Genomic DNA, 68667 nt, shown 5'->3' with positions numbered 1-68667 from the left:
CCTCAAGGCCAAGGCACAGAACATTAAAACAAGTTACAAATTCCGAGGAGTCTCTTTGCAAACGAGCAAATGGGGGAATTAAAGTGCACCATCAACTCAGAAATTCCACCATTTATCCCAAAGCTTTGTGAGCCTGCAGCAGGATTACAAACCCCACTTTGAGTAAGGGTTGCTGTCTGCAGGGATTTGCAGCACTGCAGGAACTCTGTCTGCAGCAGCAGCACCTGCACTGGCTGCTCCCCACCCTTCAGCAGGCAGAGAGAAGCCCAGATCAGGAAAGTGCTGAAGGACAGGCTCATTTCTTTTACCTCATCTGAGTGGCTGAACAGCTGCCCTTTGTGCCTTGCTGGCATGGAGCAAAAAGGAATTATTTACAAAGTCACCTTGAGCTCCCAAAATCTGGCCGTGCACTTTCTGCTGTGCTGACAATTGATGGGTGCAGCAGAGGCAGGGCTGAGCACACAGCACAGCTGGAGAGTCCATTTAAAGCAGGAAGAGAGATACTGCTCTAAATCTGAGATTGATTGCTGTGTTTATTTTTAATCCCTGAAACCAGGTGCATGTTGATTATCACAAGTGACAGGACAGAGTTGTAGCCACAAGTCCTGTAAAAGCACAGAGAACTTCAGCCTTGATTTCTCAGGAGTCTACCCACAAAAAATGCTCTCAACAGCTAATTCCTGGTGCTGGTATGAAATCCTCCAGCCTTGCTTCCATGTTTCTAGAGCCATTTATTTGGTTATTCAGCCACATGGTGACAAAAACATCACAAATCATTGTACAAAAGTATAATTAGACCCATGAGATGATACAGTCCACAGTTTTCAATGCAGCAGCAGGTGGAGATTTTATAATGTTCATGTTAATTCTTAGCACTTATAAAAAAAATCTTCAGGTGTTATGGAATTGATTTGAATGCAAGGTAGGAGGGGAGATCAAAACACACAGCAGGTTCTCATTATTAGAGGTAATTTTGGATAATATTTAAGTTTTTCTTTCCATCTCAGTTCTGACATGTTTTTCATGTCTCTCTTAGGTCTAGAATCAAAATTCTCACACCAGGATGTATGTTGCTCCTCCTAAATGGTGTTTTCCTGCAGTAGGAATAAACAAGATGGAAAAGTTTTACTTACTGTAAAATGAATTGATATTTTATAACATATTTGACAAGTTGCTTCCAAGCAAAACATTGCCTTGTCTCAGAAACAAATATTTATTTTCCCTGACCTGTTTTGAGTGACTGTCTGGTTCTGTATAGAGCATAGCCACTGACTGAGCTCACAAGACAAATAAATGGACATATACACTGCCTAAAAAAACATATCTCTAGATTTGATCCAAAAGTTAAAAAGTGGTGAAGAATGTAAGATTTTCTTTTGAATTTATGAATTAAGAAGAAAATCATTTGCAAACTTTAGAAGCAGAAATTAAAAGATTAATTTTTAATAAAATCTTTTGTGTAACTTCTAAACATATATTTTAAAGAGCTTGTAGAAAAGATGCCCTGCTGTGCCCAGCAGATAGATACTTGAGCACTGGGCTAGTGCTATCTGCAGAGAAATACTGTTCACATGTTTCATATCTCCTGCAGCATTTGGATTTATCTAGGGAACATTTTCAGGTACTGGGTTTGCTCCAGCTCCTGCCCAGTTGGTGAGAACCCCTCCATGGTTTCCTTGGAACTTTCAGAGTTTTCCTGAGAGCCAGTGTCTCCCTCAGAATGAGGATATATTATTTCCCTGGTGAGTTCTCAGAGATTTCTGCCCAGTGCAGATTTCAAGAGCTGTGCCCTGAGGCTGCACCCTCTGGCAAGGACAGGAGAGACATGCAACAAAATGCTGATCAAATTGTCAGGTGGGAGAATTTCTCTGCAAGACTCACAGCCTCAAGCCAGAGTCCTGAGGAATAAATGGTATTTTTGAACACTTACATTCCGGGGAGGTATTAGACAGAGAAGCTGTAAAGAAATGGTGTTGAATGTTAGAGTCTTGTAAAACACAAATCACATCTTGTTAATAGCAGAACAAGAGGTGTGAATAGATCTGACTCCCTTTTTTTAAGGAGAGGGACAACCTTGGAGACTCTGCTAAGTAAAGAAAAGAACTTACGTGCTGCTCTTCATTCAGTTGGCAAGTTCTAACTGAAGAAAAAAAAAAAAAAAAAAAAAAAAAAAAGAATGGTTTACAAAGCTGGCAATGAACTCAAGTGTAGGGCTGGGTACTGTCCCCTGCATCTCATGGTCAGAGATAAACCAGGAGAGGATGGGGCTGGGCAAACACAGAGGATGTTTCCTGACTGTGGGACTGAGCACCCAAAACTTGGGAAGTTGATGGGAGAAGAAAACCACATCAAAGAGAAGACAAACTGGCCTTGTACCTGCACAAGACTTGTTTCTTTTAATCCCCAAAAACCTGCCCCCTGCCCTCCAGCTGCCCCCAGCAGGGATTGGGGTCCCTGTTTCCCACAGGGCCAGGTCAGGGCTGCTCACCACGCACGTCCCGCAGCAGGCAGTCCAGCTGCCACATGAAACTCTGCTTCTGCCTCTCAAACTGGCTCATGGTGTAGGTCTGATCCAGCTGCACTTCCTCCACATACACATGCTCAGGGCACAGATTCAGATTGGCAATCCTAGGGCACAGAGAGCCATTGCACCAAGGAAAACCATCCAGCATCCAAAGGTAACAATTCTTCACTGGGACAGAGTCTGCCAACAGGAGAGGGCTTTGGCAATGTGAATTATTGGGTTAACAGCCCTTTGTGAAGGTTGAGTTCCAATTATTACATAGTGCTTTTTATTTGGCAGTGCCTTTTGCTGACTTGCACTGGAACTTTCAAATGCTGATAATGGGAGAGGAGGAGGTGCTTTGGTATTCCCCGTGTGTGAACAGGGCTTGCTGCAGGCAGGCTCTTGGTGTTGTAGCAGTGGCAGAACAAGAATGCCAGACTTATTAAATTGTGTCCATGTTTCTGGAAAATTACCTTGATGCCACAGGCTTGTGGCACAGCTGTGAGTAACAGACTGAGCTGCAGCCCTCAGACACACAGTGATTTCCAAGTTCTCCTCACAATCCAAATTTGAACTCAGCTTTAATCTGTGCAAGCCACAGAGGTGACCTCTCAAATTCCAGGGAGATGTTTGAGCAGCCCTTTGTGCAGCTGGGCCTGCAGTGCTGCTGCAGTGTGTCTGGAGCTGTTGGTGCTGTGCTGCACCACTGAATTACAGCTGACACCCTGGCATCACATAGGAAATGGGAAGTTATAAATGAAAGAAGCATATCACTTCTCTTCTTGCAAGAGAAGTGATAATAAATCTTTCTAGCTACCAAGCTTGTCCACAACTCAAAAACTTGGTGGGAAATGAGCTGGGTGCTTCTGCTGCCAAAGGCTATTCCTCAGCTGAGGGAGGGTCACCAGTGTGTATCCAAGAGAGTGTTACTGTAAACTGAACCCTAGGGGCTTCACCTCTGATAAAAACACAGTAATAAAAGCCAGTGGTTTTCATCAGAATCCAGCCAGGAAACTGGAATGTAAAAGGACAAGTGTAAGAGCAGGCAGGGATCTCTCCATCCCTGTTAATTGTGTGCATGTGGTGCCCTCTGGCTTAGCTGGAATTGGGAGCAGCTTACAGCACAGGGTGGTGGGACAGAGGGGCACAGGCAGTGGGCTTTGATCCCAGTTAGCAACACCGTATTTTTTCAAAGAAGAAAATAAGTGTTATGAAATGGAACATACCTGTCTGTGACCAGTTTCAGATCCTACCATGAGGATTGCAAAAAAAAAAAAAAAGAAAAAAAAAAAGAAGACAGAAAAATATCATTAATGTGATTTTCAGAATCACCTGGCTGAGAAAAGGCAGATCCATGAAGAAAAGCAGAATATCACTGCTTACTTTGAAGAAGAGGAAAATATCTGGTTGCTCTTTTCTCTTCTGCAAAGCCTGAAGATTCTGCTCAGCCTGGTCTCTCTTCTGCATCATTTTCTTCCTCTTGTTGGCAATGATTGCCAGGTCTGCTTCCTCATTATACAGAAGGTCTCTCAGGATCCCCTTCTTTTTCTTATCAAGTTCTGTCTTTATATTTTTAAACAGCTCTTCTAGCTGAGAAGTCAGTGTTTTGGTATTGGTCTAAATGAAGAGATAAGAAAAAGGCTCAGAAACTCCACCCTTAGGTTTAGTGCCTCTGCTTATCAATTAGGATTGTATCTCTCCTTAGCACTGGCTTTAGAAGGAAGTAAACAAACATTTGCTTAGAATATTTAATGTAACTTCGAAGTAGTAACAAAGTCACTCTCTTTCTATTCATCTGCTTCTAACAGTACAGTTACCATCAGTTATTGCTGGGAAAGTGTGAAGGAAAGATACTCTAAATTGGCAATAATCTGGATACCAACCTTGATCTGATTCTCACTTTTCTGAAGCTCTTCTAGGCCAGTAACTAAGTAATTTTTCGATTCCTGCAGTTTTGCCATGGTGTCAGAGAGGTTAACCTGGCAGAAGGAAAGACAGCACTGAACCTCCCAGCAGGAATAGCTTCAAACCACACTGGCAGTCTGTGGAGCTGCTGAAATGGTCTCACTTCAAGGCAGTAAGTGAGCAGGAAAATGCATTTTATCCACTCAGCCTCAGCTGATTCTGGAGTATTTCAAGGACAGCAGCTGGACTCGGAGGTGGGAACACTGAGGCCCCATGTCTCTTGTATCCACTGGGATACTGGCTCCACAAATTTTGTGGCAGAGGGAGGAATCCCAGAATCACTGAAATTGGAAAAGACCTCCGAGCTCACCAAGTTCCAGCTGTGCCCAATGCCCACCTTGTCACCCAGCCCAGAGCACTGAGGGCCACGGCCAGTCCTTCCTTGGACACCTCCAGGGCTGGGACACCCCCTGGGCAGCTCCTTCCAATGTTTAACATCCCTCTCAGGGAAGAAATTCCTCCTGATGTCCAACCTGAATCTCCCCAGAGCAATTTGAGACTGCGTCCCCTCATGCTGCCACAGGTACTGGGGAGCAGAGCCTGACCCCAGCGTGCTACAGCACAGACAGAGCCCAAGGGAAGGACCTTGAGAGGGAAAACTCCCTTCCCATCCAAAGTTCAGCAGCAGTGGCACTCCCAGAGCTCTGTGGAGCAAAGGATTTTCTAATCCTGGCAGGAATGTTTCTCAGTCCCAGCCGGGATCAGTGCAGTGATGGAGTCCCAGAGCCCCTCACTGGCTCTGCCATGTCCCCACAGCCTGAGGGACCGACCCACGCTCATCCAGGCCAGCCCCAAACACCTTCCTCTGCTCTTGTCCCTGTGCTTACTGTCCCCACTGCTCTGGCAGCACACGGGAGGGAATGCAAAGCAAACCCCAGTGCATGCAGCAGTCCCTTGCTGTGGCGGACAGAAAATGGCCGGAGCTGCCCTCAGGCCCATCGCCATCACCCGTGCAAGCCCCGCCGCCCTCCCTGCGGCTTTCCCCCTTTCCTCACGGCCAGGACAGGGACGCGGCGAGGCAAGAGCTCCTTACCAGCTCCAGGTCGCGTGCCTCCTTCATGGTGATGACCTCGTGGCCCTTGTGGGCCCCGGCGATGGAGCAGAGCATGCAGATGCAGGTCTCTTCTTCCAGGCAGTAACATTCCAGCAGCTTGCCGTGATCCTGGCACCTCCTCTCCTCCGCCGCGCCCGCTCCCACCTCCACCAGGACGTGGCCCTGATGGAAACCCTTGGCGTTGTGCTTGCTCAGGTGGGCCTGGCACAGGGACGCCTCACACACCAGGCAGGTTTTCACGGCCGGCTGGGACCCATCCAGGCAGTACTCACAGGGAACCACACCCGTCTTCCCCTCCGTGGAGCTTTTGCCCTGTTGGAGGCTTTTCTTTCCAGCCTGCTGTCCTTTGGGAGCGGTGGCCTGAAAGGCCTCCACGATGTTGGCCAGCTTGAAGTTTTTCTGGAGCTTCACTCCGGGCTCCAGGCAGGCCCGGCACGTGGGGCAGGTGGAGAGGCCCTGGGAGCTCTGGTGCGCTGCCAGCACCTCCTCGAGGCACGGCCGGCAGAAGCTGTGGCCACAGCCCAGCGACACGGGCTCCTGGTACACAGCCAGGCAGATGGGGCACGTCAGCTCGGCCTCCAGGCTGCCAGGCCCTCCACATCCCTCCGGAGCTTTTGCCATGGCTGCAGAGACGAGAGGGAACCGAAACTAAAACCAGAGGCAGGAACCCAACCCCGAGGCAGCAAGCTCCTCCCTTCCGAGCCCTTCCCTTCCGAGCCCTTCCCTTCCGAGCCCTTCCCTTCCCAGCCCTTCCCTTCCCAGCCCTTCCCTTCCGAGCCCTTCCCTTCCGAGCCCTTCCCTTCCCAGCCCTTCCCTTCCGAGCCCTTCCCTTCCACCCCTTTCTCTTCCAAGCCTTTCCCTCCCATTCCAATCCCTTCCCTTCCGAGCCCTTCCTTGTCAAGCCCTTCCCTTTCCAAGCCCTTCCCTTCCACCCCTTTCTCTTCCAACCCCTTCCCTTCCAACCCTTTCCCTTCCAACCCTTTCTCTTCCAACCCCTTCCCTTCCAACTCTTTCCCTTCCAACCCTTTCCCTTCCAACCCTTTCCCTTCCAACCCTTTCTCTTCCAACCCTTTCTCTTCCAACTCTTTCCCTTCCAACCCTTTCCCTTCCAACCCTTTCTCTTCCAAGCCTTTCCCTCCACCCCAGGCCAGGCCGAGAAATGTCCCCATCCATCCTTCCCCACGCTCTGACAGCCACTTTGGGAAGTTTCCCCTCTGTTTCCAGCAGGGAATGCTGCCCAGTCTCTCCTCAGCTGGCAGGGCAGCTTTGCTTCTGCACTGGATGTGCAGGATGGAATGAGGCAGCAGAGGCAAAAGCTGCTGCCTTAGGTCAAAGATCAGCATTGCTGCTCCCCAGTTCTGTAGCAGTTATTGTTGTGCTGTCAGCTTTTAGATAAAATAAATTGCCACCGTGTTTTGCAGGTTAATAACATGACTTTAATAACATGACTTCAATAACATGACTTCAGTAACATGAACCCAACATAGTACTGGATACAGGCAGAACAAAAGTGTATTTCCAATGTGATTAACAAATTGAAGAAAAAAAAATAGAAGAACAAATAGAAGAGGACTCTTGCAGGAAGAGGCAGAGTGCTGTGATACACCCCTGTCACAACAGCCCACAGTCCCATTTCTGACAGGCCACCTGTGCAAGGATCACGGTTCTTAGGCCTGGAAATTCAAAATAAAACCACTACAGCAGCTTCCACACACTGATGGTTCCTGTCTTTATAAGCCTGAAGTTCTTATCAGGATGTCCAGTCTTCAAAGCCAAAGTATTTTCTCTGCCTCCCGACTCTTCGACCTAAGGAACACACAGAACCAACTATGAGGCATCTGCAGGCAGCATTCAAACCAGGCACAAACAATTGCAAATTTCCACAGCTCTCGTTGTTGGTATCCTCCTTCCAGCAGCTCTGGTGGCCCTGCACGTCTGGGATGGCTCCATTGCAGTCCTGTCTGGTTTGGGCTGGGATTCATTCCAACCATGAGAATTCCATTCATGAGAATTCATTCCCTTCTCAGCAGCTGGTTCAGTTTCGGGTTCAGTAGAGAATAATGTTGCTAACACACTGATGGTTTGGCTGTTGCTGAGCCCAGGACCTTTCTGTGCCTCATGCTCTGCCAGCCAGGAGGTGATAGAAAGCTGGGAAGGAGCCTTGCTGGGGCTGGTGACCCAAACTGGCCACAGGGATATTCCACACCATGGCCAGTGTATGAACTGGGGGGAGATGGCCAGAAGGAGCCAACTGCTGGACATCAGAGCAGGTGATGGGGGAGCAATTGTGCTAAGCATCATTAGCTGTGGTTGGGTTTTCCCTCTCTCCTCCCTCCTTTCTGTGATTGCCACTGAATTTATATTTCTTTAGGATAATTGAAAGAAAATGGAGGTCCATATTCAAACGTGAATGTAGGTTGTGCTGTACTACCACCCATTGAGAAGAGACCTAAAGAGACAAAATGCATTATGATTAACAGGTAATTGTGGAGACTTGTAGTCTGCCTCTGTCCTGACCTGAGGCTTGCTGCCAGTGAGGGCTGAAGCACCATCCAGAGAGCAGTACCCAGGGAACCCTAATTTCACCAATTCAGTCAGACAAGTGTCCCCCTGTGCACTGCTCTGGGACTGTAGGCTGAGCTTACAAAGCATTGCAAAGGAGTAGAAACATTTACACAGAAAAAGCAGGTTATTTATGCTCCAAGCAAACTCCATTCTGCTGCTGTGATGAGTTCCCAACTCCCCCCCTTCAATGAAAGGGATGCCACAGAGGTATTGCTATTATCTTCTTTAATCCTCCCAGAAAACTCCTGGGACTTCCACATCTCTTTATCCATAGCCTGGTTTAACAAGGCATGGCCCAAAGCCCTGAATCCCAGCACCAGCTCCCTTTGCTGCACACACATGTGCAAATAAACACACACTGTAAGGGATTAGCCCTTCTAGAGGTAATCAGTGTAGTCCTTTCTTAAAGATCTTTTATTGACTTCTCCATCTTGCTTTTGACATATGAAATGAGCACTTACCAGTATTTGCTACCCTGTATACTGGAGGTGGTGGTGGCTTAAAGGAAGCATCTGCCTGTGAGAGGAATTGCCAGAAATGCCTCAGAACAACATCTGTTGTTGACTTATCCAAAGTAATGGGTGGATTTGGTATCACCAAATCTTTCATGAGAGGAACTGGCTCATGTTTCCTAAAACATGCAGAAGGAATCACAGAACCACAGAATCAGTGAGGCTGGAAAAGACCACCAAAGCCATCGAGTCCAAACTGTGCCTGATTCCCATCCTGTCCCCAGCCCAGAGCTCTGAGTGCCACCTCCAGCTCCTCCTTGGACACCTCCAGGGATGGGGACCCAACCCTCCCTGGGCACTTCCAATCCCTGAGCTCCCTTTCCATGGGGAAATTCCTGCTGCTGTCCACCCTGAGCCATTCCCTCTCCTCCTGTCCCTGTTCCCTGGAGCAGAGCCTGACCCCTCCATCTGTCCCCTCCTGTCAGGGAGTTGTGCAGAGCCAGAAATTCCCCCTGAGCCTCCTTTTCTCCTCCTGAGCCCCTTTCCAGCTCCCTCAGCCCCTCCTGGGCTCCAGCCCCTTCCCAGCTCCATTCCCTTCCCTAGACATATTCCAGCCCCTCCATGTCCTTCCCAAATTGCACTTTGTCTTACTGAACTTCCCACTGCTGCCTTGGCCCAGGGCTGCAGCCTGTCCTGAGCCCTCAGCAGAGCTTCCTGCCCTCCAGCACACCCACACTCCTGCCCACTGACAGTGCACTCCAAACCCTCCTCCAGATCAACAGTAAAGATATTCAACCTCAGCAAGAGCTTACCTGGCATCAATTGCTGCAAAAGCCTGTAAAGACATTTTGAAAGCAGAATTAGCACAGTGCAGGCACAGGCCAGCCCTGGAGCTGTCTCTGGGAAGGGAGATGCTGATAGGTACCTTGGTGAAAAGAAGTGTGTCCTTCTGATTTCTCAGAGCCTCCAGCTCCTGAATATCATGGCTGGCTGAATCCTTCTTCTTCTTGTGATTATTTACCTCTGTCTGAATCTGAGAAAGTTGCTGGTTCTCGTAGTCAGTGAGAACTTTCAGGACCTCTCCTTTTTTCATCCCTAGCAGCTTATGCATCTCCTTGAACAGGCTCTCCAGATGTTCCCTCCGCTGGCTCCCCTCAATCTATTAAGAAAACAATTTCAGAATTGGAAGGGATATTTTCCACATCAGCTCTCACTCAGAAAAAAAAATCAGTCTTTTTTATCGGGATGAGAGAAGTAACTAAATGTTGAAGGTTGGAAAAGTGAAAAAGCCACACACCAGCCACTAGTCAGGAGGCACAGACCTACAAGCTTAACTAAGAATGCACCTCCCAGACTGAGAAGAAAGTTGTGCATTGTCCTCCCTCAAAGAAGAAACCTCAATAATACATGCAAAACCACCCAGGAATCAGAATCTGGATCCATCCATTCAGAATCCATTATCCGAGGAAGGGCAAAAGAAAACTTTATCTCATTATTTACCAGCAAGTAACCACCCCAAGGTGATCTGGGACCTTGAAACAAACCTTTAGTTTATTTTCTTGTTGCACCAGGTTTGCTATGGCTTGATCCAGTGCAGATTCATTGTTTTTCAGGGTTCCCAGAGTTTCAGAAAACGATGTCTACAAATATAACCAGAAGGAGATATCAGGATAGGACTGGCATAATGCACGAGATCAGCAGTTTCATCGACAGGGGTTAAGCCAGACTTGAAAAGTTTTGCTCACTGCACACTCTCAGAACAAATTAGTAGATAAAGGTTTACTGGAAGATTTTATCCCTGAACAAATGCCACAATTACAAGCACAAAAAGGACAATTTGAAGCTGAAAACTGCTAATGTGCACCAGTCACATATAAAGTCATTTCCCCTGCTGGCACTTTTCTTTCTGTTACTCTGTCATTAATTACCTTTGCATAAGTGCAGCTCAGGCTCATCTTTGGCTTGGAGGTGCTCCAAGCACTAAAATCTTGCATGAGCACTCAGTCCCACCAGTTTGGCCAAACTCTTCCCTCAGGAGGGGGAAAAAAAAAAGCGTTTATAACATCTTGCTTCATATCTCAAAGGCCAAACTCGGAAAGAATCTGGGACAAAACTAAGAGCCCAGGATTGCGATTTAGCCCCATGCTGGGTGTGCAGCTCTGATGCAGGAGTTGCCCCTGTGCCAGGGGCGGCTCTCTGGGGTTTTCCCGGTGCAATCCACACCTGTCCCACCGTCCCAGCAGCCTCCTACCTGGGCGTCTTTGAAAGCCTCCTCCAAACCGATGATGTTATGGTTCTGGTGGGAGAGGACGGAGCACAGGATGCAGATGCACTGCTTGTCCGTCGTACAAAAGCACTCCAGCGTTTTGCCGTGCTTGGGGCACCTCCTCTCAGCCAAGGCCTGGCCGTCGCAGGGCTCCACCAGGACGTGGCTCCTCTGGGCGTTGCTGCTGTTGTGTTTGCTCAGGTGCGCTTGGCACAGCGAGGCTTCGCAGCTCAGGCACGTCCTGACCGCGGGCTGGGGCTCCTGGAGGCACAAATCACACGGCACCACCTTCTTGTCCCCGCACTGCCCTTCCTGCGTTTCCTCCTCCCGGTGCTCAGGAGCATCCATGAATTTCTGCACGATGTTGCGGAGGTGGAAGTTGGGCTGCAGCTCCAAGACGGGCGATTGGCAGAGCGGGCAGCGGGCAGAGCTCTGCTGGCCCCGCAGCGCCTGCTGGATGCAGTCCCTGCAGAAGCTGTGGCTGCAGCCCAGCGATGTGGGATCCCTGAAAATGTCCAGGCAGACGGGGCAGGTCAGCTCTTCCCTGAGCCCGGGCACAGCCTCCGCCCGGGCCATGGCGCTGCGGGGCAGGGCTGAGAGGAAGGGCTGTGCCGGGAATCGAAACTGAACGCGGCAGCGACGGGATGAACTCTGTCCCACGGGCTAAAGGCTCTGCCTCCTCCCCTTGGCCAGGCGCGCTCATCCCTCCCCTCTCGCCGGCTTCCTGCCTCTGCTGCCGCGTGGGCCGGGTGGGCCTTGAGAAAAAAAAATATCTGCAACAAATTTGGGGAATTCCTTTCGGTGTGCCCGACAGGGTTTGTCCTGTGTGCGAGCCCCAAAGACTTTGTGAGCCTGAGCAATGCTGTAAGAACTAATATCCCCCACAGGAATGGGATGCACTCGAAGAGAAGAAATGTTTTTGGAGGGATGTGATCAAAATTAATTGGAGGAATGGGATGTTTCCTAAACGACCATCCAAGTCTCTCAAAAGAACGCTACTCCAATGAAAATGCACTCTGAGAAGTTACTTAAATATGCAGAAAATTCAGTATATCGATATAGGGAAACGTATTGGATATGTAAAAATTACATAGATTTAAGCTGGTCTGTTAGCAAGCTGTGTAACAGGGAATTATGCCCCACATGCCTGGGACTGAAATAAAGCAATGCCACTTTCTAATATTGAAATGACAGTGTTAACTTAATCCCCCATTTTCAGTGACAACAGGACTGACTCCATGCAGCAGCTGGAGGCTTGGACACTTCAAAGGGAGCATGGCAGAGGGTCCAGCCCTGCTTGGATGGGTCAGGAAGGAAAGCTGAGAGAATCCTTGTGGGCAGGGAGGCTGGGACAGCTGGACCAGCAACCAAACCTCTTCCCCTCTGCAAAGACACCTGGATGGAGCTGGACAACAACCTGAAAAATGCAGAGTGGGAAAATGCATGGATCAGCTGAAGTGCAGCCTCCAGAGCCCCTGGCAGACCTTGTGAGATCCCTGGCAGGGAGATCCTGTGCCAGCAGAGCCCAGGGCAGGATTTAGTGTCAGATGATGTTGAAGTCTGGAACTCAAGAGTCTCTCTGAATTCTTCAGAGAGAAATCAGAATGCAGGGATTGAATTAAAACCTTTGGATGGATTGAAGTATGTTAAGCCACTCACACATAAAGTAGAGGTGTAAGTTTAAGTTTTAGAATAAGCAAGCAAGCAAGTAATAATAAGTTTGAGTGGTTTTAGAGAGTGAAGCTTGCAGAAACCAGTGTAAAAGTGTGAGTTCTAGTGAAGGTTCAAAAACATAGTCCTAGATAAAGTGTTTCTGTGGAGGCTCCAGAAACATAGTTTCTGACATACTAAAACTATAGTACAAATATTGCTTAGATTTTTCAGACAGAGCAAGACAGACCATATGTGTAGTTTATACATAGCCTGATGTGCTAAGAAACTGGAATTCTAATAGGTTAAGAACCTATTAAGTAAAAAATGGTTTGAGTTTGTTTCTTTAGCTTGTTGGGAAGTTTGTATATAACAATCTATGCACTGGGGAGAGATTGGCCTTTTGCATTTTGCATTTTGCTTTTGCCTTTTGTTCCTGTTCTCCTCACCACCATCATTGCCCAAAGGAGACAGGAGCTGCTGCAGCAACATCAGCCCTGCCAGGACCCTTGGGAGCAGCTTCTGCTTCTACTTGGGACTCTACACCAAAACTTAGCATGGATTTTAACTCTTGTGACTCTTTGCCTTTTGAGACTGATGTGCCTCTGCAATAAACAACTTTATAGCAACTAGTAGCTGCTTGGTTCTTTAAAGAAAACAACCTGGTGGTGTCCTGACTGGAGAAATAACTGCTCAGGGCACGAGGGGAGCTGAAACTCCAAAGAGCAGCCCAGGACAGCTCAGCAGCAGTGGAGTGAAGTGCACACAGTGGGCATTCCACTGCCAGGAGCAGCAGCCTGGGGTGTGCTGCCAGCCCAGGGCAGCCTCCAAAGCTGTTCCTGTTCACAGAAGCTCCTGAGGGACTGATTTTCCCCTCCCATGAGGACACTGTGCAGGTCCAGGGCATAAATAACATTCTTGCCTCCCCTCCAGCAGCCACTCCAAACCAGTGCCTGTCAGTGTGAAAATGAGTTATTTTATTACAAAGTTATGCCAAAATATAAACAGTCCAGCTGGGATTTTTCCCAAATGGCTGGAAATAATTGCTGGGACCAACTGAACTGTTGAATTGATGTCAACATTCACCAACAGCTCCCTTCAGACAAGGCATCACCAGGTCTGCTTGCAGGATTTATCCTCAATAAACAATAAACAGCATCAGTGCTTTATTTTCCAGGAGGCTGCCTGGGAATGAAGTGTTGGAGGCACAGGTTGGGCTGGGAGAGCAAATATCAGCTCTGGGTCTGTGTCTCCCTGCACACCCTTCCTTTGTGAGCCCCTCTCCCTCCTGGGAATCCACTCCTGTGTCTCTGCTCCACGTGTGCCCACCCTGGGCACCCCATCACTGGCTGTCCCAGCTGCATTGTCTCATTTCCCCCCCTCCAAATCCATGTTTTCATCTGTCTGGGCACCATTGGCATCACAGTGTCTGATGGATCTCTGAAAAACATCCCTCTTTGGTGGCCTTGAAGCCTGCTGGTTTTGGAAAGCAGCAGGGCACGGGTTTCCCATCAGCTGTGCACTCTGGGTGCAGCATTTGCAGGGATGAGGGGCTGACTTTGGGGTGGGAGGCTGCTTCAGCCTGGGGGACCCACACTGGGCTCCCACAGATGTGCTGCAGGCAGGCAGCTGGAGACCTGCTGCCTAACTGGGTGCAAATCAGCAAAAACCACCTTGCAAGCTGCTCCTTTCGGGCTGCTGGGATCCTCCAGCCTGGCAGCATCTCTGATCCATGGTCTGGATAAAATCAGGGCAACCTCTCTGGCCTGGTGAGCCCCCACAGGGCATGGATGGGGCTCCTGTGTGTCCAGGGAGCTGTGCCCATGCTGGGCCTTCCAAACATCCTTTCCACAGTCTGGGCTGCCACGAGGACCAGGACACCAGGACACCAGGACACCAGGACACCAGGACACCAGGACATGGCTGTGCCCCACTTTGGCTCTGCTCTCCTGCTTCCAGGGGCTCTCCAGGTGCCATCCTGAGCTCCATCACCACTTTTCCATATTTTTTCCTGCTCTCTTACTCCACTGCAGAAAGTTTGAGGAGCATGCCTTGCTTCATTCTTCAGCCACTCCACCTGAGGAGTTTCTTCAGCCAGGGGTCCTGTGGCACCACTCCAAGTCCAGAGTGCAGAGCCCAGGTTTGCCCTGCATGAGTTAAACTGGGAGAAGCCACTCTTAAAACAGCAACACACAGAAATATTCCCAGGCAGGAGCATCCCTGGCAGCTGGGAGGCTCTGGCACAGCCCCACTGCCTGCCAGGCAGAGCAAAACCCCTCACCCCGAGCAGAACTGCACTAAAAACCAAAGCACAGCAGCACAAACTTGTTCCTTTTTTTGGTTCTTTCCACTTTATAGTATATATGTTATTGTTTATTTATAGGCAGATCACTTCACTATTTACAGTACATGAGCGTAGAGATTCTACAGTCTTTTTGATGTAAACAAGAAACTCCACAGCAGGGGAGTCTGGAAAAAGAAGCCAGTTCTGAAGTATTTACACAATTTAAAATAGAACTTTTATACCCACTGGATAGATATAGAGAATACATTGAGCGATTTGGTTAAATTATCTATGAAACTATAGAATCTGACAATGTAAAAATACAAGAAAACGTTCTCTCATTTTAGAAGGTAGACAGTTAAATCACACTAGAAATAAATCTCTTTTGTTTTTTTTAAAAATAATAACAATAATAATAATAAAGGAAAGGCATAAGAATCCATGCCATCTCTTAAGGTTAAAGTATATTACATAAATAAGGACACAACAGAAAGGAACTGGGGGAAAAATTAAGTGAAATATAAAAAAAACAGCTACCAATTAAAAAAAAATACTAAAAACTTGATTCTTAATCACAGAGGGATCAATTCTGCTGCTTTTACTTACTCTGCAAGTAGAAAATTGCAGTTAAGTAGCACTTACTCAGCATGAGCAAGGGAGGCAGAATTGGCCCCTAATAATTATGAGCAGTGTCCTTTTACTTAAAAAAAAAAAAAAAAAAAAAAAAAGAAGAAAAAGACAGAATTTAGCTTTTTTTTTTTTTATAAATAACAAAGCAGATGTGCCCCTTTTTAGGTGAAATTCTTACACCTTTCTCAAGAAATGCATCAATGGAACCGTTCTCTCTCTTTCTCACATGCACTCACACACTCCCTGCCCAACTCCTGCTGCTGCCCCTGGCCCTGGGGAGGGCAAGGGAAGAGGAATGAAACCCCAAAATGAAACCCCAAGGCTGCATTTGGCTCTATATTGCTTGAGATTGTCAGGGATGGACCTAGAATGGGTTCAGCTCCAACACTGCTTGCACTCAGGACCCAGCAGATCTCCAGAAAGGATAAAAAGGAAAAACTCCCCACAAAAAAAGGAGAAAAGTGTTGATCTGCAATTGCAAAATGGATTTGCACAGCCCTGAGCTGAGATCAGACTCAGGACTGTAACATGGTCACTGAGCTGCTGCTTCCTGAAAGATGTGGAAGAGGAATCAAGAGAAACCTCTGCTTTGGGGCAGCATCCAACCTCAAAAGCTGGGATTGTCCTCTGCATTCAGCCCACACACTCAGAAATGTTTGCTCCTCCCTGCAGAGCCTTGGGACACGCTGGATTCCAGCCAGGAACCTGCTGCCCTCCCCTGAACAGAGTTTGTCTGGGGCAAACCTGTGCAAAACAAGCAAAGGGGCATTTCAGCAGAAACTCTTCACATTCAGCATTTCCCCACAGCACCTGCAGGAAATGGCTGGGGGGATGTTCTATACTCACACAGTTTTAAAAAAATAAATCTCCTCCTGATTTATTGACTACCAGGTTTAATCCTTTTGGCTCCCAGTTCCTCCTGCCCATCCCACAGCCCCTTGCAGGGGTGTGAGGGGTCCCTTTTTGAGGGGCACCCACAGTGATGCCACAGGCTGGGTGGGATGTAAAGGGGGGATCCCCAGTCCCTGGCAGCTCCTGCAAAGCTCTGGGCACCTCTGGCTTCCCTGGCAGCAGTGCCTGGGCATTGCTTTGCTCCTGCCCCATTTCCCTGTCAGCATCCAAACCTTAGGAGGGAGCTCTCACCTGCCCCTGTGCCCAACCCACCTTCCAGCAGACTTGAGCACTGTGAGCTAAAGACACCTTTGGAGTAAAAAAAAAAAAAAACCCACAAAAATGAAAATTAAAAAAAAAAAAAATCAAGTGGAAATTTATTTTTCACCCAGTGCTAAAAGGAAGGAAGGGGGAAGCCCCAGGGCAGGCAGCACACAGCCCAAGGGGCTCTAAGCATAGTGCATAAATCCTGGAAAAGAAAGATCTTTTTGGGGAGGAGGGAAAACAAACCATCCCAAGCGAATGGAAAAAAAAAAAATAAAAACCCAAAGCAAAAAAAGAAAACCCAACCCCACTTATAGGCTTCAGGCACCACGAAAACCACTTATTGCATCCCTTCCTAGCCTAGGGCTGCAGTACTGATGAGCTCTGTGCAGGACCAGCCTCCCCTGCCCCAGCAGCTGAGCCAGGGCACCAGCCACAGGGAAACCCTGGGGAATTCTCTATCTGGGTACACCAAAACCAGTGCTTGGGAAGTGGCTGGGTGATCCCCTGGAGGGGGCTGGAGCCCCCCCAGCTCTGCACTCACCCTTCCCCTCCACCACCCTTGATGCATCCCCAGCAGGGCCCAGCCAAGGGTGCCCCCAGCTGAGTGGGAGATGGAAGAATTCCACTTATTTCCTTTTCTTTTTTTTTTCTTTCTTTTTTTTTTTTTTTTTTTGGTTCTTTTTTCTCTTTTTTTTTTTTTTTTTTTTTTTTTTGATTGATCATTTTCTGAAAAACATCAGCACAGCACAGGACAGTACTACCCACCCTAAATGTGTGGCTATATACATTCTACATAAGCTCTATAGCAATCACATGTAAACATCATCATCGTGAGGAAATACTAGGACAGAAAAAGGCAAAGCTACAATGAGGCAATTGCCAATAGCAGATGCTCAGTCTCGGCCAGAGCTGCTGGTGGGATGGGAACTGGGGGGTTTTGGGGTGTGGGAGAGATGCCAGGTTTCCCTGCAATGGCACAAGGACTGTCCCCTGGCAGTGCTGCTCACTGCTGGTGCCTCGGGGACCCAGGGCTGGCTGTTGTCAGAACCACGGCTCTCCTGAGGGGACAGCCAGGGAACTGTGCTGGTGTGGGCATTCCTGCTCCTGCCACAGCCCAGGGCCACCCACCCCTCGTGGCTCTGGCTCCTGGTGGCACTTCTCGTGCCATTCCCGAGGCTTTGGGCACTCTCCCTGCAGGATGGGACACACCCAGGAAACTGGGGGGGGGGGGGGTAAAACCCCCAAATCATGGGGAGGGGAGACCCCAGGAGACTCTAATCTATCTATTGGCAGAGTTAAGGCTATAATATTCTATCTACAGAGGATGGCTGGATCCCTAGTGGTCTCTGGGGCTCAAACACAAAAGGAGGAGGTGGCAATGGCTTGAGGAGCAGCGAGGTTCCCACTCCCTGGGGAGAACAGTGCCCCTGGCTGGCTGGTGGTGGGCTTTGCTGGAGGGCTGTGTGCCCATCCCACACACCCACACCTGCAGGGCAAGTCCACAAGAGAGTTTCACACTTAAACCCAGCCCTGGAGCCCTTGGCCAGAGGCAGAGCTGTGCCTGGGCTGTGGGTGGCTGCTGGGACCTTATGGCTTATCAGCTATGGGGCAGGGTGCTGGGGGTGCTCAGCGTGCCTGCTGGGCCCATGACTCTCTGCATTTTGGGGCTTTGGGGATGGATTTGGGGCTGGATGGCTTTGGGCTGGATTTGGGGCTGGATTTGGGGCTGGATTTTGGGCTGGATGACTTTGGGCTGGATTTGGGGCTGGATGCCCAGCAAGGAGCATGGACAGATCTTCTCACCCCGCTCGCTTTGCAGGGTGTGGAAGCAAGTGTGGCTCAAGCCCCAGGGCCTGGCCAGTCTCCAGCCATCCCAGGAGCTGGAGAGGAGCCAGCTCCTCCACACATCCACCCCCCAGGCTGTGCCAGCAGGACCCACTGCATCAGGCCTGGCTGGCTGCAGCCCCCCAGCCCCTCTCTCCTGGCCCCAAAGGCAGCACTGGCTGCAGCAGAGCATCCCTCTCCCACCTCTGCAGCCTGCAAAGCTGCCGGCCCTGGCTCCATCACCCACCAGGACCAGCTCAGCACGGGGGGATGCTGGGGGGCTCAGGCCACACCAGCACAAAGAATGGCTTTGACAGCAAAGTGGGTTTGCCAGCAGGGGAATGTCAGCTCTGTGACTGCTCTGACCCCCCCATTTGCTGAGTGGCAAGTGCCTCATTACAGTGCATAGTTAAAAATCAAGGAAGCGGTACAATAAATCTGAATTACAGTACATCTGAGCCATAAATACATTTCTTTTTTTTTTTTTTTAAGTATATATATTTTTTTTTTCTTCTCTTCTTCTATTAAAAATTAGTTTATAATCCTGATTCTATTCACAATGAACAATTTCATCATCACACACTACGGACAAAAAAAATGTTATGGTGAACACAGCTGCAACTCCACGGCGGGAGCATGGGGAGGGCTGGGAGGGGGAAGAGGGGCTGGGGGGCTCCTAGGCTCACCCTAAAACAACCAGTCAGAAGCAGAGGGAGGGGACTAACGTGTGGCAGTGAGACATCAACACCATGGGGACTCACAGACAGAAGCAGCTTTGTTCAATGTAAACATCGATCAGGGGACAGCAGTCTCTCTCTCGCGGGCGTGCTCTCCTCTCTCTCTCTCTCTCTCTCTCTCTTGCCATAGACTGAATAATTTCTTTGAAAACGTAAACATATTGGAAGTGCCTTGATGAGGTATTGAGGTATTCCTCCAAGGTTAAGGCTGTCACCGATGCAGGCTGAGCTGGGCCTCCTGCAGCAAGCTGTCGAAATCCATGGTCTCGTACTTGCTTTTCACGGCAGCTGGGCAGGACTCGTCCGTGCTGCAATCTGCAAAGGGCGGGGGCACAAGGCTCAGGGAGGGGGATCAGCCTCCTCTCTGCCTCCTGGGGAGGGAAACTGAGGCACAGCAGGGCACTGCTCACTGCCCTGCCACTGCACAGCCAGGGGATGGTGGCAGCAATGGGCCCCAGCTGGGCAGGGCACACACCACTGACTGAATTCACTGCCAGGGGTGAAAACTGAATTTGGAGGGGCTGACACTGGGCCATCCCATGGGAGCTGTGCTGGTGGCAGAGCCAGCCTGCTCCAGGAGCTGAACACACAGTGCCCCTGGAAAGCCCAGGGAATTCAGCACAGAGCAGAGCTAAGGCTGCTAATTTCACAGCAGCTCCATATTTTGGCTGTATATTTTTGAATGGTGTGGCTGCATTTCACCTCTGCCTGGGGGCTCCCCTTCTCAGCCTGCACCAGGATGAACAGGATTTTAGGAATTATTTTAGCTGGGCTGTGCAGGAAGGGGGTGACTGGTGGCTCTGCAGAAATCAGGTGAGGAGCACTGAGGGACTTCTCTTAGGCAGGGGCAGCACTGGCCCCCCATCCCCACAGCACTGCACAGTCACTATCTTCCTCGTGGGGTGTCATCTGGTTCCTAATTTCTCTGTGCCCAAAATGGGAGGCTCTGGGATTTTTTTAAATGAAAAACGAACATTTGTGCTGCAAGCAAAGTCAAGGGATGGCTGCTCTAAGCAGAGCAGATACTGCAAGGTGATAAAAAAAAAAAAAATCAGGGAATACTTGTATCAGATGGGGCATCTGGAGGTAAGGCAAGACTTGGGGCTTTATTTTCTGGACCTCAGTCTTTCACTCATCAAGGGATCCAGAACCCTTCAGCCCCTGCAGAGGGTACAGAAATAAACATGCAGTGTTGGTGAAACACCTGAAGCAAGGAGGGCTGGGCAAAGCCTGGGATGCATTTTTCTTGCAGGGCTGGCACAGGGTTTGGCTCCTGGCCCTCAGCTCAGGCTGCAGCCCTGGTGACACAGTCACTGAGGCCCTGCTGAAGCACTGGCAGGATTAATGCCACCACAGCACATTCAGAGCTGTCACTTTGGCTCCAGAGTGCATGTGCAGCCTGGTGAATCTGTCCTGCAGAGCAGCAAACCACCCACATCACCTCTTGGGCTAATGAAATGTTGCTGACTGCCTTCTCTAATGCCTGGGAAGGGATTTTTTTCTGCTGGAAAGCCTCCAGCACTGTGCAGAAACTCAGCAGACACAGGATGGGCTTGCTCAGCTGAGACCCGGCAGCCCCGGGCTGTGATGCTCCATTTTGCAGCCAACACACCCTGATGCCTCACTCCAGTTTTTTGGTTTTTTTTTCCTTCTCCCCAGTTTCTCAATCCACCTGCCTGAGCCACGAGCAGTTCCATGAGTCACAGGAAAGCCAGTGGGCTCTTCCTGCAGGCTCTGAAGGCGTTTGGGATCCCTGCGTGTTACAGTGCTGCTGAGTGCTGTGACAGCTCTGTGCTGACAAAAGAGACAAAGCAGCTGCTGCTTGCTCACCCAGGTCAGCATATCTGGTCCAGAAGAAGCGTCCCAGGCCCCCAGAGCTGAGCTGGAAGGAGGGCTCGTTCCTCTTCCTCAGCGAGGGGCCGTTCTGCAGCGATAAGGCGGCGTGCTCCGAGTAGCGGTACGTGATGAAGCCGTACTTGTCCCCCCTGAGCAACCAGAGAAACAATGCAAGGTGTGATGAGCCCCACAGACCTTGTGGTGCAGCACTACACCCCTGGCCCATCATTATTTCCCTCCTCCATCCCACAGATGCACTTGGATCTCTGGACATGCTGAATCTCCTCCAGAAGCACCAGGACCGAGGGCTTGGCTGATGCAGGGGATTGATGTGGAACTCTGGCAGTGCTGTGGGGTTTGGGGAGAGGAGCTGCCTGGAGCTCTGGCCTACAGCTCACTGCCCACCCACCTGTTAGTCCTGGACAGGACCTGACACTCCACGATTTCACCAAACACCTCGAAGCGTTTCTTCAGCTCGCTGGAGCTCATGCTGCTGGAGAGGTTTCTGATGTACACCACCCGGCCTTCCCCCTGCCAAAGCAACCAGAAGCTTTCAGGCCTGCACCCTGCACCTCTGTGCTGCTGATGGGCTGGGGAGGAGCCCCTGCAAGCCAGCACTGGGAAACACTGCCATGGACACAGGCTGGCACCTCCAGGATCTGCTGTCTCTGCTCCAGCCAGGTCAGTGTCACCCCCAGGCAGCCACAACCAGGCTGGAGCAGCCACCGCCCCTTTTTTCTCCTTTAAAATTCTCCTGCATTCTTGCAGCTCTTTCAGCTTCTCCTGGCAAACGTGGGATATATTCCCAAGAACTTCCAGGGGCCAAATGCAATTACATTGCAGGAAGAAGTGCCAAAGCAGTGTGAGTGTGAGTGAGTGTGCACAGCAGTAATTCACTCTCCCACGTGCCCACCCCTCTGCCAGCTCCCAGCACATGCCCATGGGTTCCTGGTGCATGGATACAGTGGGACCATATCTGTGAGAGCTGAGCAGCCCCAGGGATTCCCCAGCTCACCCCACAAACTGCCAAGTGCACTGAGGCACCAGCGTGGGATGCTCTGGGCACCCCCGTGCCAAGGACTCCGTGTCTTGCCAATCGCTGGCGGCTTTCATTGGATTCTCCTCTTCCTCCCACCCCCATGTCCCTGTTTAACACTGGCCTCACACCAAGGGATGCTGAAGCCAGGGCTAATGGGCTCCAGTGCTGCTGTTTGGAGGAGGAGGTGAGCTCAGGGCTGGGGGTGCTGTGTCCCCATGCTCACTTACAATGGCCTTTTCCCGCCTCTTCTTCAGCTGGCCCCGGTGCCCGCTGCCAACCTGACACTGCTCGCCGTTCTCACACCTGCAAGGGAGGGCCAGGAGGTCAGCCTGGGGCTGGGGAACTGCTGGGAAAGCTTCAAACACCAGTGAAGAGCTGAGACACCCATGGGAGTGGGTGGGCACTTGGGGGCACTGGGAGCCATGGAGAGATTGGGGTCTGGAAACACTGGAAAGGAGACTGGGCAGTTTTTTCTCATCGATGCCAGGGTGTCCCCAGCCTGCACTTTCTCTATCCCAGGTCTGGCTTAGGTGCCTGCCCAAGCCCTGTCACCCATGGAACCCCCCAGCTGCCTCACTCAACCCCTCAGCCCATGGCTGATGCTTGTAGCAGTAGCTGATGCAGCACCAATTATTTTCATAGTTTTCCTTTCATCAATTAGCATCTTTCCTACTAGGGCCAGCAGAGCAGAGAGCCCTGGGGCTGCCCTGCACCACGCCAAAAGTTCAGGGGGTCAAAGCAGCCCCAGTGTCCCCCCGTACCTGAAGGTGCGTCTGCTGGCAGGAGAGCGCGAGCGGCAGCACGAGGAGCCCGAGCTGGACCTGCTCCTGGAGCAGTAATGCAAACTGCTCCTGGAAAGGGGGTTCCTCCTCAGGCACAGCTTGGTGCTGCCATGCTCCTCCTCTTCCTCCTCCTCTTCCTCCTCCTCCTCCTCCCCGGGGGAGCCGCTCTCACTGCAGCTGTCCTCAAAGACGGTGTCGTACTCGGGGGTTTTGCAGAACACCATGTCCTCGTCGTCGAGGGCACTGTCCAGAAAGCCAAAGTGCTTTGTTAAGCTGGCTCTGATCTCCTGGTCTCTCAGCTGCTTGACGCCGTCCTTCCACAGCATCTCAGTGCCCGTGTCCTTGCCCAGCTCCAGTCCCTGGTAGTGAGCAGCTGGGACCCTCCTCTTGTGCTCTGTCTCCAGCTGGCTCGGGGGCTCCCAGGACTTGAGCACCTTCCTCTGCAGGGCAGCCTCGGGTTTCAGCACCTGGCAGTAGTCGTGGTCCCCGAAGGAGCGGGAGAAGGGTCTCTTGAGCAGCCCCTGCTGCTCGGGCAGCGGCCGGCTCAGGTGGGCCAGCAGCTCCGTCCTCTCCGGCTGCTTCCTGGGGGCTTTCCCGGTGCCCCCGGGGCTGGGGGGAATCCCCTCCTCCTTCCCTGCCTCCTGGGGGATGTCTGGCTTGTACAGGTCCTCCTCGGCGGGTTTGTATGGTGGAGTGGTGGGAGGAGTGAGACCTGGAGCCCCAAACAAAGGGTAGGGGTCAGCTCTGCCCCCTCTGTCCTGCCCTGTCCCAGCCCACCCCAGGGCTGCACCCACGGCCCACACAGCCTCACCCAGGGGCATCTGGGGCAATATGATCCCAGTAGGGACCAGAGAAGTCTCCATTCCCTCCCTCTCCAGACCCTCCTGGGTCCCCCTGAACAGCTCCTCCCACCCCAAAAGCATTCCCCAGATCTGCTCACAGGGCTCAGATGTGGCAGAGCACACTTTGTGTCTGCAGTGTGATGGGGATGAAGGTGCCCCCTTGGCTGGTAGGCTGGAACTGACACCTCCAGGCAGAATTTAGGGTAAATGAGCCCCCTCCTAGAGTACATTTTTGCAAAACTAAAAAATGCAAAGCCTGTCCTACCTGCTGTCCCACACAGCTCCACAGTCAGCATTGGCTCAAAGTTTCTCTTCCCAAAGGTTGGGTCACTGGAGAAGAGCAAAAAATCAGGAGAGAGAAAGTGTGTAGGTGAACTACAGCCCCAAAAACCAAAACTAAACTGAGAAAACCCTGCCCACAAGTGAACCCTCCCACTGTGGTTGGTGCCAGCCAGAGTAACCCCACCAGGGCAGTGGGGTGAGCAGCTCCAGGGCACACACACACAAAATGTCCTGCCATGGGCATGGCACTCTCCACAGCCCCGTTCCCAGCAGTGCAGCTCACTGTGCCCTGCAAACACAGCCTGTGCTGGCTGCAGAGGCCCTGCCCAGCCACACAACCCCAGGCACTCTCCAGCCCCAGACTGGTTCCCTCAGCCCCACCTGCACTTACGTTTGTGCCAAGGACAGCGTGAGACCCCGGGGTGTTTCTGAAAAGCAGGAGAGAAGCAGGTTACCAGTGGAGCTGAATCCCTGCAGTGCCCACTGAGGGCTTTGCCCACCTGCCACGCTGCCAGGGCTGAGCCATTCCTGCTGCTGGGCTTTTGGGGCACCACTGCAGCTGAACCCCAGAGCCCAGACCCAGGGTGAATCCATGGGGAAGAACCTGGAGGGATGGAGCAACCTGGTCCCTTCTGGGTTATGGCCACACCAACTCCTCCACCTCATTATAAGGATGGGAAAATGCCCACGGATTGAAAAAGCACCCCAAAAGAGAACAGACCCCCCAGCTCCCCACGCATGGGACCCCACAGCCAGGCAGCACAGGGGGCTGCTCACAGCTCTGCCAGCTGAGTGCCCAGCACATCCCCACAGCAGGGATGGCACGGGCAGGAGGGTGAGCAGGGGGACTGCCCCAGCCCCTCACCTGTCTGCTCCAGCAGGGCACAGCGCCGGCTCTCGCTGCCCAGCTCGCCATGCCCCAGGCACAGGGGCTGGGGCTCTGCCGGCGGGGCTGTGCCCCCCACCTCCACCTCAGCAGCTGGCTCCTCAGCAGAGAAGCCCTCCAGCCCCGGGCACTGGGCCTCCCTGCAGCCCAGGGGCGCCGAGGGCTCGGTGGGAGGCTCCAGGAAGGAGAGCCAGTGCCCCAGCTCGGGGTTGAGTCTCTTGGAGCGGCGCACGGCCTGAGCAGCGCTGTCCTGCTTGCGGGCCGCCTTCCCCGTGCCCAGGCTGCCCTCCTGCCTGCCAGCATCGTCCTCAGGGCCACCCAGCTGCCCTGGCACCTCCTCCTCGGGGCTCTGCCGGGGCTCTCCCTGCTCAGCTGCTGCTGCAGCTCTCCCTCTGGATGTGCAAGTCCCGCTGGCATCCTCAGCGTGGGGCGCGGGGGAGCAGGAGGCGGGCGGCGGCGCCAGGGCTGCGTACACGGGCTTGCCCAGGCGGTATGGCTTGCTCACATCGCACAGCAGGTCCCGTGCCAGCAGCTCCTTCAGGATGGAGAAGGAGGCTCCGGGCTTCTTGCAGCTGCCAGGGCGGCTCTGGGCAGCGCCTGGCACGGGGGCACAGTCTGCTCTGGCTCTCTTGAAGGGGCTGCAGCAGGGCTGGGCTGTGCTGTCGGTGGGCTCGCGGGCGGGCAGCTTGCGGGGGGGCAGGCAGTAGGTGTGCATGTAGCGGATCAGCTCCAGCACCGAGTGCAGCTCCCCCTGGCAGGAGAACTGGCTGCCAGGGCCGTCCTCCGAGTCCCCGGAGCTCAGCGAGTCCTCGCTGCAGTCGCTGTCGTCCTCCTGCTGGCCGCAGTCGCCCAGGGGTGGGTGGTGGGCGCTGCCCGGGCACTCCTCGGGCGCCGGGGGGGCTTTGCTCTGGGAGCAGGAGCTGCTGGAGGTCAGGTGCCGGTGCAGCTCCGTGCAGCTGCGGCTCTGCGCCTGCGGGACGCTCGCCCTCCTGTCCCGGGGACCCTCCACCTTCCAGAGGAGAGAGGAGAAAATCAGCCCTGAGCCCCACGGCCCTGGGGGAGGCTGACAGAGACACCCCACACCCCCCAGTTCTGGCTCACCAGCACCCTGACCTCCCTGGGGTCAGCCTCCCCTCCTGCAGGCAGGGATGCTCCTTCTCCCCAGCAGGGATCTGCTGCTCTTCCCACACAATCTAATTTGCCAGGCCTAATGCACAATCACCAGCAGCAAAGCAGGAAAATCTCTGATGTTGCAGCTTCTGCTGGGTTTCAGATCAGCCCAGGTGCTGGAGCTGGGCTGACATTCAGCAGAGTGACCAGGGAGCACATGGGGCTTTCACAAATGGGTGCTCAGCAAAGCTGGGAGAGGCCAAATCCCCCCTGGCTTCAAGTGAGATCAAGGTGCTGCTTAGCACAGCACAAAGTCTAAAAGTTTTGCAGAGCCCAGACTGCAACAGACAGGGATGGGAGCACTGCTGGTGACAGTCCCTGCCTGTTCCCAGCAGCCAGCCCAAGGCTGCTCAGACTCCCCAACACCACCTTTGGGACAGCTCTCAGGAGGTGGGTGCTGCACAGGCTCCAGAAATGTGCTGGTTTTGCATTATTTGATTTTTGGTGAGGAGGGAAGGAGCCAGCCAAGGAAGTGATTTTCTAAGAGAAGCTGCTAAGAGTGTGATTTGCTGTGACACTGAAGCCACAAAAGAACTATTTCTTATAGAGAAGTCTCCATAGCGTGGCAAAAAAGATTCCTCTCCCTAAGAGAATTGAAAAAAGACTATTGCAGAGGTAGCAAACTGACTGAAAAGCCCAAGTTTTGTCTCTTTACATTGTCAGTAAAAAACAAAAAGGTGTGTAGAAGGAAGGGAAGTGCTCTAAAAGTTTATTCTGATTTCCTTACTACTTTTCCTTTAATTCTCTTAATAAAGCTTTCTTTACACCCTCCAAAATTTCAACCTATTTTACCTTCCCTCTAATCCCATCTCAAAGCAAGAAATGAGTAACTAATTGCATTAGTGCTAGAATGAAGTACCTTTGTGCAGGGCCGTGCAGGACGGGATTTTGGGGTCCCCGGACGCCGGGTGCTCCCCTCCCTCTGAACCTCACAGCTGGGAGGTGATGGAGACAGGAGCAGCTTCTTCAGCTGCAAAGACAAAGCGGCAAGAAAAGGAGTCGGCATCACAGTGAGAGCAGCAAAAAACGCCCAGGGAGGGGCCACAGGTGTGAGCGTCCCACCCAAAAATGGGGCAAAAAAAAAAAAAAAAAAAAAAATCAGGCAGGGAGGGTTTTAGGGTTTGTGTTTTCCACCTCCTCGTGGCTGTGGGGCAGGTGGCTGCCTGTCCCCACAGCATTCAGCACAGGGTCCCCCAGGCAGGCTGGGGCAGTGAGGACAGGAGGGAATTTACTTCCCAAGCTCCACTGGTGTCACACACACAGGAGCTGCTGGGGCATCCCAGCTTCTCACTCCACCAGCTCTGCCTGAGGTGACAGAAGCTTTACCCTGGTGTGAGTGATGGGTTTGGACAGCTCACTGGAGTCCCCAAGGGAGGCTCATTTAGCCAAAACACCCAGAGGGGGCCTTGACTCATTAAGGAGCTTTCAGAGCATTTTGCAGATGCAGATCCCTGTGGGATCTGTGGAGGATCTCCCCAGCTCTGTGTCAAACCCATGGGTGCTGGGTTTTCCCCAGCTCACCCTCAGTGCCACCACTTCTGAGGGGCAGGGTCTGATGGCAGGCTCAGCACATTTCCCTTCCACTCAACCCCAATTTTGATCAGGGGGAGGGGGGAAAAAAAAACCCAACAAACCAACCCAGACTCCACACCCAGCACCAACATTTGAGATTGTGCCCATGTGGCACTAACAGCTCAACAGCAAGACGACTGCAGGAGACAGACCTGGGGCTCCCCTGCTGCCCAGAGGCACAGGGACTGACAGAAAAGGGGTGCCCGGGTCAGGGTCTGCCAGAAATGCCCCCCTCAGCTTTAGGAGTGAGGCTCCTGTTGGTGGAGGTGCCCAGCACCCTTCCCCCCCTCCCCTGCAACGTATACATCCTATATATACACATACAGGTCATGTGTGATATATACCCCTGGCGGGGCGTGGGCGGTGGAGATGCACGCTGTCACCACTGGATGTCACTCCTCCCCTGTGCTGCGACTCTGGGGACACCCCGGGGCCGGGCTGGGGGCTCTAGGGGGTGACTGTGAGCAGCAGGAGGGAGCAGGTTGGGTGTCCCATCCCAGGGAACCTCCCAGGAAATGCTCCCAGTTCATCCTGGCCAGGAATGGGAGCAGGGCTGGAGCCTCAATATTGCAGGGAACCAAGAGGGATGCTCCAGCCACCAAATCTGGATGGATTGGAAGCCACACAGCCCCTGAGAGGCTTTGGTGGAAGGCACAGGGAGGGTGAAACCCTCCCACTGAAGGGCAGGGGCTGACACTCAGGCAAACCCCTCTTGTGACAGCAGGGAGCTGAGAGCCAGGGGGAACAGCCACCACTGCCCATGGGCACGGGGCTGGGATGAGCCAGGGAGAGCCCCGGGCAGCCCCACACCTGCACAGGGCATTAAAAGCAGGTGTGGGTGTGCCAAAGCAGCCCCCAGCCCTCTGGCAGCCACCCCCCACCCCGTCCATTGATAGATTTGCATACACACAGCTCGTTCCCGTGAGGATGGTGATGGAGGTGACAGCAATGATGCAGAACATGTATACGTATACAATACAAGTATATGCTTTGGTATTGACGGTTAAAAGAGAGTTTTAAGCCTAGAATGAAAAAATTCAGACCTTGGCTTCCTATCATACCCATGCAGCCGGCTTATCTGGGGCTCATCCAAATCCACCTTAAACAGTAGGAAGTGGGTTCTTACTAGAGACAGCTCATCACACTCGGGGGCCGGGGGCGGCCCCCCCGAGACCGGGGCGGTGGGTTTGGGGGAGGGGGCAGGTGAGGTGGTGGCAGGGTTGAGCGTGTCCCCCTCTTCCATAGTTGGGAAGGCAGCCAGGCCCATGTCATCTCCCTGTATATCATCCAAAGTCTCGGTGAGGGCTGCCAGCAGCGCTTCGTTCTCGCTGTCTATTATCTGAAAGGAGCAGGCAGAGAAGAAAGGGGGTGTTAGGCTGGGCAGAGGGTCCCCAGCATGCTGCAGAGGGGACAGGGACCAGCTCCCACACTTCCCAGTGAGCCCACTGTAAGAGCTTTTCCCCAGCACAGCACGAGGATGGGATGAGGAGAGACCCAGAAATGGAGCGTCAGTCTGTTCACCTGCACCCCAGCAGGGAAAGAATGAATCAGAGCATCTTCCCTCCCTCCACCCCACTGTGAGGCAAACAGCAGCAGATAAAGGATGTGTGAGGAAAAAGCTCCTGGCCCAAATCCTCCTGACTCTGGGCTGCAAGAGTGTGAGCTCAGCCCAGTGGAGAAGAGGGCACAGCCTCCCAGGAGGGCACAGGGGAAGCTCTGCCCAGGCTGCACCACTGGCCAGATGCCACAGCTTGTGACAACAACCACTCTGAGTTCTGTGTTCACTGAAGGCCCCCAGACACAGGCACCTCCAGCTCCTCAGGGGCTCTCAGCCCTCACACTTGGAGCTGCTGCACCCAGTGCTCTGTGAGAGACCCTGCCCACTCACACCCAAATCTCCTATCAGCACCCCCAGATCATGCTGTTCACCCAAAAACTGGGTCAGGGGAGCTGCAGTGCAAGGCCCATCTCCCTCTGGACCAGGCAGGGCCAGGGGCTGCTCCTGCCTCATTTGGGTCCCTCTTTTCACCTGGGCTTTGGCTTTGTTGATGCACCTCCACCCCTCCCAGTCCCACACAACCCCACAAATTCCCTTCCAGTCTGGCAATACAGTGCTGAAGCCCAGAAGAGGATGCAGGAGCTGAGGAATGGCTGGAGGGAGCCAGGAGTTCCTTCTTTTTGGTCCTCCTCCATCATAATCTGAATATAAACCATGTCCAACGAGAAGCAGGCTACCATCAGTGATAAAATTAGCACGGGGGTAAAGTCAGGCTCACAGGCAGGACTGCTGCCTGCACACAGCCTCCTGTGCTTCTCTCCTCTTGTTTGGAAATTAAACATCTTTTGTTCCATGCCCTAACCTTGCTCACAGTTACTAGAGCAGGCTCCAGGGAAAGGCAGCAGGATGCTCCATTTTTGGCTCAGTTTCTTTTCCTCCTGTTATTGGCACGAGATTGCTGTGCACACAAGTTCAGTGGGATACATTTCATCATACTCCACTGCTCCTCATCAGCCTGGCTTTTGCATTTCTTTTCTGTTTATCTTTTCCCCAGGAAGTTCATGGAAAATATGCATCTCGTGATGAAGGTCCCTCAGCTGGACTGGACCATTTTCAAGCACAGCATCAGCCCAGCATAAAAGCCAGAGGGTTGTTATTACGGGCAGGTTGGAAAATATTGAGGCTTTTTTTTTAATCTTCTTGTTTAAATAGAAATCCTTCTCCTCCCAAAATGTAACCCAGGGTTGGTGATTAGCTGGTACCAGTGGCTCACAGACTCCTTGTGCAAGGGGGAAAAGGCCTGGGTGCTGCTCAGGGGGGCACAGAGACCCCAGCCCCAAGGACAGGCACATCCAGGGCAGGACATGAGCTTTGGGCAGGGAGAGGGGGCTGCTCTGTGCCTGATCCCCTCTGCATCCCCTGCTCCCTGCCCCCAGCTCCAGGAGATGAAACACAGACAGGAGCAGAGGGACATGGAGCATCCCCTGCCCCAGCCACGGATCCATCCCAGCCCCTCTGCCAAAGGGACCCCACCCCACACAGAGCTGGGAAAACACAGCAAGGAGCTGCTTTGTTCTCCTGGGAAGGGAATTTTCCCAGTGCTGAGACCCCCACGCTGCCACCCTGGCAATGGAACAGGACATGCTGCACCCCAGCTGCAACTCCCAGTGAATAATCCAGCACAGCAGAGCTGCCTCAGCCTCCTCCTCCTCCTCACCAGCCCTACTCCACCTGCCCCATTTAGAGCCGGTGCACAAATTAATGGAGCACTAATCAGCTGGGGAGGAGATATTAATAGCTGTGTGTGTGTGTTCCCTCCTCCCACAGCCTCCTCCTCCCGGGGTACCTGGAGGAGCTCGGAGTCGTCGGTGCTGTACTGGCTGCAGTCGCTCTCCGAGCGCTCCCCAGCCCAGGGCAGCTCGCTGAAGCAGCCAGCAGAGTCCAGGTCCCCGGCGTCCAGCTGGGACAGGTCGATCTCAGGGAAGTCAGAGTAGAGGTGCTCCTCTCCAGACACCTCATACTGCACACAGGAGAGGAGAGAAATGGCCTGAGCAAGGGGTGAAGGCAGCACAGCCAGCAGCATCCCCCCATGGGGACAGCCAGTGCTCCCACCCCGTGCCCCCAGCCCCTCTCCCACTCCAGGAGCAGGGAGTGGCTCTGGCAGGGTGTGCTGGGCACCCTGTGGGTCTGCTCAGCCTGGCACTGCTCACTGTGAGCAGCTGGCACCAAAGCCCCTCTGGTGTCCCAGCTGTGGCAGAGGTTGGAACAGCAGGACCTGCACGGGAAGAGCCTGGTCTGTCCCAGCCAGCAGATGGCCAGGGCACAGCACAGCCAGCTGACTGCTCTCAGGGCAATTCCTGCCCTTGGTGCCCTAAAAGTGACACCCAGGTCATGCAGGTGGGGTCAGCACAAGACACCTGGCACAGCAGCACACAGGTGAGCACACCTGGAGCTCACCCTGTCCCCCACCACAGGGCCCTGAACCCCTCAGGACATCCCTCAGGGGAAGCTGCACATCCCAAAGCACTGCCAGGCACCCCAAACCCTGCTCCTGCAGGCTGAGAAGAGCAGCATGGAAATGAATGGATGTCTGAGAGCACACAGCACAATGTGAGCTGCAGGAACAGAGCTAAAAATCTCCATTTATTTAACCACAGAAAGGAGCTGGCACCTGCCCCACTTGGGCCTGGCTTCCAGCCACGAATCCCCAGGGCAGCAAACAGCACCCAAGGGAGCCAGGGCTGGCACCAGCACCCCTTTGGACCATGCCTGGCTTTGCCTTGGTGCCCAGGTTAAAACACAAGGGGAAAGGTCTGCTGCAACTCCTCCCAGCACTGGCTGCCCAAGGGGAGTTTTCTGGCACTGAGGGAAGCAAGTTTATTTACAGAGCAAATGGATTTTGGAGCAGGCAAACATGTGAGCATGTGAGAGAGGCTGCAGGGGAGCGTGGGGGCCCCTCCTCCTGAAGCACCCTGGAAGGGTCTCCTCCCTCACTCAGAGGGATTTCAAACCCAGCTGCAGGAATAGAAAAGAAAAGCTTTTCTCTCTTCTCTTTTTTTTTTTTTTTTTTTTTTTTTTTTGGTTTTCCAATTGGGATAATCTGGGATTACTGACTGTGCTCCCCCAGGCTGAGGAGCCTGTCTGCCATGCTCAGGACACTCCAAAGGACACCCCTGAGCACTCTCTCACTCCCATTCTGCATTCCTCACCTGCTTCCAGGGGAGGTGGAAAACAGGGAGAGCACCTTGGAGGGCACAGCAAGGGCAGGGCAGGGTGGTTTCATGGCCAGTGCCACGTCCAGGAGCTGCAGTGGGATGCAGGGAGCTGCTGCTGCTGCCCCAAAACTCTGGGAGCTGTCCCCACTCTGGGGGATGCTCTCCCAGCACCCTCCCTTCACCTTTTAGCTGGAGGGATATCAGGTACAGGTGCATACCTGTGTATCAGGTACACACCACAAAGTGCATCAGGCACCCCTGAGTGGCTCTGGGAGCTGCTACTCCTCCCTTGCCCCCAGGGATGGGGATTTTCTAACCTGCCCTGCAAACACCTTTGTTCCAGGTGTCAGGAGTCCCCACTGCCAGTTCTGGGGGACACAGATGCTGCCTCTCCCCTTGTTCTGTCCCCTCTGCTCAGGGGCAGCTCTGGCACCAGATGTCCTTTGGCCTTTCAGATGTGTCCCTTACCTGCTGTGGCTTGTCCCTGCCTTCCGGTCCCTGCTCCAGAAAAAGTCTTGTGACAACTTTGTCTCCCCCTTCTCCCCAAACCTTCCCATGGGAACACAGGCAAAGGCTTTTATTTTTAGCCAAGCCATACATACACAGATATATGTGTGTCTGTGTGTGCGTGTGTGTGTGTGTGCAATTAAAAATAGCAGAGCAGCCAAATTCTCCTGCTCCTTTTGATATGCCACAAGGGAAAAGATCCTGGTGCTGAGATCACAAGGAGCAGCTGACACCAGTGCTCGGGATGTCTTTTGATCAACTCCACAGATGTGACATGTCCCCGTTGGCAACAGGGCTGGGTAAAAATAAACTCCTGCAACCCAGTGTTGCTGAGCTGCCCTCACTGGGCACTCCAGGGCAGGACTGACCAGTCCCTGCCACGCTGGGGATGCTCCCAGATTCCTGCCTACCACAGCTTGGGAATGCCCAAAACTCAGCTGCTCCTCCTTGCAAAACAGGGGCAGCCTTTGCTTAGTGGGGACACCCATATCACACCCCAGCATCCCAACCAGTCCCCTCTGCCAGGCAGGGTCATTTACCCAGCCCAGCCACCAAGAACCTGGGGCTGCAGAGGGAAATCACCACTCCCAGCTCAGAACCCATCACCCTGAGCAGCACTGAGGGCAGAGACCCCCCTGGGCTGGCCACAGCCATGGGGAGGCTGCCTGTGGGCACAGGACCTCATCTGCTCTGACTCTCCCTTTTCCCACCCTTTGCACTTCCTGCTGCCTTGGGAGAGGAGTGAACTTTTGTTCTAATTTTACTTGGGACTTTGTAGGAAGATCAGCCATGGGTTCTTGGTGTGCAGCCAGCAATCACCCATGGAGACATGCTCAGAAATTTGGAGGCATCCTCCAGCCCAGACACCTGGCTGGGTGTGCTGCAGTGACCAGAAGCTGCTGATGAATCCCTGCCCCAGGGAGGAGAGCTCCTGCTGTCTGCCTGCTCAGCATCCCTTTGTCTCCTGGCTCTGGAACAGCTGCTGGGTGCTCTGGGGCTGCCACTCCCTGTCCCTTTGCAATGTCCCCAGTGTGTCCTTCCCAGGGCAGTGGCACAGTGAGGCAGCACGAGGAGCTGGCACAGGGGTTAGGGTCCATCTCCCTGCCCCACTGTCAGGGTTTAATGCAGGCCACTGGCTCTGGTGTCACCAGCAGCTCTGGCATTGTCCTGGGCTGGAGCCACATCCAAGGATGTCCCAGCTCAGTGCTGGCTCCTGACACCCTGGGGACAGCAGGTGGGACATGTCCCTTTCAGCTCTTCTGGTTTGGAGAAGTGTGAACTCTGGCATGTGAGGTCTTATCTCTGAGGAGACACAAGACTCCTCCCCAAGCCCAATTCTAATTCAAACACTGGATTAACGAGACAGGAAATGTTTTCCTCTTTTCCAGGGTCAACCTGGGCTCCCCAGATGAAACCTCTGCAGTCAGCAGGACTGGAGAGGCTGGCTGGGGTCAGGCTGTGTCCACCAGCCCTGCTGCCAGGGAATGGCAACCTGAACCAGGGCAAGCAAGGGCTCAGCTCATTGTCTGCTCTGCTTGACTGGCTCAGGGAGCTGGGGACAGCTCAGTGACCGTGACAGAGACCTGCAGGTGCTCTCCTCTGTCTCACTCCAACAGCAGCACTGTTAGAAATTACCCTTATCTGCAGAAGCCCTGGGTCCAAGCCCTTGAAGTCACAGCCAAGTATTTTGGCGTGGGCTGTGGGCACAGGCAGGGCTCGTGCTTAGTCAGCCTGCACAGTGGCAACCTCTGAAGAGCCACAGGCAGCACCTTCCAGGAGCTCTGCAGGGCCTGTGTGACAGCTCTGCAATGGCCCTGGCACTCAGTGACACCATGCTGCATGACAAAAAGAGAAGGGAAGAGGCAGCACCACGGAGGGGCCAAAGGAAGCAGGCAGGAACAGGCACCCACTCTGGCTGGGCAGCAAATGGTGACTCAGCTCCTCCCTGCACAGCATTAAGGGATAAATATACATCCACACGTGCTGCAACACTGCCCCAAATTAGCCAGGGGCCTCAGGCTGTCACCCAAAGCAGCAGCAGAAGGGGAGAAATGCCAAGTGCTGCTCCCACCAGCCCTCCCTCAGCCCCAAGGGGAGCTTCTCCCTCCTCACCCTCACCTGGGCCTGACTCGAAAAAGGAGAGAAAATCCTTGGGCAGAGGTTTTGCAGAGAGTCCTCTGGGCTTATCAGGGAAATCCATAATCACAGACTGCTCCAAAAGGGGATTACAGGGAGAAGGGAGACAGGAACTGCAGGGCAGCTCTGTGGGACGGTGGCACTGGGCTGGTGTGACACTAAACTGGCTGGTGTGACACTGAACTGGCTGGTGTGACACTAAACTGGCTGGTGTGACACTGAACTGGCTGCTGTGACACTAAACTGGCTGGTGCTGCACTTGACTGGCTGCTGCGGCCCTGGGCTGGTTGGTGTGACACTGGCCAGTGTGGCACTGGACTGGTGTGGCACTGGCCAGTGTGGCACTGGGCTGGTTTGTGTGACACTGGCCAGTGTGGCACTGGGCTGGTGCAGCACTGGGCACAGTCACTCCCCCCTTTTGGGCAGGCAGACCCCCAGCACCCTCCTGAGCTGCCCCAGAACCACAGTGAGGAGATTTTGGGGGCATGACCCACCCTGGGGCTGAACCCAGGGGTGCACCCTGCTGTCCCCACAGCCCCCAGCCAGGGGACACAGTCCCCATGGGGTCAGGCATCAGCAGCCAGGGCAGGTGCTGCCAGCCCCTGCCCATCCCAGGGTGCAGCAGCTCCAGCCCAGCCCAGAGGGATGCAGGATGTGTGGGGTGGGCAGCCTGGCTCCAGGAGCAGGGAGGAGGGCAGAGGTGGGAATGGAGGAGAGAGCTATAAATAAGTGTAAATACAGCAAAGAGGCACCTGGCCAGAGCTGTGAAGGTCACTGCAGAGTGTGCCAGCAGATAAGCAACCCCCCTCCCCAGTGGCATTTGACAAAATGTCACTGTGAATGAGGGAGAGCTGGTGTCGGGTTGTGCCTTGGCCCTGCCACCCCCTGACACCCCAATATTTATAGCCTGAGAGCCCCACGGTGGAGAGTGAGGGGTCCCTGGGGGTGAGGGGACCCTGCCTGCACTCACATGAGCACAGGCAGGTCCCTCACCCCCTCCCCAGTCAGGAAAAAGTCACACAGGAACCTCCCAGGCTGCACAGACCATGAGACACCTCGCTGTCCTGCCAGGCATTTTGCCCTCTGCCCCCTGTTAATTTTTAATTACTTTTTTAAACTTTCTGCTAATCCCTTTTAACGATTCAGCCCAGCCAGCAAGAGGCAAAACCTCATTTAAAGCCAGGACTAAGCAAACAGCAGCTCTTTCTTCCTCCTGAGCTACTCCAGACCAAGTTCTTCTGGTCCCTGTGGGTGCAGCACGTGGGAGCTGCCAGGCCCCAGCTGGGCATGCTGTGCCAGCACAGCCTGGGCTCAGAGGTTGGACTCAAAGGTCAGACATGATGACCTTAGAAGTCTTTTCCAACCTGTGGAATTTTTTTCAGTTCTGTGATTCCGTGGCACACGTGGAACAGCTTCCCTCCCAGTATAGCCTGAGGTGCTGAGTGGGAAAAGGGGGTGCTGAGTGGAAAAAGGGGGTGCTGAGTGGGAAAAAGAGGTGCCCAGTGCCAGGCTCTGAGCCCCAGCCCCAGCCTGAGCACAATCTCACTCGCTGACTTTTGTCTTACATTGGAAGGGTGTAATTAAGATCAACCATGAGATGCCAGTAATGGGAAATATTAAACATTAACCGCAAACAATAAACATGAACTTGCCAGGATAACTTTGATATGGAGGAAAGATGGAAGAAATTGCACTAAGTTGTCCTTGAGTCACAGGTTAGAAAAAAGGAGCCTGAGATACTGGTAATAATGCCCTGGATAAACAACATTCTGCAGGAATACTTCAAACAAAGGTGTGTCGGGTTTAGGAAGAAGGGCAGCAGCAAAGTGTATCACAGGTTACAGAGATGCATGTTCACACTTCACTCAGCTCATTTATTCAGGCTCCAAATTACAGAGTCCACTTTGGCTCTGCCTGAGCTCCAGGACCAGCAGGGAGCCCCCCCAGCCCCTAAACCCCCCCAAGTACTGCAGGCACAGGGCAAGGGCAGGGTGGCTGTGCCAGTGCAAGGAGCAGACACAGCAGAACAGGCTGTTCCCAAGGAGCCACCTCCTCTCTCAACACCACCTCATGGAAACAGCCCTGTCTGGCTGTGCTGTGTCCCTGTGCCCTGCCAGGGCTGCCCAGGCAGTGCCAGCACACCTGGGCACCCTCAGAGCTGTGCCTGCCCAAGGGTGACAGCTTCACCCTGCAGCCCTGGGGACAAGCAGCAGCACCAGCTTGGCAAACACCATCCAGCACCTCCAAACACTCATGTGCCAGTGCCTGCTGCCAGCCCTGTCACCAGCTCCCTGTCACCTCCTGATGGCATTAGCCAGGCAGGGCACAGACCCCTGTGGGTTTTTCTAAGAAATTCCTTGTTATCTCCCCAAAGCAGAGGCAGGAGCAACGGGCAGCAGCTGGCACGTGCTGGGCTGGGCACACAGCCCAGTGGGGACTGAACTGTCCCAACAGCTCTGAGCTCCCAGCCCTGCCATGTGAGCCCTGGCCATGGGGACAGGCAGGGAAGGAACAGCAGCAGCTCCTCACCTCCTTCCCAGCACAGCCTGTGTGGGACAAGGACACAGAGCCTGGAACCCTGAGAGGATGCCCAGTGGGACTGGGAGCAGTGGGGACTGTGGTCGAGGCCAGCAGAGCATGGAGACACTGAAATTCTTGGGAGTGCTCCCACTGACACAGCCCTGGAGGTGGCAGGGAAGGCTGTGGCTCCAGACCAGCCCCAGGCCCAGGCTGGGCCACCAAGGGGACAAGCCCTGACTCACTGAGGAGCTGACTGTTAGCCAGCTCTGCTGGTCACCAGAATCCCCCTCCATGGCAACTCCCTCCTTTTGTAAGGAAATCATGAGGGAGTGATTATTTTCAGACCTTCCTCTTCCAGTGTCCCACATGATTGATGTGAGCACAGGGACACCAGTGAGGAGCAGCAGCCCTGTCCCTGTCCCTGTCCCTGTCCTGCTCCTGCCCCTGGGCAGGTTTGGTACCCAGCTCAGAGGGCTCCACGATGCCCTTTCTGTCCAGAGGACACAGCAAACATCCTCCCAGGGCACAGCCTGGCACAGCCAGCCCAGCTCAGCTCCAGGGACACTGCTCACCGTGCCACTGGCAGCTCCTCACCCCTCTCAGCCAAAGCTCCCCTTGGTTTTCCTGGGAATCCCTGAATTACTTCAGCCTGGCTCTGCCCAGCTCACCAAGGGCTGCAATTCCTTTGAGAAATGAAGGAAAACTAGTGCATTTTGATTTTTACTCCTTTTTCTTAGCTCTCCAATTTGTAGCCATCTTTTTTTCCAATCAACATTTTTCTTGTCTGCTGAAGCTCCTTATAAACAATGCTTTTGGTTCAGAGGTGTTTTTTCCCTTTGAAATGAAATAAATTCTTCCTGTGTCAACTTGTTCTAATCTATAGTTTAGTTTCAACTAATTATCCACAAGTAACTTGCATTATCACATAGAAAACAGAATTTAACTGAACAGAAATATCAGCAGATTCTCAACATTTGAAATAAGGCAACACAAAAATTTAACACATATGAAAAGGAGTCACAAACATAACTACATTTACAGTCCTGTTCACATTCTGGCACTCAGTGTCATCCTGTGTGACAGGGGAGCTGAGGTCACACCCAGCCCAGTCCCTGTCCTTTTACACCTGACAAGCAGGTGAAGAGAACCTGCTGCCTGCCAGCCACCCCAGCTTGGTGTCACCACCCCCTGCAGGATGCCCTGAGCCACAGGTGCCTTTTCACACCTGGCTGAGGCTGTGCTGAGGAGCAGGGGCTGCCTGGACGAGCTGGTCCCTGCTGCAGGGGTGCAGCACAGCCCCTGCCCAGCCTGCTGCAGCAGCTCTGCTGCTGCTCGTGCCACCAGCAGCCTCTTAGTGCTAATCAGGCAAGGCAGGAGACAGGCCAGGTTCAAGCTGGGGTTAAGAAGGCACAAGGAGGATCTTCCTGCATTTAGCCTGACCTGGTGGCCAGTGCAGCCCCAGCACATTGCAGGGACAGCTCTGCCCTGCTGGGCCACCACCAAACCCTCCCTGTGCTCCTCCAGGAGCCTTTCTCCTGCTGGACATGGGCTGTGCTGGCCCTCGTGCCAGGGGGGGCTGTGGGAGCCCAGCTCTCATGTGAAAATTGTATTTTCAGCTGGATGCATGAGGTTTCAGAGAATGCAAACCCTTGTGCCATGGGCAAAACCCTTCAGATCTGTCCTTGCCCTCCTGCCCAGCCCATCCAGGTGTGTCCCTGCCCATATTCCAGTGCAGGTGGAAGCCCCAGCTCTGGCAGCACTGCCCATGCCAACCCCTGGCACCCTGCACCTCCCTGTCTCCATCACCTGGGGACACCAAGAGCTGGGTCCCCCCCACTTCTCCTCCAGAACCAGGGGCTCTGTCCCCTCCCCTATCCCCCCTACACCCAAATCAATGATTGCCCATTTTCTGCACAGACCCTGGAGGTGTCCTGGCCAGAGGGGACTGTCACCACCCAGTGTGGTCACCTCTGCTCCATCACCACAATGCCCAGAAAGCTGCTGGGGAAGGGGAATGCTGACAGTGGGGATTTTCCATCAGGGATACAGTGATGATCAGTACTGACACCACTCCAGTCCTGTGGGGAAACCAAGGCTGGGGCAGGTGGGAGCAGAGCAGGTCCCAACCGGTCTGAGGATGCAGGACACGCTCACAGGGGGAGCTGGAGCTGGGAACCCTGAGCAGCACCTCAGGGCAGGCTGGGCAGGCACTGCCAGCACACAGCCTGTTTGCTCTGGGGATCTCCTGGGGCTGCACAGGCTCTGCTGTGTCCGGGTCCACACCCAGCCATGGTCAGGAGTCCCAGCCAGGCCACCTGCCCCCAGGGCTGGGCTCTGTCCCTGCTTTTTGGCCCTGCAGGAAGCATTTCTAGGAGCCACAGCCTGGAGCTGCTGCTGCCAACCTGCTTTCCTCAGGCTTCCTACTCTGCAAACAACTGACTCACCCTGGAAAGAAACTGCTCCAAGATCTCCAGATAGAAAAATCCCTACGAGGGCAAGAAGCTCCTCGAGGAGCACATGCAAACCCACATACAGAAAGCTTTGTTCTGTTTCAGATTCTCTCCTGTGAGGGACCACACCTTTCCCCTCCCCAAAACCCCAGGCAGGCTCCAACAGGGCATGAGAGGAGGGGTCTGGCCGCTCCCAGCTGAGGGCTGGGGCCCCTCTCCTCCTCCCAAACCAGTCGGGGGCCCTTCTGCTCCACCCAAACCAGTTGGGGAGAAGCCCACAAGCATGAGTTCTTGCACTAAATCAGATCCTTGGAGTGCTGCATGTGCTGGGCTGGCTCCCTCACCACCCTGCCCTGAGCTTGCCTGTCCCCAGGCTTTGTCCCCCCTATTCTTGATCCCAGTAACAGAAAGGCAGAGACCCCAGGGCAGGCTGGCCTGAAATGCAGCCCTGAGCTCTGCCACAACTGCTCTGACCCAGCAGCCACCTCTGGGTTGGGAGCAGCAGAGCCAGGGGTGCTTGTGGTGCAGGGGAAGCCACCTCTACCCTGGCAGTGCCACATGGCAGTGGTGTGGAACCCCAGGCAGGGCTGGCAGGGTTAAGGCTCCTCAGCCCTGCCTTGCTGTGCCACCTTCATGCACTGTGATGGCCCCAGTGCCTGGCAGCAGCTCCAGTTTCCAGCCCTGTGCCTTGCTCTGATCCATCCCTCTCCCTCTGCTGCCATGGGGAATGTGGCCAGGAGTCCCTGTCACAGGCTCCAGTGTCACCTTGGAGGGGCCCTGCAGGGTGGCAGAGCAGGGCTGTGCTCAGTGTGGCACCGTGGGGACACTGCTGGGGCTGGAGCTGGAGGAGAAGAGCCTGCCCTGGATGTCCCAGGGTGACAGCAGAACACAGAGGGCACGGTGGCCATGGCACCAGGGCAGCAGCCCCTCACTGTCCCCCAGCCCCTTGCCAGCCTGCCCAGGTGACACCGTGTGTACCCAGAACTGCCCGAGCCAGCCTTGGTTATGCAAACCACAACGGGAGCTGTTTCAACTAGTTGGATTCCTGCCTGGCAGTCAGGTGCCTTCCTCCTCCTCCTCCTCCTCCTCCCAAAGGGCTGCCAGTGCCCTGGGCAGCTGCCCAGGCTCTGTGGGTGCCCCTGTCCCCACGCTGAATGTGCCACTCCTGCTGTGGGCGAGGGGCTGTCCCTCCCTGGTGCCAGGCAGGGGCTCACTGACCCTCAGCACCCTGTGCTGCTCTCCCCCAGCTCAGCTGGGAGCCAGCTCTGCCTCTGGGGTGTCCTTGGGGTGTCCCCAGGTGTCCCTGTCCTGCCAAGGCACGGCTGGCACCACGGGCAGGCACAGGGGAGGTTTTCCATGCACTGCATCCTGCACAGAGTCATGGGCTGGTTTGGATTGGGAGGAACCTTGAATATCTTGTTCCACCCCCTGGCACCTTCCATATCCAAGCTGCTCCAAGCCCCAGTGTCCAGCCTGGCCTTGGGCACTTCCAGGGATGCAGGGGCAGCCTCAGCTTCCACTGTGCCCAGCTGGGAGCAGAGACCTGGGGCAGTGGCAGCCCTGGGGTGCAGCAGTGGGAAGGGGCTCTTTGCCCCATTGCTGCTGAGTTTTACCCTGCACTGTGCTCAGGCTGGCATCTCCCATCCCTGGGAGGTGCAGGAACCCAAGCAAAAGAAGGATGTGGGAGGAAGGATGCAGGGAAAAGCCCTGGTGCTGTGAGGCACAAAGCAAGGCTTGGGCAGAGCTGGTCACCATTCCTGTCACCAGCTGCCTCTGCCACACTCACACCTCATGGCAATGGCTCAGGGTTTGGCTTTTCCTGGAAAAACTCTCCCCAGGCCAGGAGGAGCCAGCAGTGGACAGCATGTGTTGCCAAACATCCTCCAACATTGCAAAACACGGGAAAAAGCCCAGAGCCAAGCACCAGGAATCTCCATGCAAATCTCATTCCCAAAGCAGCAGCAGCCTTGCACCCTGGGATGGCAGGAAAGCCACAGGCTGGCTTTGCACAACGCTCCAGCCTCTCCTTAAATTTCAACAGGGATTACCAGGCAGTGCCTCTGACTGAGCCAGCAGAGTCCTGGCAGCCCCAGCCCCAGCAGGGAACTGTCCCCTGGCCAGCAGCAGCTGCTCCTGGCAGCTGCAGTGGCACAGCCAAGGCAGCCAGGCTGCTGGGGGGCTTTAGGGACCACAGGGATCAGCAGCTGAGGGTGAGAGCTGTGCTGGCTGGGAGAGGAGCTGACACCAGCCTGGGGTGGCACAAGGGATGGCTCCATCCCTGTTTTCTTTACTACAAAATTCTGTGCAACAAAATAAAGCCTTTGCCAAAGGAAATGGGCCCCAAGCCAGCTCCTTCCAAGGCTCCCTGGAATGCTCTGAGCTCCCATCCCTCGGCAGGCACTGAGATTCTGTGCAGGTATCAGTTTTTCTGCTCAGGATGCTTTTCCAGCTGGATGTCTTTGATGAGCTTTTCTGCAGAGGTGGCATGGAGCTGGAGGAGCAGGGAAACCTGCCTGTGGTGAATGGTAAAACCCTCTGGCAACGCCGTGACGCTGCTCCAGACTCAGTGTCTAAATATAGACTCTCATTTATTATCCTGCAGCTGCTGGCTTTGGTGTGAGAGCAGCCAGGGGCTGCAATGATGCTCCCCTCACCCATGGCTGGGACTGCCTGGACACATCCACAGGCTCACACTGGCACAAACAGGGTGCAAAGCATAAAATAATCCACAAACCTTTTCCCTGGGTGTCTCCTGAGAGAAGAGACTGAGGATAAATCTCCCACTCTGCATCCTGTAAGGGTTTGGGTGTGCTGGCATGGATGGGACCCCCTGCTCCTGGTGAGTGGTACCCAGACTTGGGTGGCTTTCCTGTGGCTTCCCCACTGCCAAAATCCAGGGATCTTCCTCAACCAAACCAGCCACAGATGGAGCAGAGAGGCAGGAGGGGCAGGGAGCCATGGGTGCCATGGAGTGCCAGGTCTCCATCTCCTTCCTCTGAGAAATAAATCCTGGTGTGACCCTGGTGCTTGGCAAATGATGCAGTAGTTGCCTGTGGTGCCAGGGAGGCAGCAAGAGCAGCCAGGCTGAGCACTGGCCCCCGTGGCTGGTTGGGGTGAGGAGCCCCCCCTGTGTGCTGGCAGCCACAGCAAAGCCACCATCCTCTGGCAGGAGGCCTGGCTGCCTCCATCAGCACATCTGGCAGAAAGGGTGGAAAGGAGGGATGCCCTGCATGGCCAGGCAGCCAGGCTGGGCTGTGGCCCTGCTGGGACTGGCAGCAGCCATCCCCCCACTCCTGGCAGCGAGTCCCATTGGGACGGGGCCAGGCAGGATGGAACTCCAGGCATCCCTCCTGCCTCCCCCTGGGTTCACACTGGGACATTGAGCTCCCTGGGTGGCCAGAGCCCTGCTGCCAGCCTGCCAGCCCCCTGCCCCACAGCACACAGCCCCCAGCTCCCCTCCACAGCCACCCCAGCAGGGCCAGGAGAGGGGTAAACCACGGATCATCCCTGCTGGAGAGCAGCAGGACCCACAGCAGCACCAGCCCTGCACCCCACACACTGCTCCTGGCAGCTCTCAAGGGTCTCCCAAGCTGTGGGGTCTGCTGGGGCTGCCTCATCCCACCAGCAGCAAACGCTCCTTGGGGACAATGGGATGGAGTGGTGGCAGCAGCAGAGGCAGCCTGGTGCCCACTGTGCCTGTGCCACCTGCTCAGGGGGGCACTGGGAACCTGCCTGGCACCCCTGCTGCACACCCACCCTCACACCCACCCCTCACACCCAGGCACTGGGAGGGTGGGACACAGCCCCCCTGAGCATCCCCCCAGCAGGGACAGTCCCTGCTCTGAGCATCCCAGCCCCTGGCTGCAGCTGAGCCTGGTGGCAGCAGAAGCAGCCAATGTCCAGGGACACGAGGAATGTCACAGTCCACAGTCCCCACACAGGGACAGGCAGCACCAGGCATGGGGCTCATGAAAAAGCCACCTGGAATGACAGGTCCTTGAGTGTCCCCACTGCCATGGGGGCTGCAGAGAGGCTGTTCCTGCCAGTGAGCAACAGCACCTCCCTGAGCCTTTTGGGGCTGCTCCCCCTTCTCCCCTCATTCCCTTTCCAGGCACCATCCTACGCCCGGACTTTCAGCAGCCCAAAAACCCCAGATGTGAGCCCTGGGTGATCTCCACCTCCTTGCTGTGCTGACATCTGCTGAAGCGGCACTGAGGGGACACAGGGACACACACCCTCTGTTCCTGCCTCCCCCCTCGGCCCCAGAGGCCTTTCCCCTGCTTTCCCCCATCCAGGAGGGGCATAAACCCTTGGGCAGTGGCTGGTATTTGGGTAAGAGGCCACCCTGGGGTAGGGAGGCAGGAGCACGTGCTGCTGCTGTCCTGCCACAGGGCTGGGGCTGTGCCTGGCCATCAGCACGGGCTGCAGCAACTCTCCCACGGCCCCCAGCAACACCCCCGGGAGCCCTGAGCCAGCTGCAGGGCTGACAGGCAGGGGAAGGGCTCAGAGGGGAGCACAGCCTGATGCTCTGCCCTCTCTGCCTCTGGCTCCCTGCACTGCAGGGCTCCCCACTGCTTGTTCCCCACTCCAGGACTGCTGCAGTGCTGCTGGCAGGAGCTCTGTGCCCATCTTCCATGGCATACTCTGCCACAGAGCTCCTTCCCCCTTCTGCCACGCTCCTCACCCTCCTCTGGCTACCAACTGTGAGCCTCTCCCACCTTTCCCATGGGAGGATTTTCCTGACACCCACCAAGGGATTTGCAGCTATAAAGTGCTCGCTCAGTGCCATCACTGCTGCCCGGGAGCTGCTGGCATCCACCTTGGCAGACACCCAGCACTGTCCTGGAGGAACACAGGCAAAAATCTCACCCTGGCACTGCAGAGCCCAGCCCAGGGCAGCCCCTGGCCCTGGCCATCACCCCTGGCCAGGGGCACGGGTCCCGTGGGAGGGAGGCAGGCCCCAGAGCAGGGGACATCCAAAGAAGGAAAAGAGCTGGAAGGATGGAGGAGCCGGCCGGGCTCCCTGGCCAGCCAGCCCATACTGTAAAAGGAGAGGGAGCAGGGAGTGCACAGCTCTGGCTCCAGCAGTTATAAGATGGCTGTGAAGCTGAGAGAAGGAGGAGAAGAAGAAGCAGGAGGAGGAGGAGGACATTAACCCTCCCAGCACTGCACTGAAGGGAGATGAATGGCAGCTTTCCAGAGGCTCCACTTCACAGTAGATGGATTGGGGACCACTCAACTCCCACCCAATAAAATCCAGCTGATGATGCTTTCAGGCTTGGCAGGGCTGAGCTGGGAGATGCTGACCTCACACAGGCTGTGGGAAGCAGGAGGAGAAAGAGAAGGAGGACCATGACAAATAAAGGAGGTGACCCACCATGGGTCCTTGGATATGGACTCCCTGAAAAGATTCCCTCCCACTGCTGCTGCCCTGGGGCAGGAAAGGGACACCCCTGGTGCCACCCCTCTGGGTGCCTGCACTGCCATCCCTTGCTGGCTGCTCAGCAGGGAGCAGCAGAGCCAAGTGACTGCTCAGCTTCCCTCCTCTTGTCCCTGAGGACACTCACGTGAATATTCACGTTTTTCCTGCTTAATGTTTTCCTTTCAAAACATCGGGCTTGGCTTGCCCGGTGCTTTTCTGCAGGATTCATCAGAGCTGCAGTGACTGGAGGAGCAAAGGTATCGGGCACTTAACAACTTCCCTTCTCCAAAGTTTTAATTGGTCATTGACGTCAAGTGATTATTGAGAATTATTAATTAAGAAAGCATTTAAGAGCCTGGCTTTTGTTGAGCTTTTGCCATTACAATTAGTTTATCGGCCAACAGGAGAAACATCAGCCTTTGCAGTCACTTGGAGTGCAGCAAAGTGCCCATAATTAATTTCCTTTTCCACAGCAAGTGCTTTGCTCTGACCTGCCTTGGGGACTCGCCTTTCTCCAGGTGTGCCAACCACAACAGCCCTGGAAACAGCCAGGGACAGGGACATCAGGATGGGAACAACATGTCCCTGCAGCCCTGCACAGGGTAGCAGCTCCTTTCGGGAAAGCATCCTGGCCACACGCCCTGATCCTGGGGAGGAGGCCACCCTGCCTTTGAAAGAGATTTTCTTTTCATCTCCTTCCTGCCCTGGGGAGGCAGCTGCCTCACAGGTGCTTGGCACTGAGAGGATGTGTTTTGGCAGCCCAAGGCTTTCCAGGAGTTCCCTCAAGCCCCTCACACACCGGCTGCACCCACCGCAGACAGCAGCAGGGTGCTGGGGGCTGAGCTGGGGCTGGAGGCAGCAGAACCCCATGGGATCCTCTAGGAATGGGGCTGGAGCACGGCCTGCTCCTGCCTCAGCCTGTGCACAACCTCAGGCTGCTCCCTCCAGCAGCAGTTGCTGCCTCTCCACCTCTGCTGGGCCACGAGCAGCTCTTCCTTCCCTGGGGGATCTGGGGTGCTGGTGGATGGGAGAGGCTGGGAGGGGAGCTGAGGGGCTGGCAGGGTGCAGAGTGCAGGGTGCAGGATGCAGGGATGCAGGGGTGCAGGGTGAAGGATGCAGGGATGCAGGAGTGCAGGGTGAAGGATGCAGGGTACAGGGATACAGGCTGAAGGGATGCAGAATGCAGGGTGCAGGGTACAGGGATGCAGGATGAAGGGTGCAAGATGCAGGCTGCAGGGATGCAGGGTACAGGAATGAAGGGATGCAGGATGCAAGGATGCAGAATGCAGCCCAGCTCTGCACTCCCAGCCAGATTCTGCTGCTGCTGCATCATTCACAGCACCCCAAGTGCAGCACCAGCAGGGACCAGCAGCCCCTGCTTAGCAACTGGGTCAGCTAAATATAAATGGAGCAGCCCCAGAACCAGGCACTTTCCTGCCTTGCATCATTGACACCCTAAAAAGCACAGCCTGGGGATCAGGGCTGTGGCACCCGTGAGGCTTCACCAGAGGCTCTGCTGAAGCTGCTCCTTTGCACCCATTGTTCCAAGGGCTCCCACCCTCCACCCTGCTCCCTCAGGAGGTGGGGGACCAGGTGGGACAAATGGCTGCAGGACAAGGGGACCAGGTGGGACAGATGCCTGCAGGATGGATGCTCCCAGGAGGCCACAGCTGCAAGCTGTGTGCACCCCTCCACACAGAGCAGCCCCCAGGAGGGAGATTTCCACTTCCATTTATCCAAACCAACCAGATCAGTTCCCAGGCACCAAGGCAAGCAGCTCAAAGCCCTTCATTAGGGCTGGGCAGATGCCTTCCAGCCCAAGGGGTGCAGGCGTGCACCCACAGGTTCAGCTCCCCAGTGCTGCACATCCCTGGCTAAGAACATTTAGTAGGAAAACTCTGCAGCAGCATGACTTAGTCCCAGTATCCCCAGTTTGCTGCACCCCAAGGGCAAATGCTAACCACAGTGCTGACTGTCCTGTAATTTGTGGGTGCAGTAAATCTGGTGCTGGAGCCCAGGAGAGGCAGGTTGGGGGTGCTTTGGGCTGCTCCCTTCACAGCCTTTTTGGCACCATGTGGGAGAAGAGGGATGGTGCTCACCCTGCACCCCACACACAGCCTGAACAGCCCTTTGCAGCCTGCAGGTCTCCAGTTGTCTGCAGCTGAACATCACCCACCCCAGAGGGTTGGTTATTAGGGAAAAACACTTTAATGAGGCAGCTCATTAAAGGCAGGAACAGATTAACCCAGGAACCTGAGGAACTCGGTGACTGCCGAGTTCAAGAATAGGAGAAATAGACTTTTCCCTGGCAACGGTGGGAGATGCTGCCTCAAAGCAGTGGGATGAGCCCTTGAATCCTCAAAGCCCTTTCAAAGCCCTGCACCCTCCCAGGAGCTGTATGAGCTCTGCAGATGAAAGATGCTGGGAAGGGTGGACCACAGCTTGAAACCTATGAAAACACCCACTGAAATACAAGTGGAAAATACTCCATCCCCAATAGTCAACTTCAGGCTCTGCCTCCTCCACTGATCAAGCAAAATCCCAGCACCAGTGTGGACTTCCAGCAGGGATGCTCCAGGGAGAAAGCCTTTGGCAAGACACAACCCTGCTGCACAGGAGCTACGTGGGAGGAGAGGCAAAGGCAAGCAGAGTTCAGAATTACGGTCACCACAGAAAAATGAACCCTGGGAAAAAAAAAAAAAAACAACCCAGCTCCATTTCCCACTATGAGGAAAGGTTTGCTGCCCATTCCTTTGGAGAGGCTGAGTGGTGGCAGGGGATACCAGGGTTACCTGACAGCCACTCCAGCAGCAGGGTGAAGAGTCAGGCCCGTGCTGTGGCTGTTATGAATGAAGGTGGGAGCAGTGCAGCTAAAGATAACTTTGTGAGCAGGGACTATTAATAGCAATACTCCCAGGCTTTCTCTTTGTGCTTCCTCGGCGGGATGGAGGAGCGCTAATGGATCGAGCCCTGCGGGGAAGGGCTCCGTGTGATCCCTGAGCCCAGAGTGCCACTGACACCCTCGAGGAACGAGCAGATGCAGTGCCACTTGTCACTTGCCACCAGTCACTTGCCACTGGTCACTTGCCACCGGTAATGTGCCACCGGTCACTTGCCACTTGTCACTTGCCACCGGTCACTTGCCACTTGTCACTTCCACTTGTCACTTGCCACCGGTAATGTGCCACCGGTCACTTGCCATCAGTCACTTGCCACCGGTCACTTGTCACCGGTAATGTGCCACCAGTCACTTGCCAGCGGTCACTTGCCAGCGGCACGGCACCGGCCGGGCGCTGGGAGTGGGGATGCTGGCGAGGCTGCTGCCATGCCGGTTTCCATGGCGACTTCAGCACTTGGCGCGAGATGGAGATGACGGGATCAGCCAGAGGAGTCACTGAGCGGAGCTGGCGTCCTCCGTCTGCCGTGGCCGGCGGCGCACCCGGCCAGCGCGAGCGGCTGGCACAGGGCGCACACCCGGCAGCCTCGGGGCATCTGGGTCCCCCTCTCGTGTGGCTGACTGTTGTCCTGGTGATGCAGAGCCTGCACATCCCATTGGCTCCTCCCCGGCATCTCCAGGAAAGCTCCGAGCCCAGGTCTGTGCCCCAGGCTCTGCCCCAGCACGGCATTTCCATTCCCAGTTGGGAATGTCTGTGTCCCCTGCAGCAGGACACACATCCCTTCACACCCCTGTTTGTGCCGCTGGCACAGCCTGGTACAGTGGTACCCAGCTCCTGTCTGCAGCAGAAGGAGATGCTGCAGGCTGGGGCTGAGCTGGCACCGGGACAGCCCTGATCCTCACTGGCCCTTGGCCCTGCAGAGGCTTTCCCTGGCTTACAGGTAATCTAAGATCAAGTGCTCCAGCCAGCCGTGCCTGGTCAGACACACAGGGACACCGCAGAGCAGTGGGGAACCGAACACCTGCAGCATGTGACTCCCCAGCTGGCTCAGCCTGCCTGGCCCCAAAGGAGCACTCCCTGGGGACCCCAGCCCTTGCCAAGCTGCCACGTGTGGCCGTGGCATTCCTGGGCTGCAGGCAGGAGCACACAGGGCCGGGGCAGTGGGCTGGGACCCCCGGCACCCCCTCCCAGCCGAGTGCAGGATCCTCGCCACACACCCTTTTATTCCAGCAGTGCAATTAGCCTTGCTGACCCCTGAAATCCTCAGCCTCTCTAAGCAGCCATGCATTAAATCCCAGATCCAAGAGTGGAAATAGACTTTGTAAAAGGCTTATGGCCCTATTTATTACATTTTACGCACGACGGAGCCGGACGGCGCTGCGGCCGCTACCGGCGCTGCCTCCACGCCGGACAGCCGGCCGGACACACGGACACAGGGGCTGCAGTGGGCAGCAGAGCCTCGGCGGGTGGCTGCTCCCAGCCAGGCCTGAGCTGCCAGCTGAGTGCTCCTGCAGACACAGGGATATCGATCTAGATGAAAGCCAACACCGCTGCCGGGGCCGGGTAACCCAATCTGCCGCGCATTTGTATTCCTCGGAGCAGGGCGGGAGGGCTGCAGCCATCTGCCAGGGAGCCGGGGGATCCCGGGACACTGCGAGCCCCCCACACGGAGCCCCGCTGTGCCACCCCCTCCTCCACCTCACCTGCGCCCTGCCAGGGCCCAACAACACCGAGCTGAGCAGGGCATGGCCCAAACTGGAGCTGGCAGGTCCCGGCCGTGCAGGGGAGCGGAGGGGACAGCGCACGGGGCTCACAAGGTTGTCCAAGGGCACCGTGTGCAGCCGGCGTGCAGGTGTTCACTGACACAAACCTGGGGTCCCACGGCTCAGCCAGGTGGCTCCTGCCCCAGGGGGATGGCACCACAGGCAGCTCTGAGTGAGGGCAGGGATGGGTGTGAGGTGTGCAAAGGAAGCAGCACCAAAAGCACAGGGGCAGTGCTCAAACAGCTGAGGGACCCTCTGCTTTCCTGCAGGAAACTCAAGGCAGCTCCTGTGTGTCTCCAGATCCCAAGGAGCCCCTGCAGCAGCACTAGGCCAGGGAGCCACTCTTGTGGCAGTGCTGCAAAGCAGGAGGGAGCAGAGGGAAAGACAAAGGTGTCCTCTCCACACTCCTAAAACGAGCCAGCTGCAGAGACTCGTGTCCCCAAGTCCCTGAGACACCAGCACACACACACAGAGCTGCTCCCCACCTCCTTGGAAGGAACACAGGGCACCTTCACTGCAGGGCAGTTGGAAATGTTAGGAGACAAAGCAAAGGTCACCCTGTGAAACTCAGTTTCTGTCAACATTTGGTGCAAGGTGTGAGCCTGGTGATGCCAGGGGATGCATGAGAGCCCCCCAAAGCACGTGGTCAGACCCATCTCTTGTGCTGACCCCAAAGGCAGAGAGCTCTGGTGTGTGTGAAGAAGCAGAAGTGGGGCCATGGGCTGTGCACAGTGCCCAAATTCTGCCAACACCTGCATTTCAGAGAAGTGCACAGGCCCTGGTGCCCAGGAGGGTGAGTGTGTGTGGGTGTCCCTGAATGCCCATGAACACCCCTGCAAAAAGGGAACTGGCACCTCTGGGGTGTCCCTCAGCTTGGGGCTTGGTCCCAAACCTTTCCCTGGCTTTGCTGCCTGAGGCAGCAGAAGGAGTCATGCACTTCCCTACCTTTCCACCCAGTGCCACGTTGTGAGGGTGATTCCTCTCCAATTCCAGCACCCCGAGGTGCTGCAGCCCCACAGGGCTCCTTGGCAGGGCTGGGTGTGGAGGTTTCACCCCATAGCTCAGCTCTGCCTCAGTGCTTTGGAGTACAGATCCCCCTTCAAAGGGAGGTGATGCCACAATAACAAACAGTGTTTGGGCCCTGGCCTCAAAAGACATTAAGACATTTAGAAAAAATCCTGCACTCCACATCTCCACAGGTTTGTGCTTCCCAACCCAGTCACTGCCCTGAAACACTGCAAGCCCATCCTGCTAATGGGGGATGGATTAATGCCCCCAGGCCCCAGGGAATGAGGTTTAAACTCCCCACAACACCCGTGCACAAAGGTCCCATACCCGCCAGGGCACTGGCAGGCTAATCCTCCCTCCAGAGCAGCTGCTATATTTAGATATCTAAATGAGACAGAGTGGCTCTTTCCAAAAAAGAGTTCGTTTGGGTTACATAAATACAGAGAGAAAGTTGAAAGCTGTGTTTCCAGGTCCTTGCACTGCCATGAGCGAGCAGCAGAGATGAGGACAGGCTCCCCCTGATAATCTGCCTTTCATGTATTTTTGACTCAGCTGGATGTGCAGACGGGTTTCCAGCTCCTCAGGGCACTGCTGGACACTGAGGTGGACACTGAGGGCAAGCAGACCCTCAGTTCTCCCCGGGGAAATCACTCTGCATCCCACATATCCTGGCAGAGAAAAGGAGCAGCCAGCACCCATGGCATGGGCAGGAGGAGACAACAGGAGTAAATAAAGGGAGCAGCTCCAGCCCTTCCCATCTGTGCTGTCCCAACATCCTCTCCATGACATCGCTCTCCTCTCAGCTACCAACTTCCTTCCTGCTGCATCCACTTCCACATCCCAAAGCCTCTGGTCCCATGGAGAATTCCCAAGAGAATGTCCTGCACACCTCCCACAGCTCACCCCAAACTCCGGGGGCTGCTCCCCAGTTCAGCTGGGGGGTGCTCACCAGCAAAGCAGTGTCCCCCCCAGAGCTGGGTGACAACATGGACCGTGAGGGATTCTGGGGACACAGGCCACGTGCTTTCATTTTCAAAATATATATAAATAGACATACTTATTCCTACTTAAAAGGACACGGCAACAAGGGGAAAAAAAACAAAAACAGCTCAAATACCATCCAACCTTTCAGCCTGAGAAAACCACACAGTTCTCACAGGCTTCAGTTCTGTTACCTGGGAAATGGGCTCCAGCACTCGAAACCCGCATGCGCCAGCCTCCCTGTGGGGCCCACACAGAAACAGAAACTTCCTTTTTAAGAAAAAAATTGTGATTTTTTTTTTTTTTTTTCTGTTCATTATCAGCACGGTTTGGTCGTGACTGTGTGCGAGCCTGCTCTAAAGGAGAAGCGATGCTGGTGGTTTAAATCTCCAGCTGTGCAGAGCTCTGGGGTTGATGCTGTTGGAGAGGAGGTTTGAAAAATCCTAAAATCCTTGTGTCATTAAGATGTGGGAAGGTGGCCTTGAGCTGTACACACCTGGCATGGGCAGAGCTGCAGGTCCCCGAGCCAGGGGCGAAGGGAAGCAACCTCAGTTTGCAGGCAGCCAACAGGAATGCAAAGTTTAATTAGCTGGAAGCCAAGGGCTGTGGAAGTTGCAAACATTTGCACCGAGGCAGGGAAAGTGCCAAGAAATCAGGACAGAGGACTAAAGCTGGACAAAGTTCAGCTGGTGAGCACCCTGTGCATGGCAGCAGTGGGTGCTGGCAGCTCGCCTGGCATCAGCCAAGCTGCACCCTTGGCCAGCTCTGCCTGCAAACCCCAACCCCACACATGGCCCTGCTCCCAGCCCAGGAGCGTGGGCTCTGCCTGGAGCAAAGGAGCAAACCATGGCCACCAACTCTGTGCCCACCAGTGTCACCATGCTGCAGAGCATGGGGAAAGACAGCCAGAGCCTGGCCCTGCTTCATCCTTCCAGGAGAGCTGTGAGTGCCACGTTTGTCACCTCCAGCTCCTCGTTGTCCCCTTGGCACGTGCACAGCCATGGCCCCGGTGTGACCAGTGCTGGTCTCAGCTCCAGCCCAGCCCTGTGTGCATGCAAAGGGGTCATGGCAGTCTCCTGAACACCCTGCAGCTACACATGCACTTTCTTCATGAAAAAATAATAACGTGGCTCCCTCCTACCTAGGAACTCGGCTGAAAAAATGCAAGAAAGGCTCAGCAAAAATGCTGCTCGGCAGCTCCTCTGCACCCCCAGGGACAGCTGGGGCTGCTCCAGCCCTGGGTCACCTCGTGGCAGGACAGCCAGGTCCCCAGCTGTCACTTGTGAAAGCCACATCCCCCCTTGCACAGCACAGGAGGGAGCAGAACAAACATGAAGAGAGGCAGCTGGGCTTCCTTCCATCCCCACAGCCCTGCTCAGGACGCTCGGCCCTCGCCACAGGATTTCCTTGCTCTTGACGTCCATAAAAATTAGGAAATGAGGGTTCCTTGGGGAATAGGTGGGGAATTTTGGCAGTGGGGGTGAAAGGATGACACTTTCCACATTGCTCCCACCATGTGCAGTGGACAAAGCAGGTCCTGCAGCCTCCCCAGACAAAGGGGAGAGGAGAAGTGACAGCAGTGCTGAGCTTCTGTTCCCTGAGTCAAACTCAGAAAAACTGAAACAGGAACCGAGGGGCCTGGCTGTGCTGGCTCAGCAGAGGGGCTGCAGTGCTGGCCTGGCCACAGGGCCACAGGAAGAATTCAGAAAATGCATCTCAGTAAAGATATGCTGCTGCCCTGCAACTGTAGTCCCTGCAAGAGCTTGAGGCGCCACCTCAGCACAAAAACATCCATATAAAGCATGTACTGCTCATCCCAGGGGAGGGGAGAAGTGTCACATCAGCCCTTGTCCAGCCTGTGTCTCCATCCCAACTGCTGGGTGGGCAGGGGGCTGTGGGGACAGAGATGGACAAAGCTCCTGGCACCCTTCAGCATCATCATTCTCCCCCAAAGAAGCTCCTGGTGCTGGGGTGCCCACCCAGCTCCCAGTGCCTGCAGGCTTTGCCTTGGGACATGGGATGTGAGATAAGGGAAGTATTCTCCCTAAGCCCCACATTGCTGCCCAAAGCCAGCAGAGATCAAAGGTTCCTCTGGCTACTGGATGTGCCCCCAGGGCTGCCACAGCCCCTCCACATCCCCCACCAGCAGACACCACACTTGCCACATGAAGAACCCCTCCCTCGAGGGGGGGTTCCCAGATCTTCCACAGCCAAGGGAGATGTGCAGCTTTTACTTTTCCCTGTGTTAATTCAGAAGTGAACTGGTTTAATGCAGCAGCTCGGCCTTGACTGTTGCCTGCACGTGGGGAAGTGCAGCGAGACGGGGCTGGATAAGGACAGGGCTGACAGAGCCTGAGCGCAGCCGGATTGTGCAAAGTCCTTCGGCGTTTCTTGGAACTCCCATTATTGAGAGGAACAAAAAACACAAACCAAAAAAAAAAAACACAACCCACCGACAAAACCAACCGCCATAAATAAATAAATAATGATTTGCGAGCCAGAGTTCAGGAAAAAGTGCTGAAAAGCAGAATGGCTGAGAGATAAGGGAAGGCAAACACATTGGCTGGAGCATCACCCAGTGCCTCCAGTGCCGGTGCCCATGGAAGTAGGTCAGTACCTCACCTGACCACCCGCCCCATTAACTTCAACCTTGAGTCCTCACTACGAGCACAGAACATCCTCGTCCAGGCGCTGTGAGATGCTCTGCAGGCAGCAGGAGGTGCTGCCATTGAAGGCTGCCCACTCCTGGGGTGCAGCCCCTCACGGAGCGTGGCGGCGGCCCCGGCGCGCACAGAGATCCCCCCCTGCTAAATCACTTCAGGCTGCCAAGCAGTCACGAGAAATGTAAGCCCGAGCCGGGTTGCCATGGAGCAGGGCTCAGCTGCGGAGCCTGAGGCCGATTCCTCCTAAGGAGGTGTCTGCAGGCCAGGCCCTGCCAGCGCCACACGGGCCGGCCCTGTGGAGCCACAGGTCTGGGGATCCCTGTGGAGCCACAGGTCTGGGGACATCCCTGTGGAGCCACAGCTCTGGGCATCCCTATGGAGCCACAGCTCTGGGGATGGCCCTGTGGAGCCACAGCTCTGGGGACATCCCTGTGGAGCCACAGCTCTGGGGACATCCCTGTGGAGCCACAGCTCTGGGGACATCCCTATGGAGCCACAGCTCTGGGGACATCCCTGTGGAGCCACAGCTCTGGGGATCCCTATGGAGCCACAGCTCTGGGGATCCCTGTGGAGCCACAGCTCTGGGGATCCCTATGGAGCCACAGCTCTGGGGACGTCCCTGTGGAGCCACAGCTCTGGGGACATCCCTGTGGAGCCACAGCTCTGGGGACAGCGCTTCCCACTGCTGCAGAGCCCCATGGGGACAGTGCCCCTGGTCCTGGTGACACCATCTCCCTGCAGACGTGGTGGCTTTGGCCCTGGGATGTCCCCAAGGCTCCGCGGTGGTGGCACGTGCTGGCCAGAGGGAATCGTGTTCTTCATGGAATCATTGAATTGTTTGGGTTGGAAGAGACTTTAAAGCTCATCTATTCCATCCTTTGCCATGTGTAGAAACACTTTTCACCATCCCAGGTTGTTCCAAGCCCACCCAGCTTGGCCTTGGACACTGCAGCCACAGCTTCTCTGTGGCACCCTGTGCCAGGGCCTCATCACCCTCACAGGGAAGAATTCTTTCCTAATATCTCCTGTATCCTCCTGTATTTTCCTACTCTCAGTCAGTTTGAATCCTTTCTCCTTGTCCCATCACCACAGCACTGCAGCTCCCATATTCTGCCACAGCCCCCAGCCCCCAAAGGGGATCTCAGAGCCTGCTGGGCTCCTGCCCTTGGCACCACACCAAACCATCTGCCAGGAGCCAGCCTGTGACACCCCTGTCCCCAGCCCTGCACCAGGGACATGGCACCCATTCCCCAAAAACAGGAGAAGGGGCATTCCCAGAGCATTTTTAATTAGATAACCAGCCGTGCCAAAGAGCTCGTGTAAGTGGAGTTCCTCCCTACAAAAAGGCTTTTGACATTGGAAAGGTTAATGTGAGAGAGATCCCTCTCCCTCACAAAGCTCCCTTTGCTGGAGGCCCTTGTGGAGCCCTTAATTATTCACCTGTTGGAGAGGTGCCTTTCCATTACGGCATGGGAGCGGGGCAGGGATGTGCAGGCTGGCAGGTGGGGGCAAACCCCCGGCGTGGGGGCACTGCCAGGGTGGGGAACACGGCTCAGAATCCCGGGGGGAAGGCAGGCAGGTGTGTGGGGATGCTCTGAGGAGCAGGTTCCAGCCCAGCCCTCCTCTCCTCCCTCCTGCCGCTGGCTCTGTCTCTCCTGGCTCAGCTCAGACTCTGCTGTGCTCGCCAGCCTTTGCTGGGGTGGGGACAGCCATCAGCACCCCCAGCACCCTCCAACCCCTGCTCCAGCACGGTGACAGCCACCAGGACACAGCCACCCTGCTTCCCAGAAAACTTCAGCCTTCTCCAGCCCTGGCACTGCAGCAGCCTTTCGACCCACGCTGCAGCAATGCAGCTGAGGATGCTTTTTGCACAGGCCCTCGGGCTGTCTGTCGTCCAAACCCATCCCAAATCTTCAAGAGAAAAGCCACAGAAGAAGCAGGATATGGGTCAGCTTAGTGAGGACTATCAAAAATTAGGGATGCATCCCCACTCCATCACTAGAAATGCCAACCCAGCGCGGGCTCGCTGTGCCGCCTGCACTCATCGATGGATTAAGCTGTTAGCAGGAGGCTGGGAAGTTAAAGAGGGAATATTGTATTTCAGTTCATGTGATCTTTAAACATCTCTCCAAGAAGCAGCCTAGGTTTTTGGGGTTTTTTGTAATTTTTTCTCCCCCCCACTGCACTTTGTTTGGGGTTTTTACACGAATTGAAGCCGAAAGAGCCACAGCCTCACACAGGGATGCTGAGAGCTGCTCCGTGCTGCTCTCAGCAGAGCTGAGCTGCCTGGCTGGCACTTCCCAGTGCCTGGTGCCAGCAGATGAACCAGCCACAACCAGCTTCGTACCTCTGAGCAGCAGAGTTGCACAAAATGGATTAAGCAGGCCCAGAAATGACACATTTTGAGATGTAGCAGAACAAAATCGCTTTTTTCTTTGTTGCCAAAAAAAAAAAAAAAGAGGAAAAAGAAAAAACAGAAAAAAATGAAAAAAGGAGTTGGCAGATATCAAGTGAAAACCCCTGACTTTCTTTCTGTAGCAATGCAGGTACCACGTGAATCATTGCTGTCCTCGATATGTAAATAGAGGTTAGCAGGCACCCTCAGCACAAACCCTTTATGAATAAGGGACTGATGCAGACACCCCTGCCAAACCTTCCCCTTGCTCAGGATTCCTCCCCTGGAGAAAAAGGCATCGCCTGGCACCTGCATCAACTGCGCCTTTCTCAAAACCTCCTGCAAAAGCCAGGGCTGGGGAGGAGCATGGGCGAGAGAGAGCAGCAGAGTCCCAGTTCCTCAAAATTTCCACGAAGGAAACGGCTGCCATTCATCACCTCGTGGCCTCCTGACACCGCAGCCTGTCAGGATAAGCTGCTCTCGTGCTGGAGCTCTGGGGTTTTTGGGGCAGCAGCTTTGGGGCTCCACGGAGGAGTCAGTAACCCAGTTGTAAGCACAGTAGTAATGGGGAGAGACGTCAGCACCAGCCCGGCCCGCCTCCTGCTCCCAGTTAGAAGGCAGCATGTGACAGAGCCAGGGCTGGAGCCTTCCCCCAGTTTCATCAGAGGTTAAGGTACAAGCACAACACATGCTTACAACTTCAGGCGGTTCTTAGGCAAATGCATGCAAATCATAGCCGGGGGGTGGGGGGGGGGCTGTTTTTTCTTCTTTTATCTTTCTTATCTTTTCTCCCATCCCAGCCCTGAGCCCCTCAGCGCACATGGGGACAGAAGAGGAAATGGGATTACAGAGAGCAGAGCACAGAGGGGCTGCATGGGAGCTGCAGCGAGCTGCAACGCTGCCCTCGCTGCTCCTCTCCTCCCACACCTGCAGACTTCGGACCAGAGCTACCTGTGCTGCTCCCTCCAGCACAGAGCACGCCAGGGACAGGCAGAGAAAGCAGGGGACACAGCCAACCACGTTTCATAAACTTGGTCTCATTTCAGCACAGGCCATTTCACAGTTCCAAATTTTCCAGGGAATGTTCACAACATGGTGGGCTCGCACCAGAGAAGGATGACAATTCGTAGGATTATTTTTTTTTTTCTCCCTTCCCTTAGCAATCCCTTTTTGGAATAAGATTCTTAAATTGGCACATCGAATGCTGACCAAAAAGCAAAGAAAAAAAAAGAGAAACAAGGCTCCAGGCACGTGCTGCAACCATAAGAGCTTTTCATGTCGTGGTTAACACGCGGAGAACGGGAGGGTTGTGACAGGGAGTGCAGCCAGGAACTTTCACCTGTTCAGGGAGCAATGGGGCTGGTGGGAGCTGCAGCCTTTCTCCCAAGGGATGGCATCCCACACGACCAGCCCACTCCCAGGGACAGTGTCCCACACAAGCAGCCTCCCCTCCTCCAAGCTGGTTCCTTCAGCAGTAACAAAATGGAAAAAACCCACAAACTGCTTACAAAACCTCGGCCCACTTCTCACCTTTCCTGACCCTCCTGCTGTAATCAAGCTGTCAGCAGCTCTTGGTTAAGAAGCCGGGCTGCCTGCCCCCCGCTCTGCCCCCGGTCCCGTGCCAAGCCGGAGCGCTCTGGCACTGCTGCATGCGAGCAGAGGTGCTGGGACTACATCAATCTGGCTGGTGGCAAGCCCTGCCTGGTTCTGTCTGGCACACGCACCGCGGGCAAATCTGATTTACCAGGCTGTTTGTTTTGAACCCAAACGGCGGCAGGATTAACCCTCGTCCTGTTCCCCGCAAGCACACAACACACTCCTGCTGCTGGCAACAGCGGGGCTGAACTGGGAGAGAGCAAGGGTTGGGATGAATGTGCTCGCTTCACAATCTGAGCTATTTTGTAATCCGTGGTTATGAAAGTGAAGGGTCGGGGGGGATGATACATAACTACAGAAAACTCTTCCCACTTGCAGCAGCCTCATCAAGCTGACTGCGAAATGCGTGCCCCGGCTCCGGCTCCTGCCCGGTTTATTGTATAGCGCCTCTCTTGCAGCCCCCAAAATGGAAAAGCATGCGAGCCCTATAGCCAGCACGGCTCGCTCTCGTGATCCCGCCGGAGCTGCCAAGGAGCCTTAATCTGATTTTAATACCCAGCTCCGTCCAAAACACAGCCCATCCACGTTTTGGAGCCGGGCGACTTGCAGCACCGAGACCCCTGTCGCTGTCGCACCACCCCCCCCCCCCCTTCCTCCCCAAACCTCCATCCCCCAAGATCCCAGCCCGTATGCGTGGAACTGACGCTCGGCATGACTCATCCCCCAGCCCGGCTCTATCAGCCCCTGCGGATCCCCCCCCATCCCCGCCCGCACCGCGCCGCCCCCTCCCCACCTTAGGAACAACCGGGGGGGGTCGGTTCTGTACCCAAACCCATGGACCCATCAACTTGTCCCCCCAAATTCCCGGCCCGTGGGGGAATGGGGGGGCGCGGGAGTCCACGTGCGAGTGGTGCTGAAAGCGCCGGCGGGGCCGCGGGGCTGCGGCCGCCCGGGAGCCCCGGGAGCCCCGGGAGGGGCGAGCACAGCGCCGGGGGTGGCTCCGCACCGCGGGCACAACCGGACCGCCGCAGAGCCCGGCGGGCGAGCCCAGCCCCGCACACCGGCTGTGCCCCGGGCTGCCCGGTGTGCAGCGGGGGGTATGTCCGTCTGTCCGTCTGTCCGTTCCACCCCTCCAGCTGCAGCGCAACGCGGAGCCAGCACAACCCCCACACACCCCGCGCTCCCTACCTGGCTGTCAGCGAGGTAACTGAAGACGAAGGAGGAGAGATCCTCATCGAGCAGAGAGCTGCAATCCGGCCCCGGCTCCGCCATCTTCCACCTCCGGCTGGGGCTGGAGCACCGAGCATGCAGCAGGCGCGGCGGCGGCGGCGGGAGCCGGGCGGCCGGCGGGGCGGGGAGCGCGGAGCGCCGGGGCGGAGCCGCCCCGAACCCCCGCCCGCCCGCAGCCCCCGCCCGCGGCTGCAGGAGCCCGGCTCGGGGGGGAATCGCTGCCAGAGACCCCCCTGGGCACTTTGCAGTCACCGCTTTGTGCGCCCCTTGCGAGTGGCACCCCGTTAAAGATGGGGTGCACAGTGCCACCCGCTGCTGCTGCACGGCTCCTGGGTCGCTCTGAGTTTGGAGGTGTGAGTGCTGCGTGCAGCGGGGTAGAACTGGGGGCACATCCAGGCTCTCGCTGGGGTTTTTTAAGTGTCCCGTAGTTCCTGCAGGAGTGCCTTCCCCAGGGATGCACGCACAGAGGGAACCCGCTTTGAGCGATTCTGCTGCGCGCACCTTAAAATTGCTGGCGTTTAAAAGTGGGAGCGCCCAACAGCACCGAGCACCTCTCAACAGTCCCCATGTGGAGATGCATAAATCTCGGATTTATCTCAGATGGGCCTGGGGTCACTTCCAGGCTCACTGGATCTGCACTGAAGTGGGACCAGGGCACTGCAGTAAAGTGAAAAAGGAGCAAAAGATCTTCTGATTTTCCTTGTTTTCATTTCAGCTGCTGCTGCGAGCATCTTGATGTCACGCACGTCATCTTTCTGTCTGGGGTTTTGAGGCGTATCCTAAAAGCCCTTTCAGAAATAATTAATGATGGGACCAAAAATCTCATGAATGTTCTATTTACTTACCCGTAGCAATTACATGGGAAAGAGCAGGGCTTGGCACTGCAGCCTGAATTAGCTGATACACAACCAACCAAGTGGCAACACCTGCAGCCTAATGGCTCCAGATCCTTGAATCCCCTCAGACTGCCTACACAGCCCTGCAGGGTCACTGTAAAGAGCTGATGGAGCAAAGTGATGTGGAATTATTAGGGTGGGGAGCTTTGTGCCAGGCTCTCAGGGGTGAGCAGAAAGTGCTTCTTCCTCTGGCAGGGAAGGCCCACTGCCCGTGCGTGCTCTCTTTGCTGTTGTTTCGAAGGCAGAGCTGTTTCCAGCCACTGTTTTAATTCCCCCTGGCCTCCCTTTGGTTCAGGACATATTGTGAACACCATGCAGTGTAGCAACACTGGGTTTTCCCTGATGATCCCCAGCCTTGCACCAAAGGGAGATGCCAAGGACAGCAGCGTCTGTTGTGTCACTCTGATGAGAGCTGGAGGCCAGGGTGGCCTGGCTGCTGGGATGGGACAAAGCAAGTTGCTGTGCACTCTAGTACTAATTTCTGTTAACTAGTGCCAAAACACTTACCCAAGGTGCTTTTCCGGCTGCCCTGCCAGCAGGGAAACTTCTCTTCCCATGGGTGGGCGGCCTGGGCCCCGGAATGCCCTGCCAGGATTCACATCTGTAGCTCACAGCAGGCACAGCACAGTCAGCAGGGCCAGGGGAGGAAATTGCCTTGCTCTGGGCCATGTGCAATCCCTTGAAGACTGAGACTCGAATTCCAGGGTGACCAGTGATCTGACGTGCATTCCTTCCTTTGCAGGAGATACAATGATGAAGGCTACGTAATGAAGATGAGCTGAGAACAGGAGGGATGTTTGCCCCATCAGGGCAAAAAGCAGGGCTGGAAGGCCTCACCACAAAAGTAGTCCTTTGGGAGGAATTTGTTGCAGGAGAGGTTCTCACTTGAGTATCTCGTGATTTCCTTTGCACCAGCTGCACTCAAGTAGGAAGTAACATTTGTGGGGATTACTGGTGAATCGTCATTCGAAAATCAAGTTGTGCATAGCTGGGTTTTACGGAAATACCTTTTTCCTTCTGGTCTGTGTGCAAGCACATTTCCTCCTCCCTTGCTCTCTAACTGAGAAGATGAGCCCTTCCCAGCCTCCAGTGGTCACAGCCTGCAGGACACCCACCCTGGCAGCAGTGTGGAGGAGCATGAGGAAAGCAAAGCCCAGCCTGCCCCATTTCCCCTCTGAAAAGACAGGTTAGGGCTTCTTCCAGCCCTGCAAACAAAACTGGATGTGACATTGGGGTCAGGCTGCCCTTGTGCTGGGAGGGGGACAGAGGATAGCAGAGCACAAGGGGGGCATCTTGGCCAAGTGGACTTTCTACTTTTTCTGGGTTTCAGTGGGGTCCTGCAGGATGAAGTACAGCTGTTCACGTGGCTGCATGTTGATGCAGCTTCAGCTCCTGACTGCTCTGGACTTTTGCACAATCCAAGCATTTTTCTGTGCCTTTTGGTTTTTTTTCACCTGTGAAATGGAGATCACACCATTTCCCTGTGCCCTGCAGTTTCTGGAGGAATTGGTTGAATAACGCTCATAAAAAGGGCTTCAGAAGCACCAGGAGAGAGGCGAAGGAGGACAAGATGTTAGAAGTGGTGTTGTCTCCACCTTCTCAGAAGTCGGTCATGTGGCAGCCTCAGAAACACCTGCGGTGGGTAGGGATGGTGTCTGGGACGCCGTGGTGTGAATGGGACATGGCTGTGCCCGTGTCACACACCCTGCCCTGCCCACAGCTCTGCCGTGTGCTCGCAGCTCTCCTGCTCAACCAGACCCTGAGCTTGGAGAGCAGGGCAGCTCCCAGAGCTCCAGCTTCTGCTGCTCTCTGTATTTATGGATTCAAAGAGGTGTCAGCCACACTCGAGCAGAGTTAAACCCCCTGAGCTGAGCCGGAACGCTCCGTGGCACCGCGCCGCTGCTGCAGCAGCAACTCGATGCTCAGCCCGGAGGGGCTGGGGATAACATTACCGAGGTAAAATATAACAGGAAAAACTTGCAAATGTCCTTTCAAAACAACAGCTAGTGAGTAATGTCATTGGGCCAGCGGTCAGGAGGGGACAGGGTTTGAAGGTAGCCGGAGCTTGCCAAAGGCCAGGCATGGGACAGGGTAGGAGCCAATGAGCTCCGGCTGGGCAGGAGCCACCCCGGCCGGGCGACCGCCCGCCCTCGCTCTCACGTTGCAGCTGCCTCTGTTTGTGGATGGCAAAATGTTGTAAGGAGCGGGCAGTGAGAGGCAGCGGCAAATGGGGCTCCTCCGAGTTACAACATCCCCAGCAGCCGGCGGGTCCCCGCCAGCCCCCCGCCTGCTGACACTCTGCTTTGCACGGCGTGAAACGCAGCCCCGGCTGGGACTGGCGTGGTGGCCGCTCTGGCTGGGGACCGGGGAAAGGCTTGGTGTGCTGGCAGGAGCTCCGTGAGCCGGTGGCAGCAGGAGGGGAAGGTGTCCCCAGGCTCCCCGGAGCACTCTCCATCCGTGCAGGCTCCTGGCAGTGCCATGCCCTGGGGTTCGCTGAGTTTCTCTGCCTGGCTCCTTTCGGCGAGCTCTGCTTTCCCTTCCTGCAGCCCTGCTCAGCCTCATCCTTCACCTGAAGTCACGAGCACGGGGACAGAGTGTTGCTTTGCCTCCGTGCTTTCTGTGCCTCATTAGCTGTGCGCACCTGGGAGCTCCTGTCTCCTCCTCCTCCTCCCCCTCAGCTGGTGACAGGAGGGCTCTGTTACGCTTCATGGTCAGCAAGGAGTGAAAGTCTGATATCCTCCCTGCCACAGAGCTGAGGGATTGTCCCCTCGGGCTAGGGAAACAAAAGTGGATTTTGAGGGCAAGTGGGTGCTGGGTGGACTCCTGGCTCTGAGAAAGTAAATCCATACAGATATTGCAGAGAAAACTTAGGAGGAGACAAATGTGATGGCAAAGGAGCAAGAGGGGGGTTTTGTGGCCGCATTGTTGAAACAGATGGGAATTTCCCGGAGCAAGAGGCAGAGCCCAGGCAGCGGAGGGTAGGGAAGGCTCTTGCACGATGGCTCATGCTGCCCACCAGCTGTGTGGGCTGAGCAGGGGACCAGGATGCCCATTGAGTCCTTATGGCACTTTCAGTGACTCATTTGTCCACGGAAGCAGCACACCCACAGCAGCTGAAGCAGCCTGTCCTCCTCCCCAGGCTGCTCTGGCGCAGCAGGGCCAGCCGGCCCCTTCTGCCTGGGGATGAGAGGCTGGCAGCAGCCCAGGGCACTCGGCTCATCCTGTGCCTCGCTTCATCTGGGGGAAGGAACACGCTGTCAGAGACCTTGCACTGCTCTTTCTGCACTGCCTGACATTCCTGCAGCCTGTCCCGTGCTGCCCCAGGGTCGGTGTCCCCCGTGTCCCCAGAGCAGCCTGGCACAGGGCACCAGCCAGCTGTGGCACCAGCGGGAGCTGCACCATCCGCTTCACGTCCCTCGTGTCCCTTTCACCTGGCTGAGCTCTGGCAGCTCTGACACTGTGCTGGCAGTGTCTGTCACAGCCCATCCATGTCACCCCACTGGCCTCTCACTGCCCCCCTGCCTCATCCCTGCCTGCTGAGCTGCCTCCAGTCCTGGTGGTGCTGCCTGAGCTCCCTTCACTGCCCATCCCTCTCTGGCAGGAGACCACCATGGGCTGGGGTATCTCCTGTGCCCCCCAGCTGCTCCCAGGAGGAATGAGGGACATTGGGGTAGCTGCCTGAGCCCCAGTCTGGCTTCATCCTCCTCTGCTGATGGCTCCAAGAAGGGCAGCTCCTCCTGCCTCTCCCCGGAGGCTGCTCAGAGTCTGGGTGCATCTCTGCCTTTCTCAGTTTTATCTGCCTCATCCCTGAGACATGCCATGATCAGCAGAGCAGGTCCTGATCCCCCTGCACCAGCAGAGCTGGCCAGGGCAGTGAGCAGTGAAGGGAGACGCTTTGGATCTGCAGCGCTGCTGAGCAAGGACTTGCTGTTCCCCAAGCAGCTGTTGCTGGCAGGGATGTCCACGGGCATCTCCTGGCTCGTGACTCCCAGCCTGCCAGGCTGGCTCTGTCTGTCCCTGGGCCTCCATCTTGCAGCACCCCCTCCTCCCTTGTCACCAGCTGTCCTCTGAGCATCCCCACAGTGACTGGCCACCCCTGTCCCCAGCTCCTGCAGCCCTGGCTGGGCATGAGGGCTGGTGCTCAGCTCCTGGCACCCTCTGTTAGAGAAGAAACCCCTCTGCAGCTGTTCCCCCCCTTGAGAGGCTGGTGAGCAAAGCCACCCTCAGCACTCTGGGGAGTTGGGGGCTGGGGAGTCAGTGGGGCTGGATGGTGAGGGGTGGGCAGCAGGCACTGGTGCATCTCCCAGCCCTGTGCAGACACCGCTCTGCTGCTCCTCAGCGCCTCAGCACTGTCTCCCTGAGCAGGAGAGACTCCAGCTCCAGCCAGTGCTATAAATAAAACCACGTTCTTTTATCCCGCCAAATAGGTTCTCATTGATTTTACCTATTCCTCCTCCTCCCTTTGAATCCCTTTGGAATGTGAAGTCAGCTGTGGAGGAGCCTGGGGAGCCGCCAGCCTGGCTGGGGAAATGCCACCCCCTGCAGCCCCTCTTCCTGGGAATAGCTGCTCTCCCCTGGTTTTCCCTCTCTGAACAGGCAGCACCACTGGAGGAGAGCAAACGAAGCTCCCTGGTGGAAGTTTGCCGGCTAATTATTTATTAATGTCCTGACAGTGCAATCGCCGGCAGCCAGACAGCCCCTGAGCCTCAGGAGAAGGATGAGGAGGAGGATGGAGAGCCGAGGAGCTCGGGGTGAGCTGACACTGCTTCAGTGTCCAGCTGCTCCGGTTACCCATTGCTGAGATCAAGGGCCCATCCCAGAGACCCTGGGATGTGCTGAGAGTCCCAGGGTGGCCCCAATCCCTCGTGGGCGATGGCAGGAGTGGGGCTGAGCCCCCCAGAACAGGCAGTGTTCGGATGCTGACTCGCTGCAAGCAGCGCTCCCGCACACAGGAGCTCCCCGCGCAGGGATAGCAACAGAAATAATGCAGCAAATCACAGCTCGCACAGCCTCCCTGGCACTTGAAAGCATCTCGAGAGCTTAAAAAGCTGCAAGATGCTCTCATTCCCATCCTCTCCTTGCTCCTGTGCTTTGGGGCCCCCCTTTCCAGAGGAAGGGGGAGCATCAATTTCCCCGGCGGCGCGTTGCGGGCCGGGCACGGTGCGGGAGCGGGGCAGCCTCGTGCTGCCCGAGCGGGGCTCCGGCTGACTCATCGCCATGCAGTGTGCAATTACCACGGCAAGTGCAGGCCCCTGCTGTTCCGCACAGGTATCTGTGTCAGCCAGGGCTATTTCCAGCTCTCCCCGCACTCCCGGCTCCGCAGAGAGGTAAGAACGCAGCCGCCTCTCTCCTCCGCCTGCCACAGGCACGGGCACGAGTTTGCCGGGAGCGGAGAGACGAGGGGGGGGTTGGAGATGGGATCCCGACAGCCCGGATTGCACAACTGGGGGAGGAGGGAGCGCTGTGCCATCCCGTGCCCACGCGGGGTAGGGGCACGGGAGCTGGGAGATGGGAGCGGTGGGATCAGGCAGGCAGGATTTGGGGTCGTTATTTAAAACAAAAAAGCAGCAGGGATGGGATAAAGCACAGTCTGAGAGATGCTCTGGCCTGGAAAAGCAGAGGGGAGGGGATAACGGGAGGGCAGTGCAGAGCCTTGCCCTGACAGAGCAGATAAGTGGGGTCAGCAGCTCTGCCTCCCCATCTGTACATCGAGTGCCTGCCCTTCCCCACCGAGCTCTTGAGCCAAACCGCACTCGGAGAGTGAGATTTTTGGATTCCCAGAATGTTTGCCGAAGATTTTTCTCGCTGGTGAGCTGCAAGAGGGGAAAGCTCAGGTGTTGGGCACTTCTTGGACAAGCTCTGAGCAAGGATGCAGCCCTCCAGCCACAAACCTCGATCATGGCAGGACTTTTACAGCCAGCCCTGTCCCCATGGCTATGGGCAGAGGCAGCTGTGCCATCACACCAGTGACAGACTGGGAAGGTCTGGTGTCCCTTCCTGGGAAGCCTGGGTGGGGTGAGTCTGCCCAGGGAGAGCAAGCCCAGCCTTGCCCAGCCTTTGGGGGTTTTCCCGAGGTGCTGGAGGTTTGCTCATCCTCATCTGCAGGCTGCAATGTGGGAGAAGCCTCCACATGTGATGCAGATGTGCCTGGCATGGCTCTGCCCAGAATGGTGACACCAAGGATGTGTGATATCCCTGGAGCCCCAGGGTGTGTCAGGAACATTGTGTGTCCATCCTCACTGCCCTGAGCATGAGCTGTGCTCACCACCCAGCTGGGCTTGGGGTGAAAATGGATAAAGAAGGGATGGATACATCCAAGGGGCTGGGAGGGCTCTGTGCCTCAACATCCCTGTGCCCACCAAAGCCCAACCTGGGAGAGGGTGAGGCCACAGCCAGACCTGTGTCCCTGCTCCAGGTGCCAGGCTGAAAACAGCCCCCAGCACCTCCATCCTTCCCACACCCATCAGCAGAGCCCTCAGCACTGCTACAGTATTTCACTGGAAAAATCACATTAATCATCCTCAGCACCGCCTCCCTGGCCTTTGTCACAGTTTGGTGCCCCAGCACCAGCTTTAAAAGCATTATTTATTTTTAATAAAAGCTGATCTAAAGAGCGGCGTTGGCGGGATGATAAAAATAAAAATGCAGTGGTTGTCACAACTGTCAGCATCCCTGGGAATGGGGTCTGGCAGTGCCCAGTTGCCTTCCCCTCCAGCCTGAGTGGCTGCACAGGAAAGGAGGAAGCAGCAGCACATGCCTTGGGCAGCCTCTGTGCCAGGAAAACACCTCCTGCTCCTTATTTCAACACACAGGTGCACTTCTCCAGTGTATTTGTAATTTTCTAAGTGTTTAGTAACTTTAATTGCATTTACTGCATGAATAAATGAGCAAATAGGACATATACAAATGTTGGGAAGTAAATTAGCTTAAGTCCTTTCATTAAAAGAACTATGTGTTATTAAAACATCTGTGTTGCAATGTGCTGGTATCACATTAGCAACAGGAATAAGAAATCCTGTTTATTCCTACGAAACTAGATTTTCAGGGCATGGATCTGGCAGCGTGCAGGCTGTAAACCACAGTGCCTGGCAGCATCTCCATTTCCCCAGGGAGCCTGGAGAGTCACGGGGCAGCATTCCATGTCCCAGGCTCCAGGGCAAGCTGAGAGCTTCATCCTGAGCCTGTCCCTGGAAAAGTCTGCCTGTACTGCCCAGCCCCACGGGGAGCCCATCAGGCTGGGGGAGAGGAAAATGTGCAGGAATTGTGTAGGAATTGTGCAGGAAGCACACCTCACTCATTTCCTGACCATCTCTTGTCTTTCCATCACTTTTTCTTTTCTGGCAGACAGGAACAAAGCTTGACTGGAGGCCCTGGGAAGAGCCCACCCCAGCTCCTGCCCACCCCTGCTGCAGCACAGGGCTCCTCTCCAGCTCAGGTTTCTCCCTGGCTTTTCCAAAGGAGCCCCGTGAGCAGCAGGGTTTGAATGCTGCCTGGCCGAGGCAGAGCACAGCCATGTCTGGGACAAAACAAAACCAGCATTCACGGGCAGTCATTGAAATTCCCAGCAGCTGTTCCCTCCCAGCACTCCCAGGTCTGCCCTCCTTTGCTGTCCTCAGGCACTTCCAGTGACATTTTCCTGGGTGTTAAGGGAACAAGTTTACTCATCAGCAGCATCCCTCCTCCTGCTGCTCCTGCCTGATAAAAATAAGCCCTGGTGGGGTGAAAAATAAGCCCTGGTGGGGTGGCACTGCCTAGTTCAGTGGGTCACTCCCTGCTAGGACACCCCAGAGTCACCAGCACCCCAAACCCCTGCCCCACATGTCCCACAGCCACTCCCTGGCTCCAGCTCATCCCCGTTTCCTCGTGATGCTGCCTGAACCCCTGAGGCTGAGCCAGCCTGTGGGGGTGGCTGCCCAGGCTGTCTCCAGCACATCCCCACATGGCTGCAGTGGGAGAACCCCCAGGACACTGAGAGAACCCTCAGGGATGG

The 68667-nt window shown here is 55.3% G+C and overlaps 3 protein-coding genes across 3 annotated transcripts in view; all 3 read right to left on the bottom strand.

The window, feature by feature from the left end:
• Positions 1-6261, bottom strand: part of LOC306808901 (E3 ubiquitin/ISG15 ligase TRIM25-like) — a gene marked incomplete at its 3' end in the record, with an annotated part of 12368 nt that extends 6107 nt beyond the window's left edge. The window contains exons 1-6 of the mRNA XM_079319900.1: positions 5505-6261; positions 4390-4485; positions 3890-4123; positions 3733-3755; positions 2489-2628; positions 2109-2140 (exon numbers count right to left, since the gene is read on the bottom strand). Of these exons, the coding sequence (XP_079176026.1) occupies positions 2109-2140; positions 2489-2628; positions 3733-3755; positions 3890-4123; positions 4390-4485; positions 5505-6146 (1167 nt within the window). The 5' untranslated portion in view covers positions 6147-6261. The remainder of the gene's footprint in view (positions 1-2108; positions 2141-2488; positions 2629-3732; positions 3756-3889; positions 4124-4389; positions 4486-5504) is intronic.
• A 977-nt stretch (positions 6262-7238) lies between these two features.
• On the bottom strand, positions 7239-11397 carry LOC306808955 (tripartite motif-containing protein 29-like). Its single transcript, XM_079320004.1, has 5 exons — positions 10794-11397; positions 10087-10182; positions 9468-9701; positions 9355-9377; positions 7239-8721 (listed from the first exon to the last, which is right to left on the bottom strand). Exons 1-5 carry the CDS (start codon positions 11382-11384, stop codon positions 8505-8507), a joined length of 1161 nt encoding a protein of 386 aa, XP_079176130.1. The 5' UTR covers positions 11385-11397; the 3' UTR covers positions 7239-8504.
• Positions 11398-18232: 6835 nt separating this feature from the next.
• Positions 18233-59919, bottom strand: PPARGC1B (PPARG coactivator 1 beta). The gene is made up of 12 exons (XM_079319862.1): positions 59740-59919; positions 30845-31018; positions 28627-28839; positions 26788-26898; positions 24738-25767; positions 24264-24300; positions 23856-23920; positions 22728-23460; positions 22194-22269; positions 21337-21458; positions 20922-21076; positions 18233-19406 (listed from the first exon to the last, which is right to left on the bottom strand). Exons 1-12 carry the CDS (start codon positions 59821-59823, stop codon positions 19303-19305), a joined length of 2904 nt encoding a protein of 967 aa, XP_079175988.1. The 5' UTR covers positions 59824-59919; the 3' UTR covers positions 18233-19302.
• Between the last annotated feature and the right edge of the window lie 8748 nt (positions 59920-68667).

The sequence above is a fragment of the Erithacus rubecula genome, assembly GCF_903797595.1.
Source record: "Erithacus rubecula genome assembly, chromosome: 16".
Classification (NCBI taxonomy): domain Eukaryota; kingdom Metazoa; phylum Chordata; class Aves; order Passeriformes; family Muscicapidae; genus Erithacus; species Erithacus rubecula.
Note: the sequence above shows the minus strand (reverse complement) of the source record. Positions and strands in the feature narration are given on the sequence as shown.

Bases quoted from the DNA above. Each gene is read 5' to 3' on its own strand.
- LOC306808955 (XM_079320004.1), bottom strand. From the start codon at position 11,384: ATGGCCCGGGCGGAGGCTGTGCCCGGGCTCAGGGAAGAGCTGACCTGC. The intron at 10,183-10,793 runs GTAGGAGGCTGC...TTATATTTGTAG, and splicing joins AGGCTTTCAAAGACGCCCAG to ACATCGTTTTCTGAAACTCT. The intron at 8,722-9,354 runs GTAAGCTCTTGC...TGCATGTTTTAG, and splicing joins TTTGCAGCAATTGATGCCAG to GAAACATGAGCCAGTTCCTC.
- PPARGC1B (XM_079319862.1), bottom strand. From the start codon at position 59,823: ATGGCGGAGCCGGGGCCGGATTGCAGCTCTCTGCTCGATGAGGATCTC. The intron at 26,899-28,626 runs GTAAGAACCCAC...TTGTCTTTGCAG, and splicing joins AGTGTGATGAGCTGTCTCTA to CTGAAGAAGCTGCTCCTGTC. The intron at 22,270-22,727 runs GTACGGGGGGAC...CCTCCCTTGCAG, and splicing joins GCCAGCAGACGCACCTTCAG to GTGTGAGAACGGCGAGCAGT.